This window comes from Thalassophryne amazonica, chromosome 7 (assembly GCF_902500255.1).
Source record: "Thalassophryne amazonica chromosome 7, fThaAma1.1, whole genome shotgun sequence".
Classification (NCBI taxonomy): Eukaryota; Metazoa; Chordata; class Actinopteri; order Batrachoidiformes; family Batrachoididae; genus Thalassophryne; species Thalassophryne amazonica.
The window spans coordinates 46,517,730-46,589,818 of NC_047109.1; the positions used below are offsets into that span (position 1 = coordinate 46,517,730).

Sequence of the window (72,089 nt, forward strand, 5' to 3'; positions counted from 1 at the left end):
AAGCTCTCTTTTTCAGAGGAGCTACAGCATCCAAAGTTGTCTTCAATGAGGATGTAAAACTATTGACGAGATACTCTATCTCACTTACAGAGTTTAGGTAGCTACTCTGCACTGTGTTGGTATATGGCATTAGAGAACATAAAGAAGGAATCATATCCTTAAACCTAGTTACAGCAATTTCTGAAAGACTTCTAGTGTAATGAAACTTATTCCCCACTGCTGGGTAGTCCATCAGAGTAAATGTAAATGTTATTAAGAAATGATCAGACAGAAGGGAATTTTCAGGGAATACTGTTAAGTCTTCTATTTCCATACCATAATTCAGAACAAGATCTAAGATATGATTAAAGTGGTGGGTGGACTCATTTACATTTTGAGCAAAGCCAATAGAGTCTAATAATAGATTAAATGCAGTGTTGAGGCTGTCATTCTCAGCATCTGTGTGGATGTTAAAATCGCCCACTATAATTATCTTATCTGAGCTAAGCACTAAGTCAGACAAAAGGTCTGAAAATTCACAGAGAAACTCACAGTAACGACCAGGTGGACGATATATAATAACAAATAAAACTGGTTTTTGGGACTTCCAATTTGGATGGACAAGACTAAGAGTCAAGCTTTCAAATGAATTAAAGCTCTGTCTGGGTTTTTGATTAATTAATAAGCTGGAATGGAAGATTGCTGCTAATCCTCTGCCCCGGCCCGTGCTACGAGCATTCTGACAGTGTGACTCGTGGGTGTTGACTCATTTAAACTAACATATTCATCCTGCTGTAACCAGGTTTCTGTAAGGCAGAATAAATCAATATGTTGATCAATTATTATATCATTTACCAACAGGGACTTAGAAGAGAGAGACCTAATGTTTAATAGACCACATTTAACTGTTTTAGTCTGTGGTGCAGTTGAAGGTGCTATATTATTTTTTCTTTTTGAATTTTTATGCTTAAATAGATTTTTGCTGGTTATTGGTAGTCTGAGAGCAGGCACCGTCTCTACGGGGATGGGGTAATGAGGGGATGGCAGGGGGAGAGAAGCTGCAGAGAGGTGTGTAAGACTACAACTCTGCTTCCTGGTCCCAACCCTGGATAGTCACGGTTTGGAGGATTTAAGAAAATTGGCCAGATTTCTAGAAATGAGAGGTGAAAAAAAGAGTGCAGGCAGGGTGGAGTGGGTGGAGGAAGGTGGAAGGAGTGATTTGTGATAGAAAAATATCTGCAAGAGTGAAGGGGAAAGTTTACAAACAGTAGCAAGACCAGTTATGTTGTACAGCTTAGAGTAGAGGTCTCAAACCGGTTCCAGAAAGGGCCGAGAGGGTGTAGGCTTTCTGTGCAACCACCCACTCCAGCAGGTGATTTCACTGATTAACTGATTTCACCTGCTCAACGTGATCTTAATCAGTGAAATCACCTGCTGGAGTGGGTGGTTGCACAGAAAGCCTGCACCCTCTCGGCCCTTTCTGGAACAGGTTTGAGACCTCTGGCTTAGAGACAGTGGCACTAACAAAAAGACAGGAGGCAGAGATGGAGGTGGCAGAGCTGAAGATGTTGCAATTCTCTTTGGGAGTGACAAGAATAGACAGGATTAGGAATGAAAATATCAGAGGTTTGGAGACAGTGAGGTGAGATTGAGATGGTTTGGACATGTGCAGAGGAGGGGCCCAGGGTATATAGGGAGAAGGATGCTGAGGATGGAGCCACCAGGCAGGAGGAGAAGAGGGAGGCCAAAGAGAAGGTTTATGGATGCGCTGAAGGAGAACATGCAGGTGGTTGGCGTGACAGAGGAAGATACAGAGGACAGGGTGAGATGGAAATAATTGATCTGCTGTGGCGACCCCACATGGGAGCAGCTGAAAGAAGACAAAAGATAGGACAGGAATGCCATAATTTATTCAATGTACATATATATAAATGATTATACAGAATAAATGCCATAATGGTAAAAAAAAAAAAAAAAAGAAGGAAAAAAACTAACTGAATTGATTGAACATAAATTTGGCTGAACATAAACTAAACTGAATGTTAACAGTAATTAAAACTGAACTGATTTTAAAACAAACTGAAGATAAAAATAAGAACATAAAGCTAACTGAATAGAAAGCTCAGAACTAGATGAAAATGAGACAGTGGAACCATGTGAAGAACAATAGCCTTGATTCTGAATTGAGGCTTTTTTTTTTTTCTCAGATTTCAGACTTTTCACATTTGCACTTGAATCCTGTCAGAAATGTGAACGCTACAAAACATTATTATTGTTCATTTTACCTGTTGTGTACTGCTTGTATAAATGATCAGCCATATATGCAACAGGTACTTCAGATGTGCTTTTAAAATCTATATTAGCACATGAATACCTTCCAAGAAAGAAACCTCCATTGCTGCCAATGAAAAAAAGTTAGCTGTTTTAAAGAGGTTTATTAACAGCTTTTAATTGACGCTAATTATTCTCCCACGTATCGTTGCACAAACAGAGGAATTCCTTCAGATCTCAACAATGTGGTCACAGTCACTCGCAGTGACTCACGTGTTAATCATAATTCAATTAGTATGTTTTGATGCTCTCCTCATTTAAATCCAAACAGAATTACATTCAAATTTCTGTCAAAGTCCCAAAATCAAGGGCCGAGCAGCATGTGCATTTATTTGTTTTCACTGGGGAATTTTGAAAGGTTTGTGTGTGTATGTGAGAGAGAGAGAGAGAGAGAGAGAGAGAGAGAGAGAGAGAGAGAGAGAGAGAGAGAGAGAGACGCACTTTTCCCGTTTCTGTCAAACAGCTTTGACTCGGTTCTGAAATGACATCAAAGTTGCACATCTCCACACCGTCCTGTGGTCCCTCAGTCCCTGTCATCTACCTCTAAGCCCACGCGCGGCAGCACCTACAATCAAAAGGAAATTAAATGATTCATTATATCTTCCCGCCTTCTCAGCAGAGCAAAAACATGAAAAATAAAAGACGAGAAAGGCCTTTCAGAAACACACGTACAATGCGCTTTATGTTTCTATCTTTCTAACTGAATAGTACATGATGGCACTTGACGGAGAAGGGGAGGAGGGATATCAAGAAAAGGAGAAAGAATGAGAGAGTGAGAGCATGAGTAAAATGAAGTGTGACAACATATGAATTTCAAATTTCCAAGGAGACATCAAAGTGCACCATCCGGGGGTGTCTCTCCCGACAAGGACATTTTCTGATTTTTAATTCCGTCCCCTGATTGTATCGCTGGGGCCCTAACGAAGAATGCCGCAGCACTGCCACTGAGTGGCATAGGCAGGGAGAGATATAGCCATCAGGGAGAGAGAGGAGAAAGGGGGGTGGCTTGAAGGAAAGAGAGAGTAAGTGAGATCAGAGAGGGGTTAGAAGAGATGGATAGAGGAGGAGGAAGGAGAGAAGAAAGGAAAGCTTCGACCAAACACAGGCGGATGGACCCTTTGTTGTCGAAACGATCATAGCTCTGCTTTCATCAGGCGGAGAGATGCAGAGGAGAGAACGGCAAGGGGGGCAGAGTGATTTGTGCCTTTTTCCGTTGGGGTGACAGGGACATGGACAAAAGGAGGGCAACTTTCATACACTTTGCAGAAATCAAGGCGCCTTTTCCAAGGACTTATCTTGTGCACATTTTCAGAGGGGTTGGGGGGCACACAATGTTAACAGAGAGCCCAACGTGTTCACTTTAACCTAAACATTCTGTCTACGCTCGGGCGATGAGCTAAAATGTCGCTAATCGTCGCTCACTCCTCGGCTCACACATCCACATCGGGATAATTGCCTTGGAGGCTCTCAGCAGGAGGGCGGAGGCCTCTGGCATTCCCTTTCCTGCCAAAGCTGTGCGCCCACAGCACTGCAGTGCCAGCATGCCCTGCCCAACATCCACACCAGGGGTCACAGAACCCAGACGGCTCCCACATGTTGGGTACACCCAGCAAGGCCGCTTTGGAAGTGGATGGAAACCCCAGGGAAGGTTGGAAAGGTCATATGACTGACATGCATCAGATGCTCTGTGCCGCTCACGCAAATAAATGCACAACATCATAAAACAACCACAATTTTATTTCAGGACCTTATTACTTTTTGACAGTAAAACAACCCATAAAATAACTTCTGAGTACTCTATCGCCATCCCTGATATCTCAAATCCAATAAAGGCAAAATATAATGGCAACATAAAAAATTTTGACATGTGCGATACACACAAGTAATAAAAATGTCATTTTCTTTCTTCAAATCCAGTCAAACTGGTAGATCATAGATTTGAGAAGAGTCTTGTCTATGTACGCATTGCAGGGCAGGGCCATCCAATACGGAGAGCAGGCAAAGCTCCAGGCAACACACCTGGCTTTGACAGCTGTGAACGTCACCCGTCCCCACATATGTGTGACATCAACGGGACGTGTCACGTAAAAATCAAAAGGAAAGCACAGCAGTGAAAGACTATTTTAAAACAAGAAATGCTCTCCGATAACATCAAGTCAGACCCAGTGAGTTAAATGTTAAGTGCAATTTAGTTTTCATGCTGGACTGATAGTGATACAGTCCTTTTTAATTAAATAATAGTTATCACAAATATATAACTATACCCTGCATTAAAAGACTGTGGTACTACTTTTTAACCCTCTGCCCAAGAAGCCCCCAGGAGTATTGTCATCACACTCACCATCTGTTCATCTCTTTGGTCCTCACTTTATGCATATTTGCCAAAAACAGGTTGACCAATCAACTCAAAATTGTTGATATGTTTGGGCTTATCATCAAAGCCTATTGAATTGTGGGTCAGAAGGTCAAAACGCTTACATCAGTGGATGAATTTACTTTACCATAATTTGATTGCGATTAATTTTGCTGTATGAACCCAGTTGTCTGCAAAATAATATTAATGCATGTTATGGAGCCTGAATCCAAGAAAACTAAACATTTGATGCTCAGAAGACAAAGATCAAGATTGAAGAAAGTAATTTTCCAACTAAAAGTTGCTTGTGAGCACAATAATTTCTAATGTACATATATATATGTTATCAATATTGTTGTGCAAGTGGATCTCACTAGCTTGGCAACAACACTGGAAGCATTTTTTTTTCATAAAAAAATGTTTTTGTAATTTTCTACTGTTAATCATGAACTGAGGAGTAATGTGTTCTTGAAGGATTATATTGTGTATTGGAGATGAAGAGACAAGCTGAAGAACAGATCAGTGTCAAGCTGGAAACTGAAAGGGTGATGATGAATATTATCAGCACATATGTCATATGCAAGTGTGGTATGAGATGGAGGAGATTTCTAAAGTGCGTTTGATGAGGTAGTGGGGAGTGTACCCAAGGAAGAAAGCGCAGTGATTGGGCTGAAATGGGATGATGGGTAGGCAAGGTGTCAAGGAGAGGAATGCAGAAAGGCCGATGGTTGCGGATTTTACAAAACCATGGAGTTTCCATGACCTGTGATGTTTGTAGTGAGAGTAGGGAGCAGGTTGAGGTGAACTTGAAAACATAGAGGTGCACTCTGCAGAGAAACTGACTGAATGTCAGTAGAAGCAAGTTGGAGTACATATGCATGAATGAAAAGAATGGAAGGGTAATGGAGCAGTTGCAAGGAATACAGGTGCAAAAAGATTTACAACTGTTCAAAGTAGTGGATATTGTGGTAGAAGGGGTGACAGACAGTGGAGGCAGGGTGGAGTAGGTGGAGAAGTGTGGTAAGACATGATAGAGCTGAAGCTTGCAGGAGTTGTCTGGGTTGTCTGTTGTCTGGGTTGTAAGTGATACCAAAAAGACAGGAGTAGGATTTGGAGGTGGGAGAGCTGGAGATAATGCGATTTTCTTTGGGAGTGATGATGATGGACATTATTTCAAATGGGCATAACAAAGAGATGGGCATGTAGGCCAGTTTGGAGACAAAGTGAGATAGAGATGGTTTGGGCGTGTGCTGATGAGGGATGCTGGGTATATCCAGAGGAAGATGTTGAGAACGGAGCCAACAAAGAGGCTCCTCATGTTTGTAGTGAGGGAGGACATGCAGGTGCAAAGGACAGTGGGAGATGGAGATGGATGATCTTTCATGGTGATTCCAAACTGGAAAGCTAAAAGTAGAAGAAGAAGAAGAAAAAGAAGAATGATTTCTATATAAAACATCAGTCAGTCAAACTGACATTTGTACAGGTGTTTGAAAATTAACTTTCTGTTCAACTATAAAGGCAATCAAAGAATGTATTCCTCCAATGAGACCAATCGATTCTGGAACAACATTTAGATGAACAACGTTATTGCATGTTTGTAGTCTTCTTTCTTACATTACAATAGCTTCCTTCATAGTAGCCCTGTCCTTTCACTGTGATGCATCCAGATCCTTGATGACTGTCTGTCATGTGACATGTATGACAGATTTCAGCGAAATCAGTACATTAACTTTCAAGAAACTCATTCACTCTACCATGCTATTGTGACAAAAAGGGAGCTGAGTCAAAATGCAAAGCTCTCAATCTGCTGGTCAATCTTCAGTCCTACTCTCACCCATGGTCATGAGGGTTGGGTCATGACCGAAAGAACTAGATCGCGGGTACAAATGGCCTAAATGGGCTTCCTTAGGAGGATAACTGCTACGAGGGTAGGCTGAAAAGTTCTAAGGCTCACTATGATACAGTTAGTGAGCCTTAGAACTTTTCAGCCTACCCTCGTATCTAGCTTAGAGATATTTTGAGAAGCTCGGTCAGCTGTGTGGAGCTCGGAGTAGAGCCGCTGCTCCTTCGTGTTGAAAGGAGCCAGCTGAGGTGGTTCGGGCATCTGGTAAAGATGTCCCATGGGTGCCTCCTTAGGGAGGTATTCCAGGCTCGTTCATCTTGGAGGAGACCCCAGGGAAGACCCAGGACTAGGTGGAGAGATTACATCTCCACACTGGCCTGGGAATGCCTCGGGATCCCCCAGTCAGAGGTGGTCAATGTGGACTGGAAAAGTGAAGCCTGGGGTCCTCTGCTGGAGCTGTTGCCCCTGCGACTTGATCCAGGATAAGCGGTTGATAAGTGATGAGTGAGTGAGTGAAACTCATCAAGCTGAGACAAGCTGGACTAGTTCAAGTATCTCTGGGTCTTGTTCACGAGTGGAGATAAGATGGAACATGAGATCAACAGATTTCATGCAGGCATTGTACTGGGCCGTAGCAATGGATAAAGAGCAGGTCCACAAATGAAGACACTCAAGGTACCAGTTGATTTACGCTCCTGTTCTCACCTATGGTCATTAGCTTTGGGTAATGACCAAAAGAACAGGGTAAAAGAGATGCGGGGGAAAATGAGGTTTCTCCTTCGGGTATCTAGGCTTACACTCAGGGGTTAGAAGCTTGAATATTTGGGAGGGACTCAGAGTAGAGCAACGTCTTCTTCACATTGAAAGGAGCCTGCTGAGGTGGTTCAGACATCTGATGAGGATGCCCCTGGTTGTCTCCCCAGGAAAGTCTTCCAGGCAACTGGGAGAAGGCCATGGAGAAGACCCAGGAGATGTTTAAGGGATTATACGTATCCCCTGGCTGGCTTGGGTATGAGTCAAGATTTTCCAGGAAGAGTTTGAGGACATGGCCGAGGATAGGAAAGTGTGACCCAGGCCCAGACAAGTGACAGAAAATGAGTCAATGAATGAATGAATAAAGTATCAAGCTGTTGAAACACACATCACCTCTTGATGCAAAACAAAATAAGAAATGGTCCACATGCTGCTTCCGCATACATTTGATGGGCTCTTCCTTTTTCATGGTGTTGATCATTCTGCCAGCTTTCATAGAAATTAGTGGAAACCTTTCGGCAAGTCTCCTTACCAACAAACTGTCTCAGGAGTAAACAAAACTTCCTTGGTGGATGTGACAGTGCAAGCAAACTGTATTTTCAGGTCACATTATCGAAACGGAAAGTCAAGCGCACCAGTGTTGTACACACTGTATCACCAAATTTTAACATGCATGCTCAAAAGGGGGCCCACCGTTGCTTGTTTAGAGGGGTGTATGGTGAAGCAGCTGGGAGATGTGCAGCTACAATGGCCCTTTAGCGTGAGACGGCCCTAATCCTTCCCCCATCCTACCGCGGCAGTAAAAAGAGTCCTGTCAGTCATCTCGTGGCACCCCTGGGTGTCTGAGATGGGGCGTGCTCAGATTTAAGGATTTACTGTAGCACCTCATTTCTGTCTAATTAAAAGCTCTTTATGTACCGACACAGACACATGTATGCATGCTTGCAGGTGCACGCACATACACACAGATAGCCCGTTCCTATGTGTGAGAGGAAATGCAGAAATATGCACATTATAGATTCATTTTTCCTGAGAAATGTAAATTCAGTTACCTAAAGAACTCAACATCAGACCAAGATTCATTCACATTATTTTTTATTTAAATCATATTTGCTGAAGCATTACACAGCAAAATTAGACTTCACTTGCTTACATATCATGAGAATATTGTCAGTTCAAATGAGCAGCGCATGCTGCATCTGTTAATGAAGGAGAAAGCTGTGCAGAAACAAGTCACGGGCCGTCATACATTTTGGATCCACTTCTGAGGTCTGCTGTTGCCTGATATACATGCGCACACATGCACACGCAGCTATGGATTGAACAGGAACCGTACAAACAAATAAGCCGCAAAGGCAATAAAAAAAATAACAACACAGCGTGCAAGCTCACAGAGTAAACACTTATTTAAAGGTGTCAGACACTGCGTGTAATGTCCTCTGGCACAGCTGAGCCGAGTTGTGCACCGTCCGTTGCAGCTGGGTGATGGTGATCAAATCTAACAGACAGTGAGGAGAGAGAGAGAGACAGAGAGAGAGAGAGAGAAAGAGCGCGCGCTAAGAATGCCTCTGGCCACCATTATCTCTTCAGTGCGTGACTGTGTCCATGTGAGTGTGACAGTGTGAAAAATAGACTCTGTGTTTATTTATTTACTGTGTGTATATGCGAGCGGCTGTGCGCATGTGGGTTTGCTCATGCACGTGCTATTCGCTGAATTTGTGTGAGTGCGTGTTCATATTTGCTCTTCAATATGATGAAGCCCAAATAAGTGAGTGTGAGAAAACCACTCAGGCACGTGACGTGACTTAAAGCTGCTTCCTTTGACATCACAAATGCTCTGGTTATGCTAACAGTATGGCGGTGAATTTTTAAAGCAAATGTCAACTAATCTTGCTATAATTCACTGAAATGAGTGGATTTGGTTAGATTCACACAGTGAGGTGAAATATTTTCCCCAGTGTCATTAATGCAGACATTTTGCACAAATTTTACATTGTTGTAGTTTGAACACGTGTGAATTTGTGCCGATAGCCAATCAGAAGCCTTCACCTGCTAATCTTGAAATGACATAAGCAATAGCATCCAAAATGGAGACATTAATTCTATTTGCTACATATGTCACATAGTACAATTTAACAAATTTCTGATGAAATATAATAGATGACTTCTGAACTTAGACACACTTTACCTAAGCAGGTTCACAACAGACGTATGGTGGACCCAGAAAGTATTCACAGCGCTTCACTTTTTTCCAAATTTTATGTTACAGTCTTACTCCAAAATGGATTAAATTCTTTTTTTTTTTCAAATTCTACACACGATACCACATAATGACAATGTGAAAAACATTTTTTTTAGATTTTTGCAAATGTATTTAAAAAAACTAAGAAATCACACATACATAAGTATTTACAGCCTTTGCCATGAAGCTCAAAATTGATCTCAGGTGCATCCTGGTTCCACTGATCTACCTTGAGATGATTCTACAGCTTAATTGAAGTCCACCTGAGGTAAATTCATGATTTGGAAAGGCACACACCTGACTACATATAAGGTTTCACAGTTGACAGTGCATGTCAGAGCACAAACCAAGCATGAAGTCAAAGGAATTGTCTGTAGACCTCTGAGAGAGGAATGTCTGGAGGCACAAATCTGGGGAAGGGTGCAGAAGCATTTCTGCTGCTTTGAAGGTCAACAGTGCCACAGTGGCTTCTATCATCTGTAAATGGAAGTTCAGATCCACCAGGACTCTTCCTCAAGCTGGCCATCCTTCTAAACTGAGTGATCTAGGTAGAAGAACTTTAGTCAGGGAGGTGACCAAGAACCCAGTGGTCACTCTGTCAGAGCTCCAGCATTCCTCTGTGGGAGGGAGGAGAACCTTCCAGAAGGACAGCCATCTCTGCAGCAATCCACCAATCAAGACTGTATGGCCCCGGGGTTGGGCCTTGCATCTTGTCTGGGGGCTGGGCCCCGCCCTCGTGTGGCTCGGTGGTCCCTACCTTGTGCTTTGGATTCTGTTGCGGTGGCTCCTTTGCTCCCCCTCCTTGCCGCCGCTCGCTCCCACCCTTGGCGGCCGTGGCCCAGGTGGCATAGTTCTGGGGCTCCCCCTATTGGTGGGCCCATGCCGGCGCCCTGTGTGCTTCCCTCGGGTTTGGGGCAGCTCCCTGTGACCCCGTGAGGGGGTGTTGTCAGGGGTGCGTTCCAGCGCCGTCAGGCCGCTCCCCTGTTGGTTTTCTGTGCTGCCCGGTGGCTCTGGGGGCTTCCTTTCCTGGCCCCCGTGCCCTTCCGCTGCCCTTTTTCTCCTGGTTCACCCGGGGCCCTGCGTCCTGGACCCACTTCCATCATCGCTTGCGGCCAGCCACGTGGCTTCTGACGTGCCAGAGGGGTCCATGTCATATGGTAAGGTTCTGTACTCTTGTCCTGGCCCAACACACCAGCCACAGTAGTGATCGGATATTTAGCTGTGGTCTGGGTTTCTGTGTGTGGATGGTCGTGTGTTTGTGGCCGTTACCACAATTCGGTTTTTGGGTGCTCTTAAGAGGATTAACACTACGGTGTTCTGGATTAGGGTATGGATGTTCACTAATTAGACAACTGACTGTTGCTGACACTGTTTGTTCATGTGTGGTTGTTTGTCATGGTATGTCATATGGTTGATTCACTCATGTGCTACATACCTTCTGTCTTGCAAGAATAAATTGCATATATGGGTATTAATGTTCATAAATGGTTCTGCCAGTGTGGCACTTACCATTACTATATATGCAGACAGGGGGAAAAAAAAGACTGCATGGCAAAGTGGCCAGACAGAAGCCACTCCTTAGTAAAAGGCACATGGCAGCCTGCATGGAGTTTGCCAAAAGGCACCTAAAGGATTCTCAGACTTCAAAATTGAACTCTTTGGCATGAATGTCAGGCATCACATTTTGAGGAAACTGTTGGGGAAAGTGTAGTGACACGGGCCCACAACAGGGGGCGCAAATGAACGGTCAATAGATGAGCCAAAAGGTAACAATTTAATGTTGTGAATGTGCACAACGAATATACAGACAATCACAGAATCTGATAGCAGTCAATCCACATAAGTGACGTGTGGGCAGGCTCGAGGATAGAAGACGTCTGTCCTGAGAAGAGTCGGAACCACACGATTTCCACTGCCACAGAACCCGGTGAATACTGGAGCCGCCAAGTCCCGAATTCCCAGGTGATCACCGTCCCCGACTGTCGGATCTGGTACTGCTGGCGAGGAGCACAAACAGTGAGACGTGGGTGTGTGCACACCCAGTAACAAAAACAGTCAGAAGGTGGAAAGTCACCTCCACCTCTAATACACACTCGTGCAGCTCCTGTCAAACACTTATCTGGTTGGGGTGTGAAGCGAAGCCGTCGCGGATTACACCAACCTCACTGATAAAGCACTCCACAGGAAAGCAGCTGCAAAATGAATTCAGACTAGGACACAGTTAGTTTCTGGCTGAGGATATTACCTTCACAGGTAGATGATATCTCAGCAACGAGGTGGAGATGATGTCCGGTCTTTATGGAGTGAGATGATGTAGAGTAGATGGGTGACAGCTGTCAAGAGATAATGAGTGACAGCTGTCACCCCCGGCGGTGGCAGCGCCCTCTCGTGCCTGAAGCCCGCACTTCAGGCAGGGCGCCCTCTGGTGGTGGGCCAGCAGTACCTCCTCTTCAGGCGGCCCACACAACAGAAACCAGGCACCATACCTACTTTGAAGCATGGTGGTGGCAGCATCATGCTGTGGGGATGTTTTCAGTGCCAGTGCCACTGTGAAACTAGTCAGGATTGAGGGAAAGATAAATTCAGTGATGTACAGAGAGATACTGGATGAAAACCTGCTCCAGAGCGCTCTTGACCTCAGACTGGGGGACGGTTCATCTTTCAACGGGACAATGACCCTAAGCACACAGCCAAGATATCAAAGGAGTGGCATCAAAACAACTCTGTGAATGTCACTAAGTGGCCCATCCAGAACCCAGACCTGAATCCGATTGAACATCTCTGGAGAAATCTGAAAATGGCTGTGCATCACCACTCCCCATCCAACCTGATGGAGCTTGAGAGGTGCTGCAAAGAGGAATGGGCAACACTGTCCAAAGATAGGTGCACCAAGCTTGTGGCATCATATTCAAGAAGACTTGAACCTGTAATTGCTGCCAAAGGTGCATCAACAAAGTATTGAGCAAAGGGTGTGAATACGTATGTACATGTGATTTCTTAGGGGGGTTTTTTTGTTGTTTTTTTAATAAATTTGCAAAAATTAAAAAAAAAAAAATCTTTCATGCTATCATTATAGGGTGTTGTGGGTAGAATTTTGAGGGAAAAATTAATTCACTTTGGAATAAGGCTGTAACATAACAAAATGGGGAAACAGTGTAGCACTTTCTGGATGCACGGTAAACTCTATTTGCCACTCAGTATGGCCAATGTAGGAAAAAAGCAGCATTTTATAAGAGATGTCTCTCCCTTTTCCTCTCTCTCTCTCGCTTGAGTTAACACTTATAAATGTTATTATATGTTATTTGTTTGTAGAAGTATATAATTTGTTTGTAGAAGTATGTCATTTGTTTGTAGAGCTATGTTATTTGTTTGCTGAAGTATATAATTTGTTTGTCGAAGTATGTTATTTGTTTGTGGAGGTATATCATTTATTTGTAGAAGTATGTTGCTTGTATGCCTTTGTAGAAGTATGTGTTTGTAGAAGTATGTCATTTGTTAGTCAAGGTATGTCATTTGATTGTAGAAGGATGTTATTTGTTTGTTGAAACATGTAATTTGTTTGTAGATTTATGTTATTTGTTTGCAGTGGTTTCTTTCTCCTACCATGCACCTTTGTATGGAATAGTCTGAAAGATGTGAACTGATATCATAAAAATAAACTGTGCAATTTCGCTGGTGAAGGTACACTTCCAGGGGATATTTCACAAAATCAATATTTATTAGATAATGGCACTGTAATATTCTAAATATTCATTCCTTCATATACCAGCTTACTACAATCAAGGGTTTCAAGGGACTGGAGCTTATCCCAGCATTCACAGGGCATGAGGCAGGGTACAGGTTATTCATAATAATAAAATATTTGATATGATGTATAGTTTGTCAATGTTTCTGCTTTCTTTGACATTTAAAATGCATCACCTCCTATAAAATTTCCACTTTTGCCAAATGACTTAATGTGTAAAAAATTGTGGTATAAAGAACCATAGGTGATCTGTGATCAGATGGGACTGCCCTCACAGTTGGTCTTATATATGTTAACTACATATTAATTGCAAAGTTTAAATAATAGTGTCAAATACAGATTTATTAGGACTTATTGTTAAAGTAATAATTGTGTAATGTACAATTCAGCCCAGTCTCATGCTATATTTTGCTTTTCGTGCTTCCATTGCGAAATGAGTCACATTTTTGTGATTTTGTTTGTTTTGTTTTATTTTTACAGTTTCTAACCCTACCACTTCCCCTAAACCTAATCCTACCCCCCCCCACCCAGATCACTCCGCATTTCATAATCTCGTCAAAACATGAATTTGTGCTCCGTCACGAAAAGCAACACATTTTTGTGATGGTATCATGACCCATAGATTAATTTATATTTTTTGATGCCATCACGAAATGGCGTAAAATTGGGTTGGCACAATTATGAATAAGTAATGTCTAAATGAATACTGAAAAGTTACTACTAAACTCTGGGTTACGCCCACTACACTAGCATGTTACATGCAGCTGTCAAGGTTATTAGGAAAAAAGGAGTAGGGATTTGATAAACTAATGATGCAATCGCAAAATACTCCATGGGCTAGACCACACCTGGACATTTTATGGCTCGCGGGCTGTATCCAGCCCTTTGGCTGACTCAGACCGACCAGAAAATACCTGGAAATTAAAGAAGAAAATATTTATTATTCTATCAAGTTAGTGTTGTGGGTGACCTTCGTCCGCCTCCCAAGCCCTTTGTAGCTGTGTGTGCGTGTCTTCCTGAGTATATCAGAGCCTGGCATGGAGCGATCGCCCCACGCCACACAGCCTGGTACTGCGCCATTGCGTAATGCATGCCGCACAGACGCCATCGCATAATGGCACAGCCTGGCATGAAGCGTCGCCCCATGCCACACAGCCTGGCATGGCGCCATCATGTAATGCATGCCACACAGCCTGGCATGGCACCATCACATTCGCCACACAGCCTGGCACTGCCCCATCGCATAACAGCAGAGCCTGGCATGGATCGAATGCCCCACACCACACAGCCTGGCATGACACCATCACGTGTGTCACACAGCCACACAGCCTGGCACTGCCCCATTGCATAACAGCAGAGCCTGGCATGGATCGAACGCCCCACACCACACAGCCTGGTATGGTACCATCACGTAATGCATTCCACACAGCCTGGCACAGTGCCATCACATACGCCACACAGCCTGGCACGGCGCCATCGCGTAATAGCAGAGCCTGGCATGGAGCGACCACCCCATGTCACATAGCCTGGCACGTTGCCATCACATTTGCCACACAGCCTGGCACGGTGCGTTCGCGTGATCCATGGGGAACTATCCGTGGGGACAGTGATGGAGATGGTGGATGGAGCCATGGATCCAGTGCTCGAGACATTTTGGTTTTATACCCACTTTCGGTCCTGTGATCGTGAATGCTTCATTTTCACACTCATGTGCTCTTGGTGCGCAGGCTTTTCGGTGATGGGGAAGGTGCAGGTTCATTCATTCACCTTTTCCCGATGATTTCTGACTTTTTGACTTTTTCTCCTTTGTTCAGCTGTTGTCGTCATGTGCCGTGTGACCGGGCCTTTATGACTAAAACTACAATGCTTTTATTTTGAAGCCTGTTTTTTTTTTTTCTCCGAAATGATTAATCCAATCAATGTGCACCGCTCCTCAAAAAGAGAGAGGTGGATGCTGAATGACGAATTTTAATGAAGTTTAATAAATCCAGGTCCAGGTCTTCTCTGTGTGAGCCTGATCCCGTCATATCTCAGAAGCTAAGCAGTGTGGCATCTGGTTAGTACTTGGATGGGAGACCTCTTCGGAACACCAGCGGCTGTGTGTGCGTTTCTCCAGGTAAAACTGGAGTTGCATCAGGAAGGGCATCCGGCATAAAACTAGTGCCAAATACCAATGCGGATCTGGTGGTTCGCTGTGGCGACATCGACCCAAAAACAGGAGCAGGAGAAATGACAACACACAGGTCCTCTCTCACTGATGATCATCTGTCGGCTGTGCTTTGCATCTCCACCTCAGACATTCAGCCTGACTTTGATGCACTTGTTAAAGATCAACAGAGACTAGATTTCTCTCACTGAATAAGAAAAAAGAACTGAAAAACACTAAAATGTAAAAAGTGGTGGAAAATACAAATGTAGTCATGCAAAGACATGATAAGAACTAGTGTACTGGGACACTTTTCTCTTTTTTCTGCACAGTTCATTGACAGCGGTATTGTGACTTCTTGTTCCAACAGTAAGGTTCAGTTTCTGTAGTATATTAAACTCAAAATGCATTTTGGGGTCAATGTGACTGAAAATGATCACAAATGTAATGAGTCAGAAATGTTTCACATTTTGTTCACTGCTGTCTTGGAACATTTGACTGAATAAATGACATTTTTGTAAGGTAATCTCGTTTTTTCATTGCCTAATCAGAACATCTAGTTTGTCAAAACAATGCTATTTACTGCTTTTTATATAGGAATGAAATTATTATTTTGCAGACTTGACTTTAGCCTTTTGGCCCTACCCTCCACAATATTTTCTGTTTCTCATTTGGCCCTTTGCAAAAAATAACTGCCCACCCTTGGACAAGTCCCTCACTAGAGGTGGGCGATACTGGGAATTTTGGTATTGATCCGATACCAAGTAAATGCATGCCCCCTATCGCCGATATCGATACCGATGCTTTTTCATATTTAAGCTTCATAGATCCAAAGGATCCAAAAGACCTAGGATAGAATTTCGCCAAACATTGTACGTGACAACAGAATACTTTATTATCACAATCAACATTTTTGTTTAAAAAATATCACTCAACACAACTTAAAACAAAATCTCCTGAGGTAGAGGGCTGACAAACCACAATACAAGGGTGCGCTGCTCCATGTTGTGTGACACAGCGCGGCGCTGCTTTTACAGACAGTAGACTTTGATGAATCTGCGGGCGCAGCAGTCAGTGCGTGCAGGAGAGAATAAAAGCTTGAGTATCGATCTTTTTACACGAGGATCATTCAATATCAATACCAGTGGTGGTATCGATATCGATATTAGGATCGATCTGCCCACCTCTTCCACTCACTTCAGAATGGTTGGTTCAGCACCTACAGTCTCGGAAGGCCAGATCTTCGTAGAACACACCTTTAGAAGGATGCATCCCCTGAACTGAGACACAGTCCCTGTTTTCATTCAGAACCATGAGCAAACGTTCCCTGTGTTCAGTTTTGTTTAAGTTTTTTGAATGAAAGAAATGCAGACTTATACTGTCTCCCATTTTTCTGATCTGCAAAAAAAAAAAAAAAAAAAAAAAAAACAGTGATCCAAAGAGGACCAAAGGTTTTGTGAGTTGTCACATTTCTAGAAATAAATATATAATACATAAATACACAAATATCAAATTGGTGAAAACTAATTGATGTGTGGGGCAAAAAACAGCTCAGACCCACATCATTCACCGTGGTGACAACACCACCACCTTCATCTCTACAGGCAAAACCCCCCATGTACTGCATGCACACATCAGTCACTGCACGCTTTGTGTGTGTGTGTGTGTGTGTGGGTGTGTGTGTGTGTGTGTGTGTGTGTGTGTGTGTGTGTGTGTGTGTGTGTGTGTGTGTGTGTGTGGTGTGTGTGTGTGTGTGTGTGTGTGTGTGCAAGAAAGAGAAACAGACATTAATAAGTAATCACGTACACACTACAGTTCAGGCTCAAAATGAAAAGCAGCAATAAAAAAAAGAAAATATATTAAACCTAAATGGTACAGAACAGCAATTGCAAATTTAAAAATAAATGAATAAATAAAGGGTGCATGCACCATTAATCAAAGCCATAAACACAAATATACATATGTGACACACATATCCACACATAACTCAAAGACTTAAAAAAAAAAGACCCTGAAGCATAAGTTCACATATGTGCTTCATCCCCACCCACCTTTTTTTTTTTTTTTTTTTTTTTTTTTGGTTTCTGCAGTTTGGTTCCTGCCAGGCCCCCGTGCTCGTTGCACGGTGCAGTAAGTTTTAATGGTAAATCAACAAACGGCCAACATGAAAGAAAGGCTAGCTTTCCAGTTTGCAGGGTGAAGAATTATTCATCAGCGCTGTAGTGTTGCACTGCAGGCGAAAATCCTGCAGCAGCGCTCCTTTTTAATTGCCAGAAAATGACTGTAAATGATACAAAGAGGGGGAGAAAGAGAGAGAGGGGGGGAGCAAAAAAAAAAAAGGAGACAGAGGGGGAGAGAGAGATTTAAGAATAGCGTGTGTGAGTGTGGTGGGGCGGTGGGGGGGCTCCCTATACAAACAGCTGTCCCCCAAAATCGAAGGCTCCGGTGATAAAAAAAAAAAAAAAACAGCTATATGGCAATCAGAGAAGTGGAGCGCCCCCTCCCACCCCACCCCAATGTCCCTGCTAGTCTAAAATAGAGATAGTGAGGAGAGCAAAGAGGAGAGGAGGGCGAGTGGAGCACCATCAAAAAAGGAGTGGTGGGATTACGCCTGAGAGAGAGTTTACTGCGCTCTTTTGGTGCGCCGAACCTGCAGGATTACAGATAACAAATGTTAGCAGAGGACGGGCACCTGCTGTAAGCCGAGAGGAGGAGGAGGAGGAGGAGGCCTAACTAAAACAGCAGAATGGGTTTTCGTGGCCCCTCGCAGAATTAGACTATGGAGGAGAAGCGATGATAAAGATGGCAAGAGCGGAGGGGACGGGTACAAAGTCAATTTGTAATTGTCAAATGGACAAAGAAGGCAAGATTCGGCGCAGGAGTAAACACTGAACTTTAATCTGTCGACCTCAAAGTCGCTGGCAACAGATGTAAAGCTGTCACCAATATACGCTCGCTTGAATGTACACGTACGCTGCAGATCGCAAAATCAGACTTTTATGTTTGAAAAAGCGAGAGAGAATAAAGTCTCGCTCTTAACTCACCACTTCCCTCGCTGTGTGTCCATGCCATCGCTTTTTGCCCATTTTACAGTGCTTGAATGTGTGTGTGTTTTTGTGTGTGGCTGAAATTGCCGGCTGAGGCCCGGAGACCTTCCCACCTGCTCTCTGCAATGACCCCAGACCAGGAAGCACTCAGACTGGTCAATCAACAATTAAAAGCCTGTCTGTAGCCACTAACTCAATTCAACCACTCCGCTTAGTGCCCCGTTAGAGACGAGGCACCCAGACACAACCGAGACAGACTGGACTGCACTGACCCCTCATGTACAGCGCGCCCATACACACACACACACGGGTCAGAGTCGGACAGATCACTCATCATCATCTGCAGTCTCATCCATGAACCTTACTCCCTCCCTTCCACCCCCCACCACAAAAAAATTGCGACACCGCTTCCCCACTTCTACCGCTTCTCCATGTCAGCAGCGGTGCATGCACAAAATAAAAGCCAGTGATTTTAAGAAACAAGTCCTTGTACTGGACAAAAGGTCATGACCTCTCCCCTGCAAGCGTCTGCAGCCTGCGCTTCAATCTGAAGGTTTAACCCCTCTTTGCCCTCAGGGTCCTTTTTCTTCATCTCAGTCGAGACATTTACTGTAGTGGTAAGTGCATCTGTGCACAAACCACTGTGGCCGATAGAGGTCACAACACTTCCAACTTAAGACAACACCAGCAACAGCAGAAAACACAAACACCAAAAAAAAAAAAAAATCTAAATCAATTCATCACCAGGTAGCTGCATCAAACAATGTCTGGAAAATTGAGGGAAAAACAAAGAAAAATATAACCTGTAGCATGTGGAACAATTTCATTTATTAATGTGCCTGCTGAAAATTTGCTCAATGCACCCCAACACAGAAATGCTTTGCAAAGCTTCTTAACATGTCTGTTGCAAGTTCAGTCAACACACACAGCACAAAAACACTTTGTCAAGTCTGGAGGACAGCCTGGAGGATTTTTTTTTAATTCTCCAGTGTATGTAAAGTTGTGTCAGGAAGGGAGCTGATGTAAAATTTGTGCCAAAACAACATTCAGATCCATCTCAGACCTGTCGTGGTGACCCTGAGTGAAAGAAGGGAGAAGCCGAAGGAACTCCATACTGCATTGCAAAAAATAAAAAAATAACAACACAAAACTATAACTAGCATAAGTTAAAATCGTGAATAAAGTAAACTAATTAAATGTAAATGTAAAAGAAAGAATAAGCTTTGCTGACCAGCTAGAGATGGAGTGGAGCAGTGCTGTCCTTCAGTTAAAGTCCTCTGGGCATTTTTGTGTTATTACTTCCATTGTGTTAAAATTCAATATGGTTGTTACGTGTTGCAGAATATGTTTGCATTCTTGATGTTGGTAAGTGTTAATTTGCAAGTCGTTTTATGATGCAACTACAGTAAAACTCACCTAAACAGTCATTGTATAAACCGGATATTCACACTCAGCAGACCAAAGCAAAGGTTCTAATGCTTTTGCATGATTTTCCATGTAATAAACACCATATATAACAGATTTTCGCTCACGTCAGACAGAACGTCCCACCCCATCGTAATGCATTCCCATTAAAAACCCCTCGCATGTACCGGACAGAGCAGTCTGGACGTGCCTAGTAATAGAGGTATGAAATGAAGTTCCGCATTAACACTTGCCGATTCAACAAAAGTGGGTACTGTAGTTCCTTGATTAAAAGATTGGCCATTTATTTCTTTCAAACTGTGCTCAGACCTGGCGCCTAAACGAGGCAGGGCGTAATTCAAGGCCGGTGATTAATATGTACGAGGTCTGTTAGAAAACTATCCGACCTTTTTATTTTTTTATAAAACTATATGGATTTGAATCATGTGTGCTTGCATCAGCCAAGCTTGAACCTTCGTACGCATGCGTGAGTTTTTCACGCCTGTCGGTTGCATCATTTGCCTGTGGGCAGGCTTTGAGTGAGCACTGGTCCACCCCCCTCATCGGATTTTCATTGTCAGGGAAATGGCTGAGCGATTGGAGCAGCGCTGAATCAAATTTTTCCAGAAACTGTGAGAGACAGGCAGGTGGAAACCATTCAGAAGATTCAGATGGCTTTCGGTGAAGATACTCTGGGCGTCACACAGATTAAGGAGTGTTACAACCGGATTAAAGATGGCCCACAGCGGTGGAGGGCACGCCACGCTGTGAGCGGCCATCGACAGGCTGAAATGACCAGATCATTTCCAAAGTGAAGGCTGTGTTGATCCGGGACGTCGTCTGACTACCAGAGAAATTGCAGAAGAGGTGGACATCACATTCCACTGTTACAGGAGATTTTGTAATGAAAGTCGTGCGGAGGAATTCGCGCATTGGGACAGAGCCGCAATGGCGCACAACAAAAAGCATGTCCGTGTTGGAAGTCTCACAGGACAAGTTGTGACATGCCCAGCTGTTACACAATTTCTCGGATACTCACTCGACTGAAAAGCCACCGAAAGCCGTCTGAATCTTCCGAATGGTTTCCAACACGGACGTGCTTTTTGTTGTGCGCCATAAGTAGCTCCGTCCCGACATGCAAATTCCTCCGCATGTCTTTCATTACAAAATTTCCTGTAAAAGCGGAATGTGCTGCAAAAGTGCTGATGTCTGCTCGATGGCTGCTCGGAGCACGGCACGCCCTCCACCGCTGTGGGCCGTCTTTAATCCGATTGTAACACTCCTTAATCTGTGTGACACCCAGAGTATTCTCACTGAAAGCCATCTGAATCTTCCAAATGGTTTCCACCTGGCTGTCTCTCACAGTTTCTGGAAAACTTTGATTCAGCGCTGCTCCAATCGCTCAGCCATTTCCCTGACAATGAAAATCCGACAAGGAGGGTGGACCAGTGCTCACTCAAAGCCTGCCCACAGGCGAATGACGCAACCGACAGGCGTGAAAAAACTCACACATGCGCTTGAAGGTTCAAGCTTGGCTGATGCAAGCACACGATTCAAATCCATATAGTTTTTTAAAAAAATAAAAAGGTCGGATAGTTTTCTAACAGACCTCGTATATGTCACGGACATGAACAAGCAAAGCTCTTCAACAATCTCACCATGTCATTTAGGTCCGTCAGATTTTTTTTTGTTTTGTTTTTTTTTTTTTTTGAGTAAATGCTTCAGCATTATGTAACACCTATGCTGTTAGGCAAAGGGAATGGGTTAGGACCAGTTCTAGATTCGTAATGGAGTGGTGTGCAATTCAAAGATAGAGCCAAAGACAGGAACTTTTAAATAGAAAAGCCGGCAAAATTTAATACAACCAATGACAGACACAATTAATATTAACTTAAAATCAAAAAGTTTCCTTTATAAAGCCTCTTTTTTTTACCTCACTATTTGAAATAAAGTTCTGTTAAGGTTTTACTTTGTTTCTTTTTCTTGTTTCAAAGCTGTTTAGCTTTCATGTATGACCGGTCATTTTATTTCATGTTTTTGCAGTTTAAACCTAGCTTATGTTGCTTTAATTTACATTTAAGCTTTGTTTTAGGTTTGTACTATTTGATTGTATCAATTTCATAACAGTATTTGTCACTTTGTAATGACACTGTATGTACCCTTAAAAGTACACAAAAACAATTCATCAAGAAACATTCAAATGACAATAGTTAATGCAGAGCAAAATCAAATAAATAGTTTTCCTAAATGTTCAAAAGCTTGCAAAGTCTCACTTGTCTCTTTAAATGTTCTTTAATCCAATGCAGAATCCTTTTGTTTCTACCCAAACCTTTGTCCGGTAATGAGTAAGGTTCTGATGCTCAACGGCAGCACATGCGCCTTGTGCAGCTCTGTTGATTGATCCAGGGATTTGTCTGTTGGGTGGCTCGTCCTGCTGTCAGCTCAGGTCCGAGTCCAAGTCTAGGGAATGGGGTGGTTCTTGGGTGGAGTAAGAAACCTGGCCTGCCAAACAGGCCAAAAAAAAAAACCCCAACTCTTAGTACAAAAGAAAATAAATCTGGGATAAAACCTAAATCAAGCCACTTCACAAGCTGCGGTTGCTAGGTAACCACAGGTAACTGTCTCTTAACAGTAAACTAGTTGCTTACAGTTACATAAAAATAAAGTTTCTCTTCACATAAAATACATTTACAGAGTAACCTTCACAGTAGAAAATAAAAGAGCAAATAATGTTTAGTTACCGTTTCTCTGCTCTCCTCAGTCTCAATCGGAGGTTTAAGTGTCTCTTTTTAACCAGGGCAGCAACAACTGCTAATCAGAGATGCATATTAACGTTAGCTACTTAACAGAAAACTTTGAGAAAATCGGTATTCCTTAAACGAAACTCACCAAATTGCCTCCGGAAGGCTACTTAAAAACCAGAGTGCACTCCTCCTCCTTACAGGCCAGGTTTTATGTTTTCACCAAACTTTAGTAGTTTTCTGAGTGTCTTTGATAGCAAACTGCTGCTCTGCGTCTCTCTGCTGGCTGCGGGTGCACTGGGCCTCGGCAGGTGAGGGAGGGGCATGCCCTGGGTTAACGTTTCTCTCTTTACTATTTCTTTTTTAAATAAAATAATAACTTACGAATTATTTATGCAGTCTATTTATTTATGTATCATTTAGTTTTTAACTTTTTAAGTGCACATTTTAAATATGTATTTATTCATATTTATTAGAACCATATTTGTAATGGGGGTTATATTGTGAAAAGTGTAGGAACACGGACCCACAACAGGGGGCGCAAATGAACGGACAATGGAATAAGCCAAATATAACAATTTAATGTTGTGAATGTGCACAACAGAGCAACAGACAACACAATTAAGATCACCAGTCAAATAAGTTACGGTGGTGTGTGAGCAGGCTCGAGGATAGAAGATGCCCGTCCAGAAAAGAGCCGGATCCCACACGCCTTCCACTCCACCAGACCTGAAGCAATCCTGGAGCCGCCAAGCACTGGGTCCCCAGGTGGCCACTGCCTCCGGCTGTCAGATCAGGTACTGCTGGCAGAAAGAACAGACAGGTGATGGTGGGTGTATGAACACCCAGCAAACAGTTCAACACGAAGGTGAAAGCACCTCCACCTCTCAATCACAGAGTTTGTACAGATCCTGCAGTAACAATTAACAGTCTGCAAACTCAGAATACTGTCAGTACGTACAGAAGTAAAAACATTACTACTGTATAAATCAAAGGCTGAGACGTTTACTTCACGGTAGACGATTTCTCGGCAGTGAGGTGAAGATGCTGCCCGGCTCTTATGGAGGTGTGGATGATGATGATGACTGACAGCTGGTGTTGTAGATGAGTGACAGCTGCCAATCCCGGTGCTCCGGCGCCCTCACGTGCCTGAAGCCCGCACTTCAGGCAGGACACCCTCTGGTGGTGGGCCAGCAGTACCTCCTCTTCAGCGGCCCACACAACAGGACCCCCCCCCTCAACGGGCGCCAGGTTTGTCCGGATGTCGGTGATAGAAGTCGGCCAGGAGGGCCGGGTCCAGGATGAAGCTCCTCTTCACCCAGGAGCGCTCTTCGGGTCCATAACCCTCCCAGTCCACCAGATACTGGAATCCCCGGCCCTTACAACGGACGTCCAGGAGCCGGCGAACTGTCCATGCAGGCTCCCCGTCGATGATCCGGGCAGGAGGCGGCGCCGGTCCGGGGGCACAGAGGGAAGAGGTGTGGTGAGGCTTGACCCGGGAGACATGGAATACAGGATGGATCCGCAGCGAAGCTGGCAGCCTCAGCTTCACCGCGGCAGGACTGAGGACCTTGACGATGGGGAAAGGGCCAATGTACCGATCCTTCAGCTTGTGGGACTCCACCTGTAATGGGATGTCCTTCGTAGACAGCCAAACCTCCTGCCCAGGCTGGTATGCAGGGGCCGGGGACCGCCGGCGCTCTGCATGGGCCTTGGCCCTCGTCCGGGCTTTGAGCAGGGCAGAGCGGGCAGAGCGCCACACCCGACGGCACCGCCTCAGATGGGCCTGGACCGAGGGCACCCCGACCTCTCCCTCCACTAGCGGGAACAATGGGGGCTGATACCCCAAACACACCTCAAACGGGGAGAGGCAGGTGGCAGACGAGACTTGACTGTTGTGTGCTTACTCGATCCAGGCCAGATGGTTACTCCAGGCCATTGGGTGCACCGAGGTCACACAGCGAAGGGCCTGTTCCAACTCCTGGTTGGCCCGCTCTACCTGTCCGTTGGTCTGGGGATGGTACCCGGACGAGAGGCTCATGAAGGCCCCCAGCTCTCTACAGAAACTCCTCCAGACCTGCGAGGAGAACTGGGGACCACGGTCAGAAAAGACATCGGATGGAATCCCATGCAGACGCACGACGTGGTGGACCAGGAGGTCTGCAGTCTCCTGGGCCGTCGGGAGCTTCGGGAGGGCCACGGAGTGGGCCGCCTTGGAGAACCGGTCCACTATCGTGAGGATGGTGGTCATGCCCTGGGACGGCGGGAGGCCCGGCCGATGTGGGACCAGGGGCGGTGGGGCACAGGTAACGGTTGGAGGAGACCCTGTGCCCGTTGGTGGTCTGCCTTACCCCTGGCACAGGTGGTGCAGGCCTGGACATACTCCAGGACATCGGCTTCCAAGGACGCCTAGCAGAAGTGCTGCCTGACCACTGCCATGGTCCTTCGCACCCCTGGGTGACAGGAGAGCTTGGACCCGTGACAGAAGTCCAGGACAGCGGCTCTGGCTTCTGGTGGGACGTAGAGTTTGTTCCTAGGGCTGGTCCCCAGGTCCGGGTTCTGTTTCAGGGCCTCCCGGATGGTCTTCTCGACGTCCCAGGTGAGGGCTGCCACGATAGTGGACTCGGGGATGATAGATTCCGGTGGATCTGACAGCTCGACCTTGACCTCCTCTTCATGGACCCGGGACAGGGCGTCAGATCGCTGGTTCTTAGTCCCGGGACGGTAAGTAATCCGGAAGTCAAATTGCCTGAAGAACAGTGACCAGGGGGCTTGCCTGGGGTTCAGACGCTTGGCGGTCCGAATGTACTCCAGGTTCCGATGGTCTGTGAAAACCATAAATGGTACCGCAGCTCCCTCCAACGGGTGTCTCCACTCCTCAAGAGCCTCTTTCACCGCAAGAAGTTCTCGATTGCCGACGTCATAGTTCCGCTCCGCCGGGGTCAACCTGCGGGAAAAATAGGCACATGGATGGAGAACCTTGTCGGACTCCCCGCTCTGGGATAGCACGGCTCCTATCCCTGAGTCAGAGGCATCCACTTCAACAACAAACTGGCGATTGGGATCGGGCTGCACCAGAACGGGTGCAGACGAGAACCAACGTTTCAACTCCCTAAACGCGGCTTCGCACCGATCTGAGCAGGTGAAGGGGACTTTAGTGGAGGTCAGGGCCGTCAGGGGGCCAACTACCTGGCTATAACCCTTAATAAACCTCCGGTAGAAATTAGCAAAGCCGAGGAACTGTTGCAGCTTCCTACGGCTCATCGGTTGGGGCCAATCCCTCACCGCCGCAACCTTGGGCGGCTCGGGTGCAATGGAGTTGGAGGAGACGATGAACCCCAGGAAGGACAAAGAAGTACGGTGGAACTCGCACTTCTCACCCTTCACAAACAGCCGGTTCTCCAACAACCGCTGTAGGACCTGACGTACATGCTGGACATGGGTCTCAGGATCCGGGGAGAAGATGAGGATGTCGTCCAGGTATACGAAGACGAACTGGTGCAGGAAGTCCCGCAAGACGTCATTAACCAATGCCTGGAATGTCGCGGGCGCATTGGTGAGGCCGAACGGCATGACCAGGTACTCAAAGTGACCTAACGGGGTGTTGAATGCCATCTTCCACTCGTCTCCCTTCCGGATCCGAACCACGTGGTATGCATTTCTAAGATCCAATTTGGTAAAAATTTGGGCTCCATGCAGGGGCGCGAACACAGAATCTAACAGAGGCAGCGGGTATCGATTACGAACCGTGACTTCGTTCAGTCCCCTGTAGTCAATGCATGGACGGAGTCCGCCGTCTTTTTTGCCCACAAAAAACAAACCTGCACCCATTGGGGAGGTGGAGTTCCGGATCAACCCAGCAGCTAAGGAGTCCCGGATGTAGGTCTCCATTGATTCTTGCTCAGGACGAGAGAGGTTGTACAGCCTGCTGGACGGGTACTCAGCGCCTGGGATCAAATCAATGGCACAATCGTACGGACGGTGCGGGGGAAGAGTGAGTGCCAGATCTTTGCTGAAGACATCAGCAAGATCATGGTACTCCTCAGGCACCGCTGACAGATTGGGGGGGACTTTAACCTCCTCATTAGCTGTCACACCGGGTGGAACCGAGGATTCTAAACATTCCCAGTGGCAGGTGTCACTCCACTGCATCACTGCCCCAGACGGCCAATCAATCCGGGGATTGTGCTTTAATATCCATGGAAACCCCAAAATCACTCGGGAGGTAGAAGGTGTTACATAAAACACAATCTCCTCCCTGTGATTTCCAGACACCACCAATGTCACTGGTTGTGTCTGATGTGTGATTAATGGGAGAAGGGTGCCATCTAGTGCCAGTACCTTCAATGGGGAAGGTAGTGCCACTAGGGGGAGCCCTACCTCCCTAGCCCATCTGCTGTCCAGCAGATTCCCTTCAGACCCAGTGTCCACCAGTGCTGGGGCGTGAAGGGTAAGATCCCCACAAAGGATCGTTACTGGGATGCGTGCTGATCTACAGGCTTTTCCCGCGTGGATGTTATGACCCACCCTTAACCCAGTCTCTAAGGGCAGGCGTTGAAGTTTAACTGTTTGGGGCAGTTTCTTTGTATGTGCTCATCAGAGCCACAGAAAAAACACTCCCCGCGTGCCAGCCTCCGTTGTCTGTCATGTGATTTTACTTTGGCCCTGCTCGTGTCCATAGCTTCGTCAGCAGGGGGAGCTGTGGTTCCACGGGGCTCTCTGACTGTGGAGCGTGGAGACGGCGGCACCCTTTCGGACCCGGAAGGAAGAGGGACAGCTTGTGCCCGGCCACGCCCTTTGCCCCGCTCCCGACGGTGTTCTTCTAACCGGTTGTCTAACCGTATAACCAGGTCAACAATCCCATCAAAATCCCGCGGCTCATCCTTAGCCAGCAGGTGCTCCTTCAGGACCGGAGACAGTCCGTTTACGAAGGCGGCGCGGAGTGCAACGTTATTCCAGCCGGACCTCACAGCCGCGATGCGGAAGTCGACGGCGTACTCGGCTACACTCCGACGTCCCTGTCTCATAGACAGCAGCACAGTCGAAGCGGTCTCGCCTCTATTGGGATGATCAAACACTTGTTTAAACTCCCTCACAAACCCAGTATATGTTGTTAGGAGCCGTGAGGTTTGCTCCCAGAGTGCCGTAGCCCAAGCGCATGCCTCTCCTCGAAGCAAATTGATGACATAAGCCACCCGGCTGGCATCTGACGCGTACATGACGGGACGTTGTGCAAAGATGAGGGAGCACTGCATTAAGAAGTCCGTGCACGTCTCGACACAACCTCCGTACGGTTCCGGTGGGCTTATGTATGCTTCAGGGGATGGGGGGGGTTCGTTGAATCACCACTGGAACGTCTGTATTTTGTGCTCGGTCGGCTGGAGGAGGCACTGCAGCAGCGCTTGGAGTGCACGCTTCCACCTGGGTGGTGAGAGCCTCCATCCTCCGATTGAGTATGACTTTCTGCTCGGTTACTAAATCCAACCGAGCAGTGAAGGCGGTTAAGATTTGCTGCAGCTCTCCTAACACGCCTCCTGCCAATGCCTGTGCACCCTGTGTTTCCATTAGCGGTTCAAGCGATGGTTGACGCCCCTCGGGATCCATGACGCTGGCCGAGAAATCCTGTTGTGAAAAGTGTAGGAACACGGACCCACAACAGGGGACGCAAATGAACGGACAATGGAATAAGCCAAATATAACAATTTAATGTTGTGAATGTGCACAACAGAGCAACAGACAACACAATTGAGATCACCAGTCAAATAAGTTACGGTGGTGTGTGAGCAGGCTCGAGGATAGAAGACGCCCATCCAGAAAAGAGCCGGATCCCACATGCCTTCCACTCCACCGGACCTGAAGCAATCCTGGAGCCGCCAAGCACTGGGTCCCCAGGTGGCCACTGCCTCCGGCTGTCAGATCAGGTACTGCTGGCAGAAAGAACAGACAGGTGATGGTGGGTGTATGAACACCCAGCAAACAGTTCAACATGAAGGTGAAAGCACCTCCACCTCTCAATCACGGAGTTTGTACAGATCCTGCAGTAACAATTAACAGTCTGCAAACTCAGAATACTGTCAGTACGTACAGAAGTAAAAACGTTACTACTGTACAAATCAAAGGCTGAGACGTTTACTTCACGGTAGACGATTTCTCGGCAGTGAGGTGAAGATGCTGCCCGGCTTTTATGGAGGTGTGGATGATGATGATGAGTGACAGCTGGTGTTGTAGATGAGTGACAGCTGCCACTCCCGGTGCTCCGGCGCCCTCACGTGCCTGAAGCCCGCACTTCAGGCAGGTCGCCCTCTGGTGGTGGGCCAGCAGTACCTCCTCTTCAGCGGCCCACACAACAGGTTACATCTAGTATGGCTAAAACCTTTCGGCTTTGGAGCAACTCTTTACCTTTTGACCCCTGTACTACCATTCCTGCCATTTTTACTCCATAACATTCAGTCATAGATAGTCCAACCTATACCTTTATGGAATCTTTATAATCAGACAAGTAACGTGATGTAGTTTTCAATTTGATTGGAGCATTTTTAAATTTTGACTCCTGTGTAATTCTTCAATTGACCCCTACCTGGCTGTCTTTTGAAAATTCAAGTAGCCAGTCGTTTGTTTTTTTTTTAAGTGTAGAGTCTATGCTGTATTTGTGCTGAATTTGATGCTTGGATCACCATTTGAAGGATTGTTTCAATTATCTGCTGCACTAATAAGCCAACAGAGCGTGAACCAGCTGCTGTCTGTTAGCTTAAACATGTGTATATAAGTCAACCTGAATTAAAGGAGAAATGCTGCTTTTAACAACCCGGACCTCATTTCTGGCATAAAATATGGTCTTTTACTCACCAGTATAAGTTTGGTGTGATTAGAAGTCCATAGTTCAAATGACCTGTTCAGTTCAAATCTGAGACAAACATTTTTCTTCTTCTACTAAGGTAGATTTGAACTTTTTGTGGTACACAGCACCAACTACTGGATAGGAGGAACCTAGCAGTCAATGTGACTCACTACTTTCAAAATGCAGCTCTTTCAACAAGACGTGTGGTGCCGTGACATGTCAATCATCTGTGTCCAGTCAGATTTAAGGGGAGTCCAGTGAAACCCTGGCCTCCACTCTAGCTCCACCCATGCCAGGAAGTGTTCAACATTTGACATTTCCTGTTTCACTGTAACTGAAAATTTGGTACTTCCTCTTTGAGTGTGACCTTGCCAATGAGTTCCCGTGAGATTCCATGGGATCTCGTCTGTCAATCCAGGAAGTGTCGATCCAGGAAGTGTTTGACATTTGACATTCCTGTTTCACTGTGGATTAAGAATTTAGCACTTCCTGTTTGGGCCACAGTGTACGATGAGCGAGCTTCACACCGCTGCGCATCGCTTTGCTCGTATTAACAAAATACTGCTTATTACCTGCACTGTAATATGGTGTTGAGTTTCACACTTATTCCTGGGTGTGGCGAACCAAACCGCTTTATATCAGAACCCTCTGCATGTCTGAGAACCCTCCGTGCAGCCTGACATGCACCTGCTAAACGATGGGCACTGCAAAAGGCTGTGTGATTTGTAACTTTTATGTTTTCACTCCTTCCTCTCCTGTCATATTTTAATAGTTTTGCAGTGTGCATGCTAAATACATTTTGATCATGAATCAAATACGTTTGGCAGAAAAGTTTGCAAATGTGACCAACTTCCCAACAAGAAGTTGGAAAAAGATGACCAAATGACCTGCAATTCATGGAGGAAATTGTACGTACCGCACCACTGCTTTAGAGCAGGGGTCTTCAACTCCAATCTTCAAGGGCCAGTGTCAACACACCTGAGTCAATTAATGAAGTCACTCTAGAGAACTTGACTGCATACTGATGAGGTAATTCAGCCATTTGTTTCAGGTGTGTTGGACCAGGGACACATCTAAAAGGTGCAGGACACCGCCCCTCCAGTACTGGAGTTGCATACCCCTGGTTTAGAGATTGATGATTGCATAAAGTAGGGGGCCTTGTTGCAGGACAAATTAGTCCAGTAAAAGCCGCTGTTCCTGTGGTAAATTTCATAAAGATGCGACGGAAAACTTTAACAGGATCATGCGTATGTCAACGTTATTGCATGGCCACAGAGTTACAGAGCTGGAGAGCCATAAATCAGGCTCCGCAGCTGACTTAGAAAAAAGAGTGACTCGACCAAATGTAATCTTTTTAATGCACATAATGCCTGGTGCGTATTTAAAGCAGGCATTTAATCAAGGATATAGGGTAAGCCGAATTGGCGGTGGGGATTCTCCATCAGTCCTTCAGCATCTCCTGGCTATAACTAATTCATTACATACATATAACAAATTTTGTCCGTTTTATAAGTATAACAGATTTTGTTCATTTTATACATATGACAGATTTCAATTAAAATGGACAAATTTCACTGGTCCACCTGAATCCATTACATGTGAGTTTTACTGTTCCTGATACAGCTGAATGTTTTCTGTATTTGCTCATGCTGTCTTAATTTTGAAGTGTTGTGGCCCCTACTGGCCACTGTGCTAAACACACATAAAATGCAATATAAAGAAAAGAGACATCCTACAAACAAACAGATACTGAGATTGACAGTCTGATGCTTTACTTATTCCACATATCCAATTTTACTGTTTCATCATTCAGTCACACATTTAGGAAGAGAAAGACAAAAAAAGTAAGACTGGGAAATGTAATACAAAAACAAAAGCAGCAGAATAACTCCAGGGGTTGGTAAACGAAGCATAAAGACCTAGAGTGACTGAGGGGAATTATTTGGCTCCATTAAGCAGGCATTAACATGAATTACTATCTAATTAAAATTAAACAGCTCATTAATAACTTTGCGGTAGGGCCTGAGTGTGGAAGTTCTCTGGAGTGCATGTATGCCAGTGAGAGAGAGGAGCTGTGCTGCATCCTGGCCGAGTGAGCATCCAAGTTGAATGAAACCTTGTAGGTTCAGGGCTAAGAGGGCTTACAATAAAACAAATGCCCCCTATGTATCAGCACAGTCACAATGTTTGCTACTAAATGAGGTTCACTCACTTCAAAGATTCAGAGTTCTGTCTTAAGGATCTACAACCCAAATCAGAAAAAGCTGGGATGGTATGGAAAATGAAAATAAAAATAAAAACACCCTGCTGTGATTCTTACATTTCTTCATTCATTCATTTTCTCCTGGTTATCCGGGTCTGGGTCGCAGTGGCAGTAGATCAAACAGCTCATCCCACACTTCCCAATCCTCAGCCAAGTCCTGTAACTCTTTCTGGGGCATCCCAATGCCTTCCTAAAACAGCTGGGCAATATAATCCCTCCAGCATGTCCTGGGTTTTCCCCGGGGCCTCCTCCCAGTTGCCCATGCCTGGGAGATCTCCCAAGAAAGACAACCAGGAGGCATCTTCACCTGGGGCCTCATGAACAAAGCGTGCGTATGCACAAAAATGTGCCATACGTCCATCTCCACGCCAATGTTCAGATGTATCAAAAGTGAAATGAGTGTTTACAATTATATGGGTGGACATAAAAGCATGCACAATGTGGTGAGGAAACTGGCAATAACAATGGCTGCATTAGCATTGTTAGAGGACTTTGCAAATGATCCGTCATGAGGATGTATTCAGAGAATGTGAGGATTTACTTGCAAATGCCGAAAATAGGTTCATAAGCTGATTTTGTTTACCAAGGCCAGTGTTACTGGAGTTCTGCACAGAACTGCAGCTGGCCCTTGAGTGCAACATGGTGAGGAGCCAGGGGTTCTCTGTGCACACACAGGTGCTGACCACTCTGGGGTTCCTGGCAACAGGGGCATTCCAGCACGAGCTTGCCGATCGGTCAGGAGCGTGCCAGTCAACCTTGAGCCGAACCATGCCAGCTGTGTGGAACGCAATCATCCAAATGTCATCCAGGTACATCACATTCCAACATTAAAGTGCAATTTGCAGTGAGAGCCGGTTTGCTTAATGTAATCAAACGTGTTTTTGTTAATAGGGAACATTTTCATTCCATCAATGTTCAAACCATATGTGATGCGTAAATTCTGGAGGTGATCCGGATCCGGATTGGTGGATGTCAGAAATCTCTTATTGCTCTTGTTTTGTGCTTACGCCAGTTTCTGGGTTTTAGCATAGGCCATGTTTCAGTAGGAAATCCATGCAAGTCTTTGTACATGAGGCCCCAGATGTCCAATCCACCTCAGCTGGCTCCATTCAATGTGAAGAAGCAACAGCTCTACGCCGTGTTGTACCTCAGGGATACTCAAGCTTCTCACTCTGTCTGGGTGTGTAAGCCCAGATAACTAATGGAGGAATCTCATTTCTGCCGCTTGTATCCGCAACCTTATTCTTTTGGACATTACCCCAAGTTCATGACCATAGGGGAGGATTGGAGTGTAAATCGACTGGTAAATTCAGAATCTTGCCTTCTGGCTAAGCTCCTTCTTCACCACAGGGGGAGGTGATGGTCTCGTGGTAAAGCACTGGGCTTGAGACCAGAGGGCTCAAATCCCAGCCTGACCGGAAAATCACTAAGGGCTCTTGGGCAAAGTCCTTAATCCCCTAGTTGCTTGTGGTGTGTAGTGAGCACCTTGTATGACAGGAACCTCACATCAGGGTGAATGTGAGGCATTATTGTAAAGAGCTTTGAGCATATGATGCAGATGGAAAAGCGTTATATACAGTGGCTTGCAAAAGTATTCAGCCCCTTGGTATTTCACACATTTATATTTGTTTAATACCTGTAAGTAATCAGTTTAATTGCCAGTTTTCTTCAGACAAGTCAGGGGATGGATACATAAACATTTCCAAGTCACAATATGTCTTGAACTTTAGTTACATCACTTATGAAGAAATACAAACAGTATGGCACTCTATGGTAAATCTGTGTGGAGTAGACAGTTCTCAAAAACTGAGTGACTGTGCAAGAAGGAGAAGAGTGAGGAAAGCCACCAAGACACCCAGACTGTTGTGAAAGTGTCGTGACACGGACCCACAACAGGGGGCGTTAATGAACGGACAATGGATAAGCCAAAAGTAACAATTTAATGTTGTGAATCGCACAACGACGTACAGACAATAACAATATGGTGACTGTCAATCACACACCAGGTGACGTGTGGGCAGGCTCGACGATAGAAGACGCCTGGCGAGAGAAGAGCCGGATCCCACACAGCTTCCACCACCAACGGAGCTGAAGAACACCGGAGCCGCCAGGCCCTGCGCCCCAGGTGGCCGCTGTCTTCAGCAGTCAGACCCGGTACTGCTGGCAGAGAACAGAGACAGTCCTGATGAGTGTGAGTTCGCACACTCAGTAATCCCACAGTCTGTATACAATTAGGAGGGAGAAACTCCACCTCCAGCAACAATTTCACCCGTGCAGCTCCTGTTGGTCTCTTTCCTGGATGGAGTGAGAGGCGAAGAACGTCGTCCTCTCACTGTCCGCCAATCCAGCCTCCGACAGAGCCTGCAGGAACACGGCTGCACACAGAACAATGTTTTGGACAACAATAATTACAGCAGAGAAGGTTACCTGAATGGTAGCTGATTTCTCGGCGGGGCGGTGGAGTTGCAGTCCGGCCTTTATGGTGGTGGTGATGAGTAGTGGATGAGTGACAGCTGGTACGAATGATGAGTGACAGCTGTCACTCCTGGTCGCTCCGACGCCCTCTCGTGCTTGAAGCCTGCACTTCAAGCAGGGCGCCATCTTGTGGTGGTGGGCCAGCAGTACCTCCTCTTCAGCGGCCCACACAACACAGACAACCCAAAAGAAGTTACAGGCTTATCTGCCTGTGACTGGAGAAGTTGTGCACAGAGCATATTTTGCATTTTGTATCCCCAGTTATACAGCTTCATGATGAAGTGGTATAGAGGAGGATTTTATTAAAAAGAACACCTGAAACTTCAGCTACAATTTGCCAGAAGGTACATCTGAGATGCAAGCCTAGATTTGATGTTTTGGTGAAAGAAAATCCTCCTCTGTCCCACTTCATCATGAAGCTGTATAACTGAGGATATAAAATGCAAAATATGCACTAGATTTACCATAGAGTGCCATGTTGTTTGTACAAGTATTTCTTCATAACAGATGTAAATAAAGTTCAAGAGATATTCAGTGACTTGGAAATGTTCATGAATCCATCCCCTGACTTGTCTGAAGAAAACTGGCAATTAAACTGATTATTTACAGGTATTATAGCAAAGGGGCTGATTACTTATGCAACCCATTATCTTGGCTTTTATATTTTTACTTAATTTATATTAACTTGTAGAGATTTACTTTCAGTTTGAGTCTAAGGAAGAAATTTTGGGATTTTTTTATATTGAGAAGCCTGATTTACTTTTTGTATCTGAAATGCCATAAACAAATCAAAATGCGTGAAATACCAAGGGGCTGAATACTTTTGCAAGCCACTGTAAATGCAGTCCATTTACCATTTACCACAATGGTCTGGTACAGCATCCATTAAGCATTAGGCGCCATCCCAATCTGTCTATTGATCTCTCACACACACCAACATACCCCCACTTGTGACCAAGACACCAACATAATTAAACTTCTGCACTTCAATGACTCTCCCCAAATCCAGAGGGGAGAAGCCACCCTTTTCCAGTAGAGGACCATGATCTCACATTTGCAGGTGCTGATCATCATCCCAGTTGCATCAGAGTCTGCCTCAAACCTGCTCAGTATGTATCAGAGGTCACTGTCTGTTGAAGCCAACAGAACCACATAATCCTCAAAAAGCAGAGATGCAACTCTGAGTTCACCAAACTGGACATTCTCCGGTCCCTGGCTGCGCCTTGACATCCTGTCAATGAACATCATTAATCAATCAATCAATCAACTTTTTTCTTATATAGCGCCAAATCACAACAAACAGTTGCCCCAAGGCGCTCTATATTGTAAGGCAAGGCCATACAATAATTATGAAAAACCCCAACGGTCAAAACGACCCCCTATGAGCAAGCACTTGGCTACAGTGGGAAGGAAAAACTCCCTTTTAACAGGAAGAAACCTCCAGCAGAACCAGGCTCAGGGAGGGGCAGTCTTCTGCTGAGACTGGTTGGGGCTGAGGGAAAGAACCAGGAAAAAGACATGCTGTGAAGGGGGGCAGAGATCGATCACTAATGATTAAATGCAGAGTGATGCATACGGAGCAAAAAGAGAAAGAAACAGTGCATCATGGGAACCCCCCCCCCAGTCTACGTCTAAAGCAGCATAACCAAGGGATGGTCCAGGGTCACCTGATCCAGCCCTAACTATAAGCCTTAGCGAAAAGGAAAGTTTTAAGCCTAATCTTAAAAGTAGAGAGGGTATCTGTCTCCCTGATCTGAATTGGGAGCTGGTTCCACAGGAGAGGAGCCTGAAAGCTGAAGGCTCTGCCTCCCATTCTACTCTTACAAACCCTAGGAACTACAAGTAAGCCTGCAGTCTGAGAGCGAAGCGCTCTAATGGGGTAATATGGTACTACGAGGTCCCTAAGATAAGATGGGACCTGATTATTCAAAACCTTATAAGTAAGAAGAAGAATTTTAAATTCTATTCTAGAATTAACAGGAAGCCAATGAAGAGAGGCCAACACGGGTGAGATATGCTCTCTCCTGCTAGTCCCCGTCAGTACTCTAGCTGCAGCATTCTGAACCAACTGAAGGCTTTTTAGGGAACTTTTAGGACAACCTGATAATAATGAATTACAATAGTCCAGCCTAGAGGAAATAAATGCATGAATTAATTTTTCAGCATCACTCTGAGACAAGACCTTTCTGATTTTAGAGATATTGCGTAAATGCAAAAAGGCAGTCCTACATATTTGTTTAATATGCGCTTTGAATGACATATCCTGATCAAAAATGACTCCAAGATTTCTCACAGTATTACTAGAGATCAGGGAAATGCCATCCAGAGTAACGATCTGGTTAGACACCATGCTTCTAAGATTTGTGGGGCCAAGTACAATAACTTCAGTTTTATCTGAGTTTAAAAGCAGGAAATTAGAGGTCATCCATGTCTTTATGTCTGTAAGACAATCCTGCAGTTTAGCTAATTGGTGTGTATCCTCTGGCTTCATGGATAGATAAAGCTGGGTATCATCTGCGTAACAATGAAAATTTAAGCAATACCGTCTAATAATACTGCCTAAGGGAAGCATGTATAAAGTGAATAAAATTGGTCCTAGCACAGAACCTTGTGGAACTCCATAATTAACTTTAGTCTGTGAAGAAGATTCCCCATTTACATGAACAAACTGTAATCTATTAGACAAATATGATTCAAACCACCGCAGCGCAGTGCCTTTAATACCTATGGCATGCTCTAATCTCTGTAATAAAATTTTATGGTCAACAGTATCAAAAGCAGCACTGAGGTCCAACAAAACAAGCACAGAGATAAGTCCACTGTCCGAAGCCATAAGAAGATCATTTGTAACCTTCACTAATGCTGTTTCTGTACTATGATGAATTCTAAAACCTGACTGAAACTCTTCAAATAGACCATTCCTCTGCAGGCGATCAGTTAGCTGTTTTACAACTACCCTCTCAAGAATCTTTGAGAGAAAAGGAAGGTTGGAGATTGGCCTATAATTAGCTAAGATAGCTGGGTCAAGTGATGGCTTTTTAAGTAATGGTTTAATTACTGCCACCTTAAAGGCCTGTGGTACATAACCAACTAACAAAGATAGATTGATCATATTTAAGATTGAAGCATTGAATAATGGTAGGACTTCCTTGAGCAGCCTGGCAGGAATGGGGTCTAATAAACATGTTGATGGTTTGGATGAAGTAACTAATGAAAATAACTCAGACAGAACAATCGGAGAGAAAGAGTCTAACCAAATACCGGCATCACTGAAAGCAGCCAAAGATAACGGTACATCTTTGGGATGGTTATGAGTAATTTTTTCTCTAATAGTCAAAATTTTGTTAGCAGAGAAAGTCATGAAGTCATTACTAGTTAAAGTTAATGGAATACTCAGCTCAATAGAGCTCTGACTCTTTGTCAGCCTGGCTACAGTGCTGAAAAGAAACCTGGGGTTGTTCTTATTTTCTTCAATTAGTGATGAGTAGAAAGATGTCCTAGCTTTACGGAGGGCTTTTTTATAGAGCAACAAACTCTTTTTCCAGGCTAAGTGAAGATCTTCTAAATTAGTGAGACGCCATTTCCTCTCCAACTTACGGGTTATCTGCTTTAAGCTACGAGTTTGTGAGTTATACCACGGAGTCAGACACTTCTGATTTAAAGCTCTCTTTTTCAGAGGAGCTACAGCATCCAAGGTTGTCTTCAATGAGGATGTAAAACTATTGACGAGATACTCTAACTCCCTTACAGAGTTTAGGTAGCTACTCTGCTCTGTGTTGGTATATGACATTAGAGAACATAAAGAAGGAATCATATCCTTAAACCTAGTTACAGCGCTTTCTGAAAGACTTCTAGTGTAATGAAACTTATTCCCCACTGCAGGGTAGTCCATCAGGGTAAATGTAAATGTTATTAAAAAATGATCAGACAGAAGGGAGTTTTCAGGGAATACTGTTAAGTCTTCTATTTCCATACCATAAGTCAGAACAAGATCTAAGATATGATTAAAGTGGTGGGTGGACTCATTTACTTTTTGAGCAAAGCCAATAGAGTCTAATAATAGATTAAATGCAGTGTTGAGGCTGTCATTCTCAGCATCTGTGTGGATGTTAAAATCGCCCACTATATCTACTATATCTACGCCCACTATTATCTTATCTGAGCTAAGCACTAAGTCAGACAAAAGGTCTGAAAATTCACAGAGAAACTCACAGTAACGACCAGGTGGACGATAGATAATAACAAATAAAACTGGTTTTTGGGACTTCCAATTTGGATGGACAAGACTAAGAGACAAGCTTTCAAATGAATTAAAGCTCTGTCTAGGTTTTTGATTAATTAATAAGCTGGAATGGAAGATTGCTGCTAATCCTCCGCCCCGGCCCGTGCTACGAGCATTCTGACAGTTAGTGTGACTCGGGGGTGTTGACTCATTTAAACTAACATATTCATCCTGCTGTAACCAGGTTTCTGTTAGGCAGAATAAATCAATACGTTGATCAATTATTATATCATTTACCAACAGGGACTTAGAAGAGAGAGACCTAATGTTTAATAGACCACATTTAACTGTTTTAGTCTGTGGTGCAATTGAAGGTGCTATATTATTTTTTTTTTTTGAATTTTTATGCTTAAATAGATTTTTGCTGATTATTGGAGGCCTGGGAGCAGGCACCGTCTCCACGGGGACGGGGCAACGAGGGGACGGCAGGGGGAGAGAAGCTGCAGAGAGGTGTATAAGACCACAGCTCTGCCTCCTGGTCCCAACGCTGGACAGTCACAGTTTGGAGGATCCAAGAAAATTGGCCAGATTTCTAGAAATGAGAGCTGCTCCATCCAAAGTGGGATGGATGCCGTCTCTCCTAACAAGACCAGGTTTTCCCCAGAAGCTTTGCCAATTATCAATGAAGCCCACCTCATTTTTTGGACACCACTCAGACAGCCAGCAATTCAAGGAGAACATGCGGCTAAACATGTCACTCCCGGTCTGATTGGGGAGGGGCCCAGAGAAAACAACAGAGTCCGACATTGTTTTTGCAAAGTTACACACCGATTTAATGTTAATTTTAGTGACCTCCGATTGGCGTAACCGAGTGTCATTACTGCCGACGTGAATTACAATCTTACCAAATTTACGCTTAGCCTTAGCCAGCAATTTCAAATGTCCTTCGATGTCGCCTGCTCTGGCCCCCGGAAGACAATTGACAATGGTTGCTGGTGTCGCTAACTTCACATTTCTCAAATCAGAGTCGCCAATAACCAGAGTTTGATCCTCGGCGAGTGTATCGTCGAGTGGGGAAAAACAGTTAGAGATGTGAACGGGTTGACGGTGTACACGGGGCTTCTGTTTAGGGCTACGCTTCCTCCTCACAGTCACCCAGTCAGCCTGCTTTCCCGACTGCCCGGGATCTGCCAGGGGGGAACTAACGGCGGCTAAGCTACCTTGGTCCGCACCGACTACAGGGGCCTGGCTAGCTGTAGAATTTTCCACGGTGCGGAGCCGAGTCTCCAATTCGCCCAGCCTGGCCTCCAAAGCTACGAATAAGCTGCACTTATTACAAGTACCGTTACTGCTAAAGGAGGCCGAGGAATAACTAAACATTTCACACCCAGAGCAGAAAAGTACGGGAGAGACAGGAGAAGCCGTCATGCTAAATCGGCTAAGAGCTAGTAGCTACGCAACCTAGCGGATTCCTAAAACACACAAAGTGAATAATGTGTAAATAATTTAGAGGTGATTCAGCAGAAGGAGTGCCTTAATTAAGGCACCAAACAGGCCATGAAGCAGCACAGGTAACGCACAACAACAGCGAACGCACGACAACGGTGCTAAAATAAAATAAAAATCGACTAAACACGCTGTGGAGCAGCACAGGTAACGCACAACAACAGTGCTAAAAAAAAATAAAATAAAAACGAAAGCGTTAGCAAGCTAGTTAGCTTGCCAACGCTGATGAAAGTTAGCTGATAAAAGTGCTCCGTCGCGATGTTTCGACCGTTAGAGGTCTTCCTTAGGCGTTGGAGCACAGTAAAAAAGTAAAAAAAGTAAAAAGGTAAAAAAGTAAAAAAGTAAAAAAGTCTTGAAAAAGACTGTTAGTTCAAAGTCCAAAGCAGCAGGTAGCAGTCTCTGTGTAAACAGTCCCAACAGAGAGCCAAAATTCTGATGCAATCTCACTCCGAAGACCAGATCAGATGTGTTACCGAACATCAGCCCTCCATCAATTAACAGGATTGTGGACAAGGGGCAACCCTGGCAGAATCCAACACCCACTGGAAACAGGTCTGATGTAATGCTGAGAATGTGGACACAGCTCCTACTTTGATCATATAAAGTCCGTATCACAGGTTGCAGTGATTCCAGTACCCCATACTCCCAAAGTGCTCCCCACAGGACACCTTGAGGGACCTGGTTGAATGCCTTTTCCAAGTCCACAGGGCACATGTAGACTGGTTGGTCATACTACCCAGACCCTTCTAATATCCTTGCAAGGGTAAAGCGCTGGTCCACCGTTACATGACCAAGATAGAACGCACATTGCTCCTCCTAAATCTGAGGTTCGACTAACGGTCGGTCTCCTCTCTAGTACCCTGTCATAGGCTTTTCTAGAGAGGCTGACAAATGTGATCCCTCTATAATTGGAACATACTCTCCGGTCCCCTATTTTTAAAGATGGGGACCACCACCTTACTTTGACAATCCAGGGGAACTGTCCGCAATTTCCTTGGAACTTTGTATATAAGCATTTCAATCATGACAGCCTAACAAAATCCAGAGAGTTCAGCATCACAGTACAATTCTTGTTTGACTTTGACAACCTCCGTGACTTCCGCTAGGGTGATGGTACCAGGTCCACGTGAGTCTTCCATCCCTGCCTCCTCAACAGAGGGCATGTCAGTAGGATTGAGAAGATCCTCAAAGTGTTCTTTCCACCACTTGACAATATCCTCAGTCCAGTCCAACAAAAAGAAAGGACAGAGTCACCTTGCCTGGATTAAGAAAACCAGAGCCTCCCCCTCCTGGAGTCAGGCTTGGGGGGAGCTTGAAGGCAAGCACCTGGTGGCCAAGTCTACAACCATAGGACTCAGTTGGGCTCAGCCCAAAAAACAGCATGGTGTCACCTGTATGTGGGCTCACCACCCTACAAGGGTAGTGTAAAGGGTCTGTTGTATTATGTTACAGCCAGTGGATGGGGCAAATGTCCACATAGACTGACACTTGGTTATGGTGATTCTTACAATTACTTTGATTTCTAATTCATTGCAGGCAGTGTGAACCCAAGATATTTCATGTTTTCTGTAGTCAACGTTATTTCCTTTGTTAATGTACATCCGTTTGTGCATTTCAGGGCTGTAACATATTCCAATAATGTTGGGAAGGGTCCATTTTGGTCTCACAATGAGGTAACAAAAAAGAAAGCAAAATTAAATAATAATGTTAAATAATGTTAATTTCAAACTGGTGATGTCAACAGGTACAAAAGCAGAATCTACTAAAGGCTGAGTCTTTGAGGAGAAAATTTGGGCAGAGAATCTCCAATGAGTCACAAATGCATGAGAAAATTATTGAAATGTTTAAAAACATTGTTCCTCAAAGAAAGATTGCCAGGAATTTGCATACTTCTCTGCAGTGCATACCGCTAAACAATTCAAAGAACCTAGAGCATGGGTGGGCCATCACATCAACTGTCATTGTAAATGAGATATTAAAGACAAGTCACAATATCATTGTCACTGAACGATTCAGAAAAAAAGAGAATAGTGTCCTAGTACACTAGTTCTTATCATGTCTTTGCATGACTACATTTGTATTTTCCACCAGTTTCCACATTTTAGTGTTTTTCAGCTGTTTTTTCTTGTTCTGTGAGAGAAATCTAGTCTCTGTTGATCTTTAACAAGTGTATCAAAGTCAGGCTGAATATATGAGGTGGAGATGCAAAGCACAGCCGACAAATGATCATCAGTGAGAGAGGACCTGGACCTGGACTTGTTAAACTTCATCAAAATGCGGCATTCAGCATCCACCTTTCTCTTTTGGCATGAGCGGACTCTTTTGAGGAGCAGTACACATTGATTGGATTAATCATTTCTGAGAACAAATAAAAAAAAAACAGGTTTCAAAATAAAAGCAATGCGGTTTAGTCATAAACGCCCGATCATACAGCACACGACGACAGCTGAACGAAGGAGAAACAGCCAAAAAGTCACAAATCATCGGGAAAAGGTGGACGACTGAACCTCCACCTTTCCCATCACCGAAAAGCCTGCGCACCAAGACCGCATGAGTGTGAAAAAGAAACATTCACGATCACAGGGCCGAAAGCAGGTATAAAACCAAATGGTCTCCAGTGCTGGATCCATGGCTCCATCCACCATCCCTCTCGCTGTCCCCACGGATACTTTCCCATGGATCACGCAAATGCGCCATGCCGGGCTGTGTGGCTATGTGGTGTGCATTATGCGTTCTGCCAGGCTATGTGACATGCATTTTGCAATCGCACCATGCCAGGCTGTGTGGCGTACATTACGTGATGGCACCGTGCCAGACTGTGTAGCATAGGGCAATCTCTCCATGCCAGGCTCTGTGGCATCGGGGAAACACTACATGCCAGGCTGTGCTATTACATGATGGCAGCATGGATTATGCAATGGCGCTGTGTCAGGCTGTGTGGTGTGGAGCGATTGCTCCATGCCAGGCTCTGCTAGAAATGTTTTATTGTTTAATTTCCAGGTATGTGCGGGCTGGTCCGAGTCAGCCAAAGGGCTGGATGCGGCCCACGAGCCGTAAAATGCCCAGGTACGCTCCATGTAATGTGGAGTTGCATCAGGAAGGGCATCTGGTGTAAAACCTGTGCCAAATCAACATGCACGTCTACCTTCAATGTGCTGTGGTGACCCTGAGTGAAAACAAGAGAGCAGCTGATGGGTCTTACTTTTTATAAAGAGTAGAAAAGCTCTTCTTTCAACTTTAGACATGGGTTGTGGTGATCGATGCAACAACCACTTTGCTGCTTCATAATATCTATGCACCAGCACTGTGCCTGACTGTGAATTATTTTACAGCCGACACACCCACGGGTGCACAGATGAACACAAGTACACTAGGTGCAAGTTACAAATGTAGTTGTAACGGTCGGAAACAAGCAATGGCACTTGCAATGCGGAGTGTGCTGCTTCATCCCATGTGTAAGATAGGACCCCAGTTCTTAAATGTTAAAACTCTATTTAAACTCAAAAAATTCAGAGAAGGGCCCTCTGAGAGCTTATACTGCCACAAATTCAAGGTAATCTTGGAATTTTACACTGTGATAAGCAATGTTATGACTTATTATAACTAAACATCAACTTCATTTTGTACAAATTTGAGTTAAAACTGTATGATTTGTGTAAAATTTTACATTATTAGCAGCCATTTTTTCCACATGTGCAACTGGAATGGTGTCATTCAAAGCAGTTTTACCCATGTTCACCGCATCCCACTCTGTTCACTTCATCCTGTGCTGTAAAATCAACTTTTTGACATGTTGGTAGGATAGGTAATCCATCACAGTTAACGTCATCCTTACAGTTATGTGCTTTTAACAGATTAAGTAATAAACACTGTAGGGTGACGGTTCTGAAACGTTTTCTATACTGGCGCATTCACATGCTGCCATGAAGATATAATGAGTTTCAGATTGCCCTTGCAAAAAATAAATAAATAAAAAATTGTCTACAATGAAATACTGGGTATCTAGAGTTCTCCTTTAAGTCCTTTGTTATTTTTGTGACACACACACACACGTGTGTGTGTGTGTGTGTGTGTGTGTAGAGAGAAAGAGAGCACCTCTTGGACAGGTAGTGCACAACTATGGAATTATTTTTTATTATAGGACACCTAGACATCACCACCGTGATTTTTGGTAGTATTTTCCATGCATTTTTGCCTCCCATTTGTTTTGCTCTCTTGCATGCCTCGACTGGCTTTTTGCAAAGCTGCTTCCATGGCAGGAGGAAGCTAAATCCACCAGCCACACTGTTCGCAGGGACATCTTTAGCAGCTGTTGGAGGACTGTCAGATAAAGAACTGGACAAGTTCTTGTCACAATTTTTTTGCTAGATTTAAGACAGTAGACATGTTTTTCTACACACACCACTAAAAGCTTCTCAGCTTCTATCTCTATTGAGCAGTGCGTTGGCCAGGCTGCCTGCCATCCAGTATGAACTGCCAGATCCCACTGCCCTCTGACTCCTGCTCTGAAAATCTGTCATTTGAAGTGTATATATATATATATATATATATATATATATATATATATATATATATATATATCAGATGTAGCAGCACAACTCTTTTGTAAGATCCAGATGTGCACAAATTATCTCATGCCAATTTTCTTTCATATAAACTCTAAAGCAAAGCCAAACTGTTTCTGTCACTGTGGCCCACTGCTTTTTGAAATATCTTGTTCACACTCATACATGGACACAAAGACAGACAGGAAGAGTTGGTTGTTGAAAGAATTTGTGCAAAAGACAACTGACTGGTTTTCCACATGAAAACCTCATATCTTTAAATTTTCAACAAAAGACATAGTTTTTGTTTGTTTGTTTGTTTTTTCATTTGCTTTTTGAGCTCATCTAACATCTTTAAAATCCCTGTTTGTAAAACTGGAATTGCATCGTTTCCAAACAGTGCAGTTTCTCTTGACACGTGCACGTGTAGGAGAAGCGAACATGAAATCAGCATGCTGGAGTGGAACAGACACAGTGGGAACAGTAAACTTACACCAGGCAACATGTTTCCACGCACACATGTGCACACACACACACACACACACACACATACATGCATACTGACAACACGTGTGAGAAGCACCGACTCACTCCTGGTGCATCCTGCTGGGTCGCGGCCTTCATGTCCGCAAGCCGCTCACCCTCGCCTGATCTGTCAGGACAACAGAAGACAATAATGCAGAGAGAAAAAAGTTACAAGTCTGACATCATCTTGTAAAACTGTGTCCTTGACATAAGCAAGACCACATGGAAGCTGCAGAGTGAGAGCAAAGAGCGGAGGCTGTGCAGCCTTCTGACGGACAGTATCGCCCGTGTGCCTCAGAGGTCTGTGCGCCAGCACTGCACAGCAAAACACTAAAACTTCTGATTCAGTTGCAAAACTCTGAAACTCACACAGTAGAAGGAACTCTGGTACTTTTTCAAGTACTCTGCCAGTCCCTCATCAGGTTGCCATGTTTTTTGTTTGTTTGTTTGTACGTATGTTTGTTTTGCTTCCCATCAAACTCTTTGGCAAAAACAAAAAACTGGAAAATGAACTCAAAAGTTGATTTTCATCCACCACCTCAAAAGAGACAATAAAACCCATGCACACTTTTGTTCCTTTGACTGATTATTAATTCACTTATTAATTCAGTTGTTAATCTGACTCTGCTTTAAGGTTGGCTTTTTGTCATTGTTGTTGTCATTATGTTATTGTTTTTTTATTTGTTTGTTTTTTGTTTTTTTTTTTACTTCATACAAGTGCAACAATAACATGGATGGACAAGTCTGACAAATTTTGGGGGCTGCTTGCTTACTTGGGTGGGTACCAGGTAACTTTCAAAGCATGTGGATGGTGAACAAATGTACCTCAAAGACTGAACAAAAGACAAGGAAGAAGAAGTTAATGTGAAGATTTTACAGCAAATGCACTGGCAAACAAACTAACAAACAAAAACAACCTTCTGCCTCTTTTCTGTTGGTGAGTTTTTAAGCGCCACTGCCAGTGAGCAATGCACTGAAAAAAAAATTGGAGTAATATTTACTTGAAAAAACCTTATAAAAGTACATTTTAGATGGGGAATTCTTAAGCAAATTTTACTTGCATACATTAGTTGATCTAAAAGAATAACTCAAGTAACATTTACTAGCAATTATTAACTGAATATTTTCATTGAATTTTACTCTGTCTTTATTCATAAAAAGTAAAACTTTTCCTCTGTTCCCCTTGTTTTCACTCAAGGTTGCCACAGTAGATCCAATTTGGATCTGCATGTTGATTTGGCACAAATTCTACACTGGATGCCCTGCCTGACGCACCTCCACATTACATGGAGAAACGTGGCAGGGTGGGGGTTTGAACCGGGAACCTTTTGCAATGAAACCAAGTGCACTAACCGCTTGTCCACCACCCCTGCACTGAGTTTTAAGTCCCTTTGGCTGCCCTTGTTTTCACTCGGACTCGCCACAGCCGATCTTAGATCATTAGTTCATGAATGTGTTCATTATAAAACAACCATTGATGCATCTTAATGCATCTTTTTTCTAAATAGAATTTTTTTTGTCTCACTGTCTGACAAATTTAAGTATTTTTAATGATCCATAGCAGGCAGAGGTGTGGCCAAGTGGTTAGTGCAGTTGGTTTCAGTGCAAAAGGTTCCCGGTTCAAACCCCACCACTGCCACATTTATCCATGTAATGTGGAGATCCATCAGGAAGGGCCTCCAGTGTAGAATTTGTGTCAAATCAACATGCAGATCCAAACTGAATCTCCTGTGAAAACAAGGGGAACAGCTGAAAAGTTTTACTTTTTATGAATAAAGGCAGAGTAAAATTCAATGAAAATACTCAGTTGCTAATTGCTAGTAAATGTTACTTGAGTTATTATTTTAGATGCAAATAAAATTTACTTAAGAATTCTCCTTGAAAAATTTACTTGGAATTTCTGAGTGAAAAAACTCAAGTTTTTTTCAAGTAAATATCACTCCAATTTTTTTCAGTGTGGTGACATTGTATCAACATTGTTTTTTTGTTTATATATATATATATATATATATATATATATATATATATATATATATATATATATATATATATATATATATATAATGGTTTGACTTCAGTCAACATGATATCAACATCACTCCAATGCCAATTTCCCAATGTTGTAACACTGTCAGAATATGACTTTGATACAGGGTTAAAATGTTGGATCTATATTTAATTTCTACCAGAAATTCATGGAAAGCATGTGTGTTACTTGTTGATTATAACATTTAATATAATAAATGGAATATTGTGTTGAATATTTTTGGTGAATATCTGTGTTGATCCAGTGCTGAAATTCAAAGTATTTTCTATGTTAATTCAATGTGATATTTCAACATCAATCAACATTGGATTGATGTTATTCTACCTGCTGGTATCTGAGTGAGAAAAAAAAAAAACAAATATGAGGAATCACTTTAATGAGTGAAAAAGTAGAAGAGTTTTTTCTTCTTCTATTTCTGGATGAATTGTAGGGTGTTTTCACACCAACACTTTTAGTCTTGTTAAAACTGACTCTAGTTTGATTCCCCCTTAGTGCAATTAATTTGGACAGGTGTGAACATATTGTGGACCAAAACAAATGGCAAAAGACCTATGAGGGCAAGTTGTCTAACTCTGCTCCCAAAAATAAAAATGGTAAGACACACACACACACACACACACACACACCAAGTCAACAAATCAGAGGTCTTTCTTTTGGCTGCTTCTATGTTGACATAGGATGTATTTAGGTGTTTATTTGGCATAGATTTTACACCAGGTTCCCTTCCTGACACAACTGTAGTCATCCAGAGAATGGGGTATGCGTGGCCTTGAACTGGGGACGTTCTGTTTTGGAGACAAGCATTCTAACTGCCTGAAACTTCAATGTTTCCTGAATAAAATGACCAATCAAACTAAATGGGAACTAGAAGCACTCAGAGTGCAAACCTCCGCCAAGGCCATGGGGTCACTGACACCATAACATCTACACGCCGTGGAATCATTGAACCTAAGAAAGTCTAACAATGATGTTTGCTCAGTAGTTAAAAAAAAGTTTCATCTGCTGTGACTGGATAGCATGTATCCTTAGTGCTTGGCATCACAGTTTATTGCAACTTGCACCTTTCCCAGAAGCTACTGTCATCTGAGCACTGATATTGATATTGCATGTGCTTATAGACAAAAACAAACAAGAGACAAAATTCAATTTATTATTCAACTAAATTGCAAATATATGAATTTTTTAACATTTATGAAACACTTCTCTAAACAAGGCCATAGGGTCACTGGCCCTAAAGAGATTCCCTCCTTGGCACAGTGATCTATTTCTTTTTGTCTCTTTCTCTAAAATTGTATATAATAATCATTAGATTATTAATATATAAACAAAAATAAATGTAAGAAATATTACAATTTGAAAACAAATGCACCCGAACGTGATGACAGCTGCAACTGCTTTATGCTAACTTTTAACACTGAAAATGCCATAGACATGCTAATGTGTTAGCATTGGGATCTGGATTGTGATCCGGATCGCCACTAAAATTTAATCACTTGTTCCTCTTGTCATTTCCAACCACTCCACAAAATTTCATCAAAATCCGTTCAAAACTTTTTGATTTATCCTGCTGACAGACAAACAAACAAACAAACATGACCGAAAACATAACCTCCTTGGCGGAGGTAATAACATACATTATAAAATTTATTTTGCTATAACAAGACATGGCAGAATAAACTGCAGGTCAGTGTGAGGTACAGACGTGCTGCAGCAATTTCTTTTTTTCAATGACTGTAAACCGATGCATAATGGGAGTGAGTTCCTGAAAGAGAACAGTTTGAGTTTTTGCCCATCTGTAATACAGTGCATTTTCAGGGAAAAAAAAACTGGTTAGGAAACTAGTCGATGCTGGCAACAGTGGTGATATTTGGCATGTGACCACTGCAGGAACACAACCTACTCCGCAGATTCCACAAATGTTTACAGGAATGGCCTGTTAATCGGCTTTCTCTGATGTTGTATCTAAAAGCCACCAGCCTCGCGGTGACAGCAGCCGTTTAATGTCACTGATAACTTGCAATGTTACACATTTGCAGAGTAAAATTTACTCTGCTGGGATAACATTTGGTCCCAGTCCAAATAGAGTTAAATATACTCCATCACAGTTCTAAATTCACTCTATCACAGTATAAAATCAACTCTTATTGGAGTAGAAACACTTGAATTTGACAAGATGGTAGCTGATTTCACTCTATAATAGAGTGTATTTTACTCTAGTTAGACTGGGACCAAATGTTATCCCGGCAGAGTATATATTACTCTACAAAATTTACTGTGTAGATGCAAGGCAAAACAATGAAAGATTTGCTTGCTAGCTATAGCTAACATCCAACATTACCTGACTCCGGACTTCTTGATTGCAACAGCCTATCCAGTGCAACATTTGTCACCAACAGTAAGGCCGTGGCTATCCGTACATAGCTGAAATTCTGTTAGTTTGTAGCATTTCTCTCATTGGTCAATTTTGGTCAAGTGATCATGAGGCTACACACCTGTGCATGTATTTGCTTTTGATATATAGATTCCTAAACTACATTAACCACAACAACTAATCCTAACCATAACCATAACCACAACAAGGCTGCACTACATACAAATAGATTTTGGAATTATTAACACAGCTTCTCATTCCTCCTGGAGGATTTGAATCCTTGCTGAACCTCATCCATCGCCCATACCTCCTCGTTGGCCCATATATCGACTCTGCTATCCGTTATGTTTCATTTCTTCTGCTTGGTTTTAGAAATGCCACTTGGTGTTGCTGTCATCTGGAGGTGGGTGATACCGGGAATTTTGGTATTGATCCAATACCAAGTAAATACAGGCCCAGTATCGTCGATATCTATACCGATACCGATACTTTTTCATATTTAAGCTTCATAGATCCAAAAGACCTAGGATAGAATTTCGCCAAACATTGTACATGACAACAAAATACTTTATTATCACAATCAACATTTTTGTTTAAAAAAAAAAAAATCACTCAATAGAGCTTAAAACAAAATCTCCTGAGGTAGAGGGCTGACAAACCACAATACAAGGGTGAGCTGCTTCGTGTTATGTGACACAGTGCAGCGCTGCTCTTACAGACAGAGAGTAGACTTTGATGAATCTGCATGCGCAGCAGTCAGTGCGTGCAGGAGAGAAAAAAGCTTGAGTATCGATCTTTTTAACACGAGGATTGTTCAATATCAATACCAGTGTTGGTATCGATATTATCAATATTAGGATCAATCCGCCCACCTCTACTGTCATCTTCTGTAGTGTAAGTGACCAGTCAGTACTGAGTCCTGCCCAGTGACATTTCAGTGCCACTCACAAGTACATATCCCAGAGAAGTGACTTATTTTGCCCCAGAAAAAAAAAAAAAAAAAAAAAGCTCAGGCAGTAGAGATGCATAGAGGTGTGAAAACCCCTAAAATGGCCTGCAAGTTCCTGCTGTGGAAATGGGCCAATTGGCACCTCCTCGTACTCCTGAAATTGTGGCTATGACGCAAACCCCAGAACATAAACGCATGTTGGTTTTGCTTATGTACTTTCGGCTACTAAAATGGTTTGCTGTGTGAAAACAAACTGAACAGATGTTTAAAATGCAACACTGCAGCATTTTGGTCCCCAGTCTGAACCAAACAAATGTCCTGAGAATGTTGTTGAAATATAGCGCCACTAAGAGTTCTGGCCTTGTGTGTGGACTGCTATGAATGAACTACAGAATCTCACACACACACACACACACGGCCCACGGCAGAAAAACCCATGCCTATTTGAAGTACATAACAAGCCTCACAAACTACCAAGTGAATGCCTACAAATGCAGCAACTGAGCCTGTGCACTTCAGCTTGAATTACCCACGTGTTCACCTCTGGATCTTCACAAAGCAAACCCACCATAAGTCAGAACAACGGTCGCATTCCTACCCACATTTACCCCTGTGCTGAGTTCTAAATACAATGCCAGTATCAGGAAAAGCCAAAACTTCTGAGGTGGAAAGCAGGTTTGCAAACTCTGTGTATCGATAAGAAAGTCCCATCATCCAAACCCACAAGATTTTCCAAAAGCTAAAGTTGACAATGTAACAAAAAAAATAGATAGTCCTTACAGATGGTGAGTGAACAACACACACAGACAGGCAGAGGGGATGTGGCATTTGGCCCCAAATGTATGCCCGCACATGTATCAGCATCCTTCCTGCTCCTGGCCAGGAGCTGTTTACCTCTCTATCAGCGATGCTCCCTAAAAGCAGGGACCCCATCCATATTCACCGGCCTCAAATTCCACTGCTTATCTTCCCCCAACCCTTGAAAAACCTCCCCATGTTCCCCTCTGCACATACATACATACATAAACACGTCTTTATGAAGGCAAGAGGCAAACGGGGATGAGGCCAGGAGGGGGTCGGGGATAAGAATCACCTTGAATTCAAAGCAGAGGATTGTGGGTCTTAGGCAGGAAGCCACACGGTGACGTGACACACGTGAGGCAGGTGAGCGGGCTTTAGAGGACCAGACGTGCTTGCCAAGGTCCGTCCACAGCTCTGAGGATTTGGAGCAGTGAGACGTGATGTTTGTTAGGTGATATGTATAAAAGTGTGTTTGTTAGTTTTGACTAAACCCTTTTCGTGTTTCTTGATATTAAAATTAAGATTTAATTTATTATCAAAGAAAAGAGGCTGTTTTGGCCCACGACTGTTTATGGGTTTGAACAAACTTACATAAAACATGAAACCACAGCTGGGTTATATAGCTGAAACCATTCATTTTAGGGATTGATCATAAAAGAAAAGAAAATGTGTGGAGCCATGAAATTAAAAATTTTAATGCCTACATTTAAACTTTATTTTAAAGGTTGCTTGTTTGTACATGTAATTTTCATGGAAAAGCTCAGGCTTGTCCTGGAATGGACACTGATGCATTTTGGGGGTCCTCCAGCTGAGACATATTTTCAAATAAAGGAACTAATTTATCATTGCACTATAGAGTTTCCCCCAGTAATTAACTGATTTTGACTATATTTGTGGAATATATTTTCCCTATCTGAGAAGTTCCGGAAAAACAGGTGAAACCATGAAATCATGAAGTAACTGATGTGACTGGCAGAAAGGCAGCATCACTAATAAACAAATTAAAAAGCACACGGTGAAAAGGTTGGGCCAAATCTGCTCTAAGTGAATAATGATCAAATGGAAGGAAGATATGAATAATGGGGAGGGGTCAACAAGTCTTTGTTTATAATTTATTTATTGCTATGAGTCATTGTAATTTATCATTTTTTGAAATGTTGGGCCTACACGTAAAATGATATGTTTTAAATATCAGATTTTCATGAAGGGGCGAGAGCAAATAACTACTACATTATTATTTAAGTGTTAATTATGTAAGTATTTTTAACTTTGCAACATAAGCTACTTCATTAATTATCTGATTTTTAGGAAACATTGGAAAATAAAAGTTTGGCCTATCTTGGTAGTGATCAGATTCTGTTTTATTGTGGATTTGAATAAAGGGGTGTGGTTTATTATTGGTAATAATTTTAACATTCCGAGATAGTTTTTTTTTTCAATAATTAACAAATTCTTTACACAAACTATAGCGTAAACTGTTGGGCATGGTCTAACACTGCTATCATTAGATTTCAGATCTGAAAAAAAAAAATATCAGAAAATGTGAGTTTATTCATTCATTTTTACATTAGAAGATATTATGTATAACAATAATTAAATGTTTTTTTCTGAAAATTTATAATAGTGGATCTGACCAGGATTCAATACCATTACATTTTGGGACCGTTTTGATAAATGTATGATTTTTTTTTCTTTTTTATTTCATAAAACTTGGAGTAAAGGATGACTGTCCTGGAAAAGGAAAGCATTGAATTTCGAGGCATGATACACAAAAGGGGGCGGGGCAAAGTTATTGAAATTATTTATTTATTTATTTATTTATTTATTTATTTTTATTGTATTCCATGTTTCAGGCTTTGGCAAAGTTATACACTCTAGTGCCCCCGTCTAGTTTCCCAATTAAAAAAAAATAAATAAAATAAAAATTCCAAGTGTCTTTTTTTTTTTTTTTTTTTGCTGCGCTTCATTTGTGTTTAAAGCTTTGGCGCCCGGAGCCGGAGGTGAAGTGGACAGCTCGGCTATTGGTGCTGATGAATGAGGAGAGAGGAGCGAGGAGGAGCCGCACAGACACCCCGCTCCTCCGTGCGCACTGTGTTGTTTTGGGGATTGAAGCTGGGAACTCTCTCCGCCACTAATTGCGCGCTGGTGCCTTTAATGAATATTCATTCTGGCGCGTTCAGACCCCGCCTAATTAGCCGAGAGCTGGAGGAAGAGACTCGCACCTTTTTCCACAAGAGAAGCGTTTCTCCCGCGCCGCGTCCTCAGGGGGATGCTGGCAGAATAGCCCAAGTTCATTAAACCCCCCAAAAAAGAAAACGCGAAAAAGTTACCTGAAACGCGCGGGACGATTTGGTCTTCAAAAAAAAAAAAAAAGAGGATGGGCAAAATGTGTTTCGCTGCTGCATATTTAGCGCTTATTACGCATGTCTATCAAAATAAAAAGGGGAAAACGAAATACAATTATCTGATTGAGTGAGCTGGTGGATATTATTCTGCTCTCTGTAGTTGGGAGCTACATCACATGAATTTTAAAATCTAAACAGAGCTTGTGGCAGGTCGAAATGCTCCCTGTGGGACTGAGGAAGACTTTTATTTAACATGCAGCCAGTATGAGGCCATGGCACTCACATTTTTTTAAAGGATGCTGAGGTTTATCAGTGGAAAAGTAAGACAGATAATTGGGAAAACTTTATTTCCAAATTTAGCACTATACAGTGCACACTTGAAAAATGTGTGTATTATTTCAATAATAACTTGATTAATTTAGCTATATTTTTATAGAGCTGTTTCAAATGTATTATTTCAACTTGTGCTGATGCTAATTTAATAGATTATTATAAATTTCTTGTTTGCCCTGCACTGATGTTTAGGCAGAAGGGAAGAAAACTTCATCCTGGAAATAGGTTGTATACAGATTCCAGTGAGAGAACAACTCGTATGTTTTTGGTAAAAGCAACATAATTTCAAATAAATTAACTTAACGTGAACACAGTCATTTATAGTTAAAATGAGAAAATATGTTTTATGAGCAAAAGAATCAGGTTGAAATGGTGATACGTTTTGGTAATTATTTTTTAAATACTTTTTTTTCTTCTTCATTTATCTCCAGATCTGTGGGCAATAAAGTGAAGAACAAATCTGGATTCTTCACAGTCATTTTCAGTAAAGGGTTGCCCAGGGTTCCTCCACACTCATCCCTTTGGTTCTAATTTTTAAACGCGTCATAGTGCGATCACTTCCACTCGTTTTCCTGCCATTCAACTTCTCTGTGATCCCTTTCTTCGTGCGCTCCATGGAGACGACGTGCGTCTCGGCAAAAATGCACTTCGGCGCACACGAGGCCACATCCATGCACAAAGGGCCAAAGCATCTGGATCTTTCTTTTTCCAGCAGCTCCTCTTTTTGACCACGGAGCAGCACAAGACTGGGCTCTGTGTGGCGCAAAGCCGCGCTTTTTATAGACTGAATGAGCGCGCAAAGAACGCGTCTTCATTAGGCGAGCCGCAGGAGGTCACGACGCACGGAGGGGACGTGCGTCTCCAAGTGTGACTCTACGTTTAAACAGTTTTTTGTTGTTGTTGTTGTTGTTTGTCTGTTTGTTTGTTTGTTTTTTATCAATCAGACAGCATGAAATACCAATCCAGCTCAAACAAGTTTAAGATATTAAACTAGTTCATAAATGACTCAAATTCCTCGTTAAGACAGTCTTCCGACTAAAATCTGCAAAGGGATGCGTGGACGCGCCAAAACCACGCCTTTCTTTCAAGCGATGACGACGAGCACCTGTGACCCCCCCGACAAGCATCTTCCACGCGCACACGCACTGAGACGCGCGGCAAGGACGCGGCAGAAAAGAGTGCGCATGCAGCACGCTTACCTTAGGAGTCATGTAGTCCCGGACTAAAACGTGCGCGTCTGAGTCCTTCTGTAAATAGAGAGAAAGAGAGAGAGAGGGGAAGACAACAAGCGCACGAAGAAGACAACAAATAAACACGCGGCAGAGCTACATAAAAAAAAGACGAAGTCAAACCACTTCTTTCAGATGAATGATTAAAATGGCACTGTTGCGCGCGGAAAAGCGTCCAAAAGAAAAAAAGCTCTCTGTTTTGTGAAGGAGTGGAACGTGTGGCTGATTGCAGAGTTTTAGGCGAATGGAACGGGAGAGATGTAAGATTTGTTTAAAGCCCCGCATTTCCATTTAAGAACGTGATTGTGTTTGCAAAGATCCCTTTCAATCTTAGCATCCCCCCCTCCCCACACACACACACTCACCCCCACCCCTTCTCTCTCTCTCTCTCTCTCTCTCTCTCTCTCTCTCTCTCTCTCTCTCTCTCTCTCTCTCTCTCTCTCTCTCTCTCTCTCTCTCTGTACCCCTCAGCGTCTCTGAGGCTGCTTTGCAATTCATAGAATTGGTAATTTGCTATTGGGACAAAACGTGAAGGGAAAAATAATCAGATCAACCGGGAGAGGTGCTGAGGAAGGAGCCAGGAGGAGGAAACGCAAGCTTCTCTCTCTCTCTCTCTCTCTCTCTCTCTCTCTCTCTCTCTCTCTCTCTCTCTCTCTCTCTCTCTCTGTCTTTGCAACTTTTAGTTAAATGCTTGCAGAGATGTGGCGCGGAATATGTACAGTCTGAATTTCCAACTCAACCCAATCTGCACCAAAAAGATCCTAAAGTAGGGTCACATCAATATTATTATTTTATATATATATAAAAAAGAACAGTCAAAATGTTTTACCAATTAATGGCGCACAGAGAGCGCCCACATATTTACGCGCCTGTAACGTTACGCGCGAGGCTGATTTGCAGCGTGTTGCCTTCTAATCTATTTAACATGAGGAGCGCTATAATCATCAGTAACCTATTATGAAGGTGCACGGCTGTGCGTTTGTGCTCGAAGGAGCGGGGTGGAGGGGAGGGGGGAGCTTCAAAAAGATCTCCGCACTCCCCCGCGTGGTTATTTGCAAAACAACCGAACCAAAAGCTAATCAAAGCGTGATCTAATCGGGGCTGTCCGCGTGCGAAGGTGTGCGCGAGAGAAGCAGTACTAAAAGCACGCGCGAACACACACAAACGGATATTTAATAAATAGAACGTATGTTTTGTAGCATATGTAAGGCTGGAGCTGCATCCATCCTCTGCGCAAAGTGCGCCGCGCCACGCTCTGGATCCGCGCGCCTATTGAATATGTCCCAAGTGGGCTTGAATCGGAAAAGAGCCAATACAAGCGGAGGGGAGGCGTGTCTTCTCTCTTCCCCAAGACCTCCCAGAGCAGGTTTGTTGCGTTTTGGCTCTAAAGCCTGAGACCTCCGAAGTGCTCGTCAGTTTTGCAAGTAGGAGCCATGGCGACAACAGCTCAGTATATTCCGCGGAATAACTCCTTACCGTCCAATCCGCTCATGCATCCGGATTCGGACAGGATGCACCAGGGGACGACTTACAGAGAGGTGCAGAAAATGATGCACCACGAGTACTTGCAAGGGCTGGCGGCTACCAACACGGGACACCCGATGAGCCTGACGCACCACCAGTGGCTGCCCACCTCGAACACCGACTGGTCCAGCGGCACCCACATCGGCCAGCAGGAGCACAAACCGAGCGTGCAGACGAGCCGAGAGGACCTGAGCAGTGGCTTTCACCACAGATCCCACCTGGTGCACCAGCAGACGCAGAGTGGCCACCACGGCTCGTGGGCGCCGTCCACAACGCACCACTTATCCCCGCTATCCCCGGCGTCTAACGGCCACCAGTCGCTGGTTTACTCCCAGCCCGGATACACGAACCTCAACGCCATGCTGAGCCCGCAGCCCGGCACGCTGCACCACGGTATGCGGGACCCGCTCCACGACGATTCCGGCAGCCACGACAACCAAATGGAGTCGCCCCAACAGGCGTTCAGCCACCACCAGGACCACTCGGACGAGGACGCGCCCAGCTCCGACGATCTGGAGCAGTTCGCCAAGCAGTTCAAGCAGCGGCGGATCAAACTGGGCTTTACGCAGGCGGACGTGGGCTTGGCCTTGGGCACCCTGTACGGAAACGTCTTTTCGCAAACCACAATCTGCAGGTTCGAGGCGCTGCAGCTCAGCTTCAAGAACATGTGCAAACTTAAGCCGCTGCTAAACAAGTGGCTGGAGGAGACAGACTCCAACACGGGCAGTCCCACCAATTTGGACAAGATTGCCGCGCAGGGCAGGAAACGAAAGAAGAGGACCTCCATCGAAGTGGGGGTAAAAGGGGCGCTGGAGAATCATTTCTTAAAATGCCCAAAGCCATCTGCTCACGAAATCAGCACTTTAGCCGGCACGCTGCAGCTGGAAAAAGAGGTTGTCCGCGTTTGGTTTTGCAACAGAAGACAAAAAGAGAAACGAATGACACCAGTGGGGGTCCCGCACCCGAATATGGAGGACGTATATTCTCAAGCAGAGACCCCTCCTCTGCACCGCACACTACAGAGTCCCGTGCAATGACTCTTTGCGTCTTTTCCGCTGATAGAAAAATGGACTTAACAGTGTTTGGTTTTCCTGAAAAGACAAAGTTGAACAGGTGAATTTCTTTTTTTTCATTTAGGTATTCGGAAAACATCCAACAAATAAATAAGAAAAAAATAAAGAAAAAATAAAAATGACAAAAAAAAATCTTTGCGCATTTAAAGTGAATTATCTTTATTTACCAAAAGGAGGAAATGACTTTTTCATGAACTGTCGGCGCTCATCAATTTGAGTTCAACACTGGAGATTCTACACTGAATGAACTTTTTTGTTTGTTTGTTTTCAGGCAGATTTCTGAATAATGAGTGTACTTTGTTGTGTGATGTGTCTTCATTAGGAGTACTGTAACTCATCAGAGCAGCCTTTTTCGTTTTCTTTTTTCTTCAGTTGGAAGTTTCGAATAAAAGAAACGAAATGTGCCAATGCGCCAGGACGCACGCGTGCGTTCTGACAGCATGCCTTAAAAATATGTAGAAGCTGCGCAGCTGATCATCGTCGAAAACTGCAAACAGCACCAGACGCTAAAAAGAACAATGTGGATTTTGATTTTTTTGTTTGTTTGTTTGTTTTTTAACTTACATGGAGCACTTATTGTTTGCTTTGTTTTTGTTTTTAGAATTGTTCCTATTTTAATGGGTGAGTTTAGCTGATGAATTGTATGTTTACAGGTGATCAGAGCGCCGTCCTGCTCAACTCCAAAATTTCCAGACAGATTTGGTCAAAATGAAAAGTGAGAACTCAGGTAACTTCAGTGCCCCATATCGGAATATCACGCCTGTACACCACTTTTTAAATTATTTCCCCCCCTTTTTTTTGTCTGACCCTCTGTCTTTTGTTGCCAATGTAATATACGAAACACGATGGATTCCGTCAAAAACAAGACAATTCTTTAAAGGACGGAAAACTGTTAATTCAAGGGGAATTACGTTTTGCAACTATTTATTTGATTTTATTTGTATGTCCTGAAAGGAAATCTGAACATCGAACGCGTTTGTGTGTCTTTTCTTAATGTTGCGCCCCCCCCCGCCCCCCAAAAAAACAGCAGTTCTATTCACAACACAAATGAGGGATTTTTTTTTCAACGAAAAAAAAAAATAAAAATAAAAATAATAATGAAAAAAAAAAAGATTTTAGAGAAAATGTTGCCAGGATTATTTCCGAGATGTAAATATGTCCAATATGTAAACTTGTATTTGTTCGAAGATATTGTTTTGTTTTTGTTCCTTTTGGGCAGTTTTGTACACTTACTAATTCCAAGAAGATATTTTAATATGATTTCATTTATGAATCTGACCATTTATAAATATATATAAATATTTATTTCTTAAACGTGTTTGGAGCTTTTTGTTTAGCTCTGTTAATGGTTTTGTTGCAGTGGATTTCAGTATGTTATTTGATTTGTTTTTGTTTGTTTTGTTTACTACATTGGTTGTATGTTCATTGCAAATGTAGACTGAAAAGTCACATTTATATTTATGTTATAGTAATATTTTATTACTTACATAAAACATATATACAAGAAACGGTCTGTTGTCTTCTTTGGAGCCCCCTCAGCCTGTGATGTGACGTTTGATTTGAGTGTGTTGAACATTTCAGACAGCCGTGATTGGTTACATAACACAACTCGTTTAAATCACACAACTAATGTTTGACCACAAGCACCAGGTCCACAAAGTCTGTGCACGTCTCTGTGTAATGCCACTATTAAATCATTGTACAGAATTATTGTCTGTTCATTATTATTATTATTATTATTATTATTATTATTATTATTATTATTATTATTATTATTATTATTATTATTCAGAGTCTTGTCAGCAATTGACACGTTTAAAGCATCTGAAATGAGAAATGCAATGAACCTTTGATCTCAAAGAAGAGCCTGAATCGAAACATTAGGCCTACCTTTTTTCCAAAATAAAGACGAAAAACAACAACAACAAAAGAATGCAGGGCTATAGGATAAGCATTTAACATGCAGGGAAGGCAGGCATCACATAATGTATTTCAGTGTAAATTGCAAGTTAAATAAATGTTCCATCTCCATAAATGTTCATGGATTCATCGTGAAGCTCCTCTAAGTGCCGTTATGTCGGTGCGCACATCTTCTCCACATTACGCACGTCCACATCTAGATGCTATAAAATGAATAAACAAATAAATAAAAAACTTTTCGTTAAGAAAAATAACTTGAAGGAGCGTATTATTTATTAATCCTGACCGAATTCTCCACGTTTTCCTCAATAATTCGTAGTAATAATTGTGGGGAAAAAACTTCGAAGTGAAGGAGCGCTGCGGTTAAAAAAGTTCAAATAACTGACAAAATTTACGTTTACCTCACACAATAATAATAAAAAAAACCCCTGCTATTTCATAGGAGACAGTATGAAATAATTAACTTATTCTAATTAATTTAGAATTGTTAACAGTTCAATTTCTGTAAGGCCGGAGTAGGAGAATTATTTTGAACTTTGTCAGTAAAGTGTGCACTGTAACGCACGTACGCTCAAATCAAACATCTCTCTTTCAAGAACAAAAAAAAAAAAAAATCCCGCAACAGTCAGAGTTTGCTAATAAATATCGAAGCTTAATTAATTTCGGAAACATTTCCACATTTATTCATGTCATCAAACTATTACGCGTGAGTCTTTCTTTCCTTTGACGTTTACGCAGCGTTTGCATTTCTGCATCACGTGTTCATTAAAAAATCTTCTCGGGACTCACCGTATTTATGTTTTTTGTTTTGTTTTATTATCGTTATTAAGGTTTTTTTTACGTGACCTTTCAGGTTTGCTGTGATGTAAGTGGAAAAAAGTGTCTTTGGAGTGGTTGAACTCACTTTCTGAAGCAGAGGCGGCCAAAAGAAGGCAGAAAACAGCGAGGTTCAAGCGCCCCCTGCTGCCACAACTGAGAATAAACACGTTCTGTCAAATACTACAGCAACAATAACAGCTCATCATTTTGGGGGTAACAATGTGTTCTTTTAATGTTGTATATTAGTCATTTGTGCCTTAATGTGTTATTTCGTGTATGAGTGTGGTGACTTCACCAGTATGTTAATTTTCTGTCTTAAAGTGGTTATTTTTGTCCATAAATACATTCTCTTTGCGTATTAAAGTTGTGCATTGTGTTTATTTCATTCATTAACACGTTCATTTTGTGCATAAATTTATATATGTGTTCATTTAGTGCAATGACAGTCTTGCCTGTTAAAGTCTTCTTTCCTGCACCAGTGTATTCATTTTGTGTCACAAGACTTTGTTCATTGAGTGCATTTTGTGTATTAGTGTTTATTTTGTGTATAAATGATAATTTTGTGCATTAAAGTGTTTTTGTGTGCAACAATGTATTCGTTTTGCATATTAGTGTGCTTTATGTGTACAATTTTGTATTAGTTTTGCATGTTAATATAGTGCATTAATGTTCACATTGTGAAATACATTATTCATTCCGTACATTTATGTGTCCAGTTTAAGTGTACAGCCTTAATTGTATGCATTCTCATTTTGTGTATTGCTTTAATTTTGTGCATTAATTTGTGAATTTTGTGTGTTAATGTAACCATTTTGTGCATTGGTAATTTTGTGCATTAAATTGTTGTTTTTTGAATTAATATGTTCATTTTATAATGAATATGTTTATTTTGTACATTGTATTTATTTATTCTATTAATAAATAAAGGTTAAATAAAAATAAATAAATAATTTTGTGCATTTATGTGTTTATGCTGTGTATTAAATGTTATTTCTTGCATTAAAGGTTTCATTTAGTGAAGTAAAATGTTCATATTTTGCATTAATATTCAGTTTTTGTGTTATGAAGTTCATTTTATTATTATTATTAATGTGTTCCTTTTGTATTAAAGTGACCACTGTGCATTAATGTGCTCTTATACTAATGTGTTCATATTTAGCCTTAGTCTTCATTTTTTTTGTATTGACAGATTTGTTTTGAGCCTTAATGTGTTCATTTTGTGTATTAAAATATAATTTTTGTGTATTTATGTGCCACTGATGTGCTCATGTTAGGAATCTTGTTTTTTTTGTGTGTGTGTGTTTTTTGCATTAAGGTGTATATTTCATTATTTGTTTAGGCCATTTATGTGTTCATTTTCTGCACTGATGTGCTCATGTTAGGAATCCTTGTTTTTTGTGTGTGTGTTTTTTGCATTAAGGTGTGTATTTCATTATTTGTTTTGGCCATTTATGTGTTCATTTTATGCACTGTTCCTTTTGGGTATTTGTATGTTCATTTAGTACATTAATGTGGTCATTTTACAAATTAATACATTTATTTTGTGTAGTAGTGTGTTCATTTAGTGCATTAATGTTGTCATTTTATGAATTAATATATTTGTTCTGTGTAGTAGTGTGTTCATTTAGTGCATCAATGTTGTCATTTTATGAATTAATATATTTGTTCTGTGTAGTAGTGTTCATTTAGTGCATCAATGTTGTCATTTTATGAATTAATATATTTGTTCTGTGTAGTAGTGTGTTCATTTAGTGCATTAATGTTGTCATTTTATGAATTAATATATTTGTTCTGTGTAGTAGTGTGTTCATTTAGTGCATTAATGTTGTCATTTTATGAATTAATATATTTGTTCTGTGTAGTAGTGTGTTCATTTAGTGCATTAATGTTGTCATTTTATGAATTAATATATTTGTTCTGTGTAGTAGTGTGTTCATTTGGTGCATTAATGTGATTATTTTATTTATTATTGCAACTGCTTTGTGCAATAATACCTACAGTGGGTCTGACCCAGATCCAGATAAGTGGCAGAAAATGAATGAATTAATAAATAATAAATAAATAAATAACCTACACATTAAGCAATAGTGAAAATTAAAGCTCTTTTGTTTTGTTTGGAGTGGTGGATTGGTGGTTCGAGCACTGTCCATTCTATGCAGATATCTGCCACCACCCGACAGTAGAAGTACCTGACCAGCTCAGGTGGGGGTGCTTGGTGGCGAGGAAAGGAACCAGCCGCCAGACCTCATCGTGCTGCAGCCTGGCACATGCACTGCTCGAACTGGCACATCTCTGACCTACATGCAGCCCTTTCAACCCTTTCTTTTTCATATGAGTTATTCCACATATTCTCATGATGCTTTTTGTATGATCATGATATGAAAAGTTTAGTGAGATATTTCATGCAAACAAATGCAAATATCATGACCTGAGATTGATGCGCTGCCTACTGTTCCAACACGCAGATCCGTATCGAATCCACTTTGGCAACTCCGAGTGAAAAGGGAGAGAACGAATGATCTCATCTGTGAATGTCCATGTGCAACACGTGTTTCACTTTAAACATTCAGAAAGGCATGTTCGTGTTTTGGTTAAGGTTAAAGTTAGGTTGAGGGTTAGAATAACAATAATAATAATAATAATAATAATAATAATAATAATAATAATAATAATAATAATAATAATAATAGGTCAAAGGTGACTTACTGTTTTGTTAATTTACTTGTTTGTTTGCTCGGATGATTCACCATCTTGCTGTCAGTGATGTTATCACCATCTTCCAGTGGAACTACACTGTCACACATTTGTACGTTACTTTTTCATATGTTTTGCTGTATTTTTTTTCTTTTGTGAGAACAGGTTGAGATATTTATTGTGTTTGAGAAGGAGGAGCCTTTAAGAACTTGTTGAGGTGCACAGGCAGCCACAGCCTGTTGACCAATCAGCACTCTGTTGCCGTGTGCCTCTTTAAAGATGAGGTCAGATTAAAATGAAACTCAAACAGCGCATGGAGGACTCCAGTCCGGTACACGAGTCAGAGAGTGAAGTGGATGTTTCAAAACCACAATGAGGGGAATTTGTAGCATTCCAGCTCAAAGTCAATATGAAGTAATTTACAAAGACATGAGAACACAATGCAATATTAAACACATACAGCAAGTAAAATAAACAAAACTGAAAAATACAACAATTACATGAAAACAAAAAATGCAGCTCTGAAGAGAAACATTTTAGTGACTTGATTCAAGTAACAGATGTCTCCAAAACAAATGCTTCAACTTTTTTTTCTTTTTAGGTTGGACCTCGAGAACAATAATCAGAAAAGTAAGAAATGAGCAAAAAGAGGACAGAACACAGGTACAGAGGAATGTAAAACTGGCCATCATGGGGTTTTAGGAGCGGCCTGCAAGTGGTTGGTTCATGGCACACCTTGGTGGCCACCAGACCTAGGTTTTGGAAGTGAATGAAAATGACAAGTATTTCAAGTTACACATGCTCCTAATTTCCATCATGCATGTGATGATAAGATTATTCTCTAAGACCAGACCAATGAAGCCAGACATAACCATTAGGTGCCAGATGGGTATATGATATATGAAATAAGCAAACAAATGTGTTTTCTTGTCACTTTTGTGGATCAAATATAACCAAATTGTAACCAGTGTCTCCTTTTTATAAGCCTTTATAATGTGGAGGCTTACAAGATGATGGCATGTATTGTGTTTGAGTTACTGTGTTAACAACCTGGACATCATCTATACTGGACTATTGGATCTATTTGCTCACTGTGTTTTAAACAGAGTACATTCCTAAATTCCCCCACCCCAAAAGCCTAGGAATAAGTAACAGTTTTGAGCAAACAGAAATGGTCCAGTGGCTCTCAGATAACATAGACTTTAAGCAATGATGGATCAATTATGCTATAGTGATCAGAAATGTTTTAATTTGCACTTATAGTTTTTAATTTTTTTATTATTATTATTATTGATGAGCTGTTGTAACCTGTAGTTTTACAACTCTAAAGTGACAAGGGGAAGACTGTGGGTGCTTTACATTTGTCTTTTAATTTTTCTTGCTTTAGGCTGTTTTTTATTGTAGAAAAAGAAATATTGATACAACGCTGTTTTACTCTGGATCAGATATACAGGAAGTAGCACAAGTGATAAATACAGAGTTGGAAAAAGTTAAACATTGGTTTGATATAAACAGATTGTCACTAAATATTAATAAGACAAATTTCATATTGTTTAATGATAGAGCGAAAGAAAATAATGTGTCATTACAAATAGATGGAATGGATATACAAAGGGTAAAAGAAATGAAATTTTTAGGAGTCATGATTGATGAAGATCTTACATGGAAGTCACACATAAATTACATAAAAGGAAAAATAGCGAAAGCCATTGCTGTTTTGCATAAAGTAAAATATTCATTAAATAGTTATGGTTTATTAACATTGTACAATTCATTGATTGTCCCATATTTAACTTACTGTGTAGAAATCTGGGGATCAACATATACAACCTATATACAACCTTTATTTATTTTGCAGAAAAGAGCTTTAAAAGTGATTAGTAACAGTGGTTTTAGAGATTCATCTAATCCATTGTTTATTAAGTATAGGGTACTTAAATTTCATGATTTAGTTGATTTGAAAACATTACAAACGATGTACCAAGTTAATAAAAATACTTTACCAACAAACATTCAAAATATGTTTGAAAAAAGAGTAAGTAGTTATAAATTGAAAGGAATAGAAGTCTTTAAAAAACCAAGATTTAGAACCAAAGTAAAGGAAAGGAGTATTGCAGTAAATGGTGTCAAATTATGGAACAATCTTAATAAAGAAATTAAAGAATTAAGGTCGCTTAAATTATTTAAAAAACATTAAATTAGATGTATTAAGTAAGTATGAAACTATGAAGTAAGTCAGTGGGCTGCAAGAAAGTCAAAAAAAAAAAAAGTAAACTGTTAATAATGTTTGGAGTGTCTTAAGTTTAAATGTAACCTGTCAGTGATGTAATCTATTAATTAATGGTCATAATTATGAAATGGGTCAGTGGTATGTGACAAGTTAAAGAAATGCAATCTGTTAAATAATGTTGACTATGATGCTGTATATTGAAAGATTGTATTGTTAAAAGGGGCAGAAATCATAAGACTTGTTCTTCTTTCTGCTCCTTTTCATTCTGGTATTGTGGTGCTTTTGTTTTTTGCTTTTCTGTTTTTCTTTTAAATGAATGAAATAAATATTAAAGAAAAAAAAAATAGAATAGAAGTACAGTTGCCAAGAACTTTAAAACACATATGTAATTTTAAGAATTAGTTTGCATAATTTTACAGGCACTCCTGTGTCACTTTTGAGTATACACTGCGACCTATGTTATGTTACCTATGCGACCTATACCACTTTACTGTCTACAGGGAAAAAACTCTGAGGGCAAAGTAATGTAGACAGTGCACAGAGGTGAAACTCATTTAAATTTCATCTGTCATTACCTTTAAGATAGATCGAGGTGCAGTCAGGGGGAGGAGGGTTTCCAGTTTGGTGGGTTCAGGGTCTCATCACTGCTTTTTGCAGATGATGAGGTCCTGTTGGCTTCATCGGCCTGTGACCTCCAACACTTACTGGATCGGTTCGCATCCAAGTGTGAAGCGGCTGGGATGAGGATCAGCTCCTCTAAATATGAGGCCATGGTTCTCAGCAGGAAACCGATGGATTGCCTACTCCGGGTAGGGAATGCAGTCTTGCGCCAAGTGAAGGAGTTCAAGTACCCTGGGGTCTTGTTCACGAGTGAGGGGACAATGAGGCATGAGATTGGTTGGAGAATCGGCGTAGCATTGGCGGTATTGAATTCGCTATACCGTACTGTTGTGACGAAAATGGAGCTGAGACAAAAGGCGAAGCTCTTTATCTACGGGTCGGCCTTCATTCCTGTTCTCACCTAGGGTCATGACGTTTGGGTAATGACTGAAAGAACTAGATCGCAGGTACAAGAGGCCGAAATGGGCCTCTTGTACCTGCGGAGGGTGGCTGGTGTCTCCCTTAGAGACAGGGTGAGAATCTCAGTCATCCGTGGGGAGCTCGGAGTAGAGCCGCTGCTCCTTTGAGTTGAAAGGAGCCAGCTGAGGTGGTTCGGGCATCTGTTAAGGATGTACCCTCGGTGCCTCCCTAGGGAGGTGTTCCAGGCACATCCATCTGGGAGGAGACCCCGGAGAAGACCCAGGACTAGGTGGATAGATTATATCTCCACACTGGCCTGGGAACACCTCGGGATCCTCCAGTCAGAAGTGATCAATGTGGCCCGGGAAAGGGAAATCTGGAGTCCCCTGCTGGAGCTGTTAAGCAGTTGAAGATGAATGAGTGATTACCTTTAAGATCGAGGAGTACTGAAACCTTGTGTATTGCTATTTATATGGCAGAGTCAAGTGAAAAGTATCCTGGCATTAAAACAGTGCTGTGAGTAAAGCACATGTGCAACTCATTTAAGGGAGCAGCCACACAAGCTCCCTGAGGTGAAACAGTGGTGTAGTGAGGTGAAGTTTTGTAGCCTTGCATTATTATTTACTTGTATTATTATTATTTTTTTTTTTTTCAATTCAGTTTTGTTGTAGTTTGATAATGTGCATCTCTGTGTGTTAGGTGTATCTGTACACTGTAAAAAATGTCCCTGTTATTCTAAAGTGTGCCAACTGTGACATACAACAGCTTATTACAGTAAAAAGATTACAGTACTGCCCCACTGTTAAATTGCAGTAAGCAGCTGGAGTTGCCGGATTAATTCTGAAAAAAGAAAAAAGAAAAAAACAGTAAAATGGACATTGTCAGTTTTGCTCAGGATCAGCACAGGAGTCCATGTGGGCATTTGCCCCAGTGCACTGCCAGACAGCAGTGCACCAGACCCTCTACAGACTCCCTGCAGGTGGTGAGCTCACATGGAGATGACACAGTGTTGTTTCTTCGGGCTGAGCACAACCAATTCTCACAGAGGTAGACCTGGTCACCAGGAGCTTGCCTGTCAGCTCCCCTCCCCCACCACCACCAGTCCTAGCACTGGAGGAGGAGGCCCCGGTCTCCATAATGTGGGCGAGGTAATTTCATCCCCAACTGTGTCAATCATAAAGAACCATGAAGATCGCCCTTTGTCTGTCTCCTCACCTGGGAGCAATTTGTCAAGGTTGGCCCTACCAGGAGTTAATGCTCCAGACAACACAGCTCCCAGGATCACTGGAGCACACAAACCCCTCCACCATGATAAGGTGGCGATCCAGAGATGAGTGGTCCTTTGAGCCAGTACTTACTTACTTAAATATTTCAAGTTTGTGCAACATGGTCTTGCTTTTTGAGTAAATTAAACTCACAATTTTTCATTGACTTGAACTAATTGTATATTAAGTCAGCAAAACTTCAACGTATAACTTAAGCACAACTTAAAAGAATTAAGTAATTATATATGAGAATGTTTGAGTTGACTTAGTGCACACTTTAGCGGGGTTGGTGGCCAACTGGTTAGTGTGCTTGGTTTTAGTGCAAAAGCTTCTTGGTTCAAACCCCACATGTGCCACATTTCTCTATGTAATGTGGAGTTGCGTCAAGAAGGACATCCTGTGTAAAACTTGTGTCAACTCCACATGCAGATCCACCTTGGATCTAATGTGGTGACCCTGAGTGAAAAGCAAGGGAGCAGCTGAAGGGACTTACTTTTACTTAATGAACACTTTAATTTAATTGTAATCTTGAGGTAAAAGTAGCATATACTTAGCATAACTAACATAATGTTGGCTTCATCAGACAGTGACCTCTGATGCACACTGACTAGGTTTGAGGAAGAGTGTGAAGCAACTGGGATGAGAATCAGCACCTCCAAATCTGAGACCATGGTCCTCCGTCAGAAAATGGTGGATTGTCCCCTCTGGGTCAGGGGAGAGTCACTGCCTCAAGTGAAGAAGTTTAAGTATTGCAGGGTTTCTTCGCAAGTGGAGCTAAATTGGAGAGGGAGATTGATGGATGGATTGGGGCGGAGTCTGAAATGTTACAGATGTTGTACCGTACCGTCATGGTGAAGAAGGAGCTGAAGGGGAAGGTGAGGCTCTCAATTTACCAGTCTTTTTATACTCCTATCCTCACCTGTGGTCATGAGCTTTGGGAACAGACTGAAAGAATAAGATCGCAGACACAAGTGGCTGAAATGACATTCCTGTGTTGGGTATCTGGGATTACACTGACAGAGTGAGAAGCTTGACTATTCATGAGGGACTCAGAGTGTTGTGTGGGCCGCTGAAGAGGAGGTACTGCTGGCCCACCATCACCAGAGGGCGCCCTGCCTGGAGTGCGGGCTCCAGGCACCAGAGGGCGCCGCCGCCTCACGGGAGCAGCCTCCGTGACAGCTGTCACCCATCACCTGAGACAGCTGACGGCAATCATCAGTGGGGTATATCAGCAGGACGGCATCTCCACCTCATTGCCGAGATATCGTTTCTACCAGAGAGGTAACATATCAAAGCCTACTGAGTACACAGTTTTGACTGAGCTAGTTATTGGTTTACTGTTCCAACGAGAGGTGGAGGTACCTTTCCTGCCGTTCGGAGTTCTGGGTGCAAACGCGCCCCCATCTAACTGTTCTTTTTCCCTCGCCAGCAGTACCAGGTCCGACACGCGGAGGCAGTGGCCACCTGGGAGTTTGGGACTTGGCGGCTCCAGTATTCCCGGGGTCCTGTGGCGGAGGAAGCCGTGTGGTTCCGGTCTTACCTTGGAGAGGCGTCTCCTATCTTCGAGCCTGCCCACACGACACCTTTGTGTATTGACTTTTGTCCATTTCTGTCATTGGTTGTATTCGTTGTGCACATTCACAACAGTAAAGCGTTGTTATTTTGACTTATTCCATTGTCCGTTCATTTGCGCCCCCTGTTGTGGGTCCGTGTTCCTACACTTTCCCAACAGGATATCTCGGCCAGCGTCATGGATCCCGAGGGGCGTCAACCGGCTGTTGAACGGCCAATGGAAGAACAAGGCGCACAGGCGTCCACAGGAGGGGTAATCGGTGAGTTGCAGCGGATCCTCACCGCTTTCACGACTCGGTTAGACTTGATGGCCGAGCAGAACGCCCTCCTGAACCGCAGGGTGGAGGCTCTCGCCGCGCAGGTGGAAGCGCGCCCTCCGGGCGCCGCTGCGGCTCTCCCTCCCGTAGACCCTGTGCGTGACAGCGACGTTCCACTGGTTGTCCCACGACCCCCCCCACCATCCCCTGAAGCATACATAAGCCCCCCGGAGCCGTACGGAGGCTGTGTGGAGACGTGCGCGGATTTCCTTATGCAGTGTTCGCTCGTCTTCGCACAGCGTCCCGTCATGTACGCGACCGACGCTAGCAAAGTAGCTTATGTGATAAATCTGCTTCGTGGTGAGGCACGCGCTTGGGCTACAGCGCTCTGGGAGCAAAGTTCACGGCTCCTTCTGACATATGATGGGTTTGTGAGGGAGCTCAGAACAGTGTTCGATCACCCTAATAGAGGAGAGACCGCTTCAGCCGTGCTGCTGTCAATGAGACAGGGGCGCCGGAGCGCAGCTGCCTATGCAGTCGACTTCCGCATCGCGGCTGCGAGGTCCGGCTGGAATAACACTGCCCTCCGCGCCGCCTTCGTAAACGGACTGTCATTGGTCCTCAAGGAGCACCTGGTGGCTAAGGACGAACCGCGGGATTTGGATGGGCTTATCGATCTTGTCATACGATTAGACAATCGGTTAAATGAGCGCCGTCGGGAACGAGACGAAGGGCGTGGCCAGGCACACGTCGTCCCTCTCCCTTCCGGTTCCAACCGCGTTCCGCCCTCCCCACGCTCCACGGCCCCTGCGCTCCGTGCGATCACAGCTCCCCCTGCTGACGAAGCTATGGACACGAGTAGGGCAACATTTAGGGCACCGGCCACACAGAGGAGGCTGGCCCACGGAGCGTGTTTTGTTTGTGGCTCGATTGAGCATCAGGTACGAGACTGCCCCGAGCGGTTAAACACCAACGCCCGCCCCTAGACACTGGGCTAGGGGGGGGCCGAGACGTGCACGTGGGACACACCCACATCGCCACACGACTCCCAGTTACAATCCTTTATGAGGATTTAACCCTGAAGGCCCCAGCACTGGTGGACACGGGCTCAGAAGGGAATTTGCTTGATAGCAAATGGGCCAGGGAGTTTCTTTTTTGTGGGGAAAAAGGATGGCGGATTACGTCCATGCATTGATTACAGGGGGCTGAACGAAGTCACGGTTCGTAACCGATACCCCTTACCCTTGTTGGATTCGGTGTTCACGCCCCTGCATGGAGCCAAGATATTCACCAAGCTTGATCTTAGGAATGCGTATCACCTGGTTCGGATCCGGAAGGGAGACGAGTGGAAGACGGCATTTAACACCCCGTTGGGTCATTTTGAGTACCTGGTCATGCCGTTCGGTCTTACAAATGCTCCCGCGACGTTCCAAGCATTGGTTAATGATGTCTTGCGGGACTTCCTGCACCGATTCGTCTTCGTATATCTAGACGACATACTCATCTTTTCTCCGGATCCTGAGACTCATGTCCGACATGTACGTCAGGTCCTGCAGCGGTTATTGGAGAACCGGCTGTTTGTTAAGGGCGAGAAGTGTGGGTTTCACCGCACCTCTTTGTCCTTCCTGGGGTTCATCATCTCCCCCAACTCCGTCGCTCCTGATCCGGCCAAGGTTGCAGCGGTGAGAGACTGGCCCCAACCCACAAGCCGTAGGAAGCTGCAACAGTTCCTCGGCTTTGCAAATTTCTACAGGAGGTTCATTAAGGGCTACAGCCAGGTTGTTAGCCCCCTGACAGCCCTGACCTCACCAAAAGTCCCCTTCACCTGGTCGGATCGTTGCGATGCCGCGTTCAAGGAGTTGAAACGGCGCTTCTCGTCTGCACCCGTTCTGGTGCAGCCCGATCCTAGTCGCCAGTTAGTGGTTGAGGTGGACGCCTCGGACTCAGGGATAGGAGCTGTGCTGTCCCAGAGTGGGAAGACCGATAAGGTCCTTCATCCGTGTGCCTATTTTTCCCGCAGGTTGACCCCGGCTGAACGGAACTATGACGTCGGCAACCGAGAACTCCTTGCGGTGAAAGAGGCTCTTGAAGAGTGGAGACACCTGTTGGAGGGAACGTCCGTGCCATTCACGGTTTTCACTGACCACCGGAACCTGGAATATATCAGGACCGCCAAGCGGCTGAATCCCAGGCAAGCCCGCTGGTCACTGTTCTTCGGCCGTTTTGACTTCCGCATCACCTACCGGCCCGGGACCAAGAACCAGAAGTCGGATGCCTTGTCCCAGGTACACGAAGACGAGGTCAAGGCGGAGTTGTCGGATCCACCGGAACCCATCATCCCGGAGTCCACTATCGTGGCCACCCTCACCTGGGACGTAGAGAGAACCGTCCGGGAGGCCCTGGCACGAAGCCCGGACCCCGGGGCTGGACCAAAGAACAGACTTTACGTCCCACCAGAGGCAAGGGCTGCAGTCCTGGACTTCTGTCACGGCTCTAAGCTCTCCTGTCATCCAGGGGTGCGAAGAACCGTGGCAGTTGTCCGGCAGCGCTTCTGGTGGGCGTCCCTGGTGGCCGACGTCCGGGATTATATCCAGGCCTGCACCACCTGTGCCAGGGGCAAGGCCGACCATCGCAAGGCTCCGGGACTGCTACAGCCGCTGCCCGTGCCTCATCGCCCCTGGTC

General features: G+C 43.4%; 1 protein-coding gene and 1 long non-coding RNA gene across 2 annotated transcripts; one reads left to right on the forward strand and one right to left on the reverse strand.

The window, feature by feature from the left end:
• Nucleotides 1-2,182: 2,182 nt before the first annotated feature.
• On the reverse strand, nt 2,183-45,087 carry LOC117513861. The gene is made up of 2 exons (XR_004561736.1): nt 45,024-45,087; nt 2,183-2,875 (listed from the first exon to the last, which is right to left on the reverse strand). It is a non-coding gene; the product is annotated as an uncharacterized LOC117513861 (long non-coding RNA).
• Nucleotides 45,088-56,358: 11,271 nt separating this feature from the next.
• On the forward strand, nt 56,359-58,636 carry pou3f1 (POU class 3 homeobox 1). Its single transcript, XM_034174103.1, has one exon. It carries the CDS (start codon nt 56,466-56,468, stop codon nt 57,591-57,593), a length of 1,128 nt encoding a protein of 375 aa, XP_034029994.1. The 5' UTR covers nt 56,359-56,465; the 3' UTR covers nt 57,594-58,636.
• Nucleotides 58,637-72,089: the final 13,453 nt, after the last annotated feature.

Excerpts from the sequence above, each read along its gene's own strand:
- pou3f1 (XM_034174103.1), top strand. The coding sequence starts at position 56,466 with ATGGCGACAACAGCTCAGTATATTCCGCGGAATAACTCCTTACCGTCC.